This window comes from Cannabis sativa, chromosome 7, assembly GCF_029168945.1.
Source record: "Cannabis sativa cultivar Pink pepper isolate KNU-18-1 chromosome 7, ASM2916894v1, whole genome shotgun sequence".
In the NCBI taxonomy this organism is placed as follows: domain Eukaryota; kingdom Viridiplantae; phylum Streptophyta; class Magnoliopsida; order Rosales; family Cannabaceae; genus Cannabis; species Cannabis sativa.
The window spans coordinates 37,337,453-37,409,541 of NC_083607.1; the positions used below are offsets into that span (position 1 = coordinate 37,337,453).

The following is a 72,089-nucleotide window of genomic DNA, read 5'->3' on the forward strand; positions in this document are numbered from 1 at the left end:
TCTAAATTTGCTGGTGATCTGGTGCCTATAGATTTCACCAGGAAATAGAAGTATGTTCGAGGACTAAATGCTACAATTAGTCGGGACTTGAAGATTACCACATCACATGACACTCTGTATAAGAGAGTGGTAGACTTGGCCTTAATTGCTGAGGAGGCCCAGCAACAAGTAATGAAAGAGCAGGCTGCAGAGGATGCCGTCATGGTATCGAACCCTCCTGCTAGTGGTAATGTCAGTAAGGGGACCGACAGTAGCAACCCTGAGCACAAACGGAAGGCTGAGGCTTCTGGAGCATCAGGGGGAAATAGAAAGTTTTGGGGAAACCGAGGTGGCCGTCAAGGTCGCGGGTCCTCATTTCGATCATATCTAGAGTATTCAAAATGCAAGAATACCATCAGGGTGAATGACGAGCTAAGGCTGCATACTATATTTGATATGGACTATATGAATCAGATGTTCCAGGATTACTTGAACAGATGAGTAATCATGTTTATCAATGACATCTTGGTGTATTTTGAATTAGAAGAAAAGTATGAATTGCATCTCAGAGCGGTTTTGCAAAGGTTACGGGATCACAAGCTTTATGCTAAATTCAAAAAGTGTGAATTCTGGTTATCTTATGTCATTTTGGGGCACAAAGTGGATAAAGATGGGATCATGGTGGATCCAGCCAAAATTGAAGCTGTTCGGGATTGGCCAGCACCGAAATCGGCTATAGAGGTTAGAAGTTTTCTGGGTTTAGTTGGTTATTACCGTCGGTTTGTTGAGGGTTTTTTCAAAGATAGTTGTATCCTTAATGGAGTTGACTTGAAAGAACCAGAAGTTTGTTTGGACTGATCGGTGTGAGAAAAGTTTCCTGTAGTTAAAGCAACGCTTGATTACCGCTCCTGTACTAACTCTTCCTTCAGATAAGGAAAAGTTTGTGGTATATTGTGATGCCTCGAGACAGGGTCTCGGCTGTGTGCTTATGCAGGCTGGGAGGGTAATAGCTTATGCTTCTCGACAGTTAAAGGAGTACGAGCAGAGGTATTCTACTCACGATTTAGAACTCGCAACAGTGGTATTTGCGTTAAAGATTTGGCGGCATTACCTTTATGGCGATAAATGTGAGATATACACTGATCATAAAAGTCTAAAATACTTCTTTACCCAGAAGGACTTAAATATGAGGCAAAGGCATTGGTGGGAGTTGGTGAAGGATTATGATTGTGAGATCCTTTATCATCTTGGTAAGGCCATTGTGGTTGTTGACGCTTTAAGTAGAAAAGATCAGAGTCAGATGAATTCTATGAAGCAAATCTCCCAACAACTGGCAAACAAAATGACTCGAGCTCAGATTGAGTTGGTTGTGGGGCAATTGGCTAATATTACCCTGCAATCCACTCTTCTTGAGAGAATTAAACAAGCACAAAAGCAGGATTCGGAATTGATAAAAACCCAAGCTAGGGTTTCGGCTGGGAAGGCTAGTGATTTCTCAGTGGATAAAAAGGGAATGTTGAAATTTGGGAATCGAGTTTGTGTGCCTATGGATGAAAACATCAAGAAAGAGATCATGGGTGAGTCTCACACGACTCCTTATTCAGTACATCCAGGGTCGACAAAGGCGTACCAAGACCTGAAAGCCATGTTTTGGTGGCCAGGCATAAAGAATGACATCACTGAGTATGTTGCAAAGTGCCTTACGTGTCAGTAAGTGAAAGCTGAGCACCAGCGACCAGCAGGGTTGCTGCAACCACTGAATATACCAGAGTGGAAATGGGAAGACATAGCCATGGACTTCGTGGTAGGTATGCCTAGAACCACAGGACAATTTGACTCTGTGTGGGTCACAGTGGATAGGTTTACAAAGTCTGCTCACTTTTTACCTGTTCGGACAAATTTCTCCATTGATCAGTATGCTGAGTTATATGTTAGAGAAATTGTTCGTCTGCATGGTGTCCCAAAGTCCATTGTTTCGGATACGGATCCGAAGTTTACATCAAGATTCTGGAAGAGTCTGCATCGAGCTATGGGAACTCAGTTAAAGTTCAGCACAGCTTTTCATCCTCAGGCGGATGGGCAATTCGAGAGGACCATTCAGATTTTAGAGGACATGCTATGGGCATGTGTGCTTGACTTTGAAGGATCATGGGTAAAGTACCTTCCCCTAATCGAGTTCTCTTATAATAACAGCTATCAGGCAACAATCGGGATGGCTCCTTATGAACTTTTATATGGAAGAAAGTGTAGATTGCCCATTCACTGGGATGAAGTGGGTGAAAGGAAGTTCTTGGGTCCCGAAGCTGTTTAGAGAACAAGTGAGGCAGTTGGCAAGATTAGAGCGCGAATGCTCGCGGCTCAGGATAGGCAGAAGAGTTATGCTGATCCAAAGCGTCGAGATATTGATTTTCAGGTCGGGGACATGGTATTTCTCCGAATATCTCCGATGAAAGGCATAAAACGCTTTGGGAAGAAAGGAAAGCTTAGCCCGAGGTTCATTGGACCTTTTGAAATCCTTGTGAGGATAGGGCAAGTAGCGTACAGGTTGGCTATGCCCCCAGCGCTGGCAGCTGTACATATTGTGTTCCATGTTTCAATGCTTCGGAAGTATGTCTCGAACTCGTCCCATGTTCTGAGTTATGAGGCATTGAAACTTGAGCCAGACTTATCATATGAGGAACAACCAGTGCAGATACTTGATAGAAGAGAGAAACTCTTGAGAAGCAAGAATGTGGCACTGGTGAAAGTACTGTGGAGGAACAGTAAGGTAGAAGAGGCAACCTGGGAACTCGAGACGGATATGCAGCAGAAATATCCGGAGTTGTTCAGGTAAATTTCGGGACGAAATTTCTATAAGGAGGGGGTAATTGTAATATTCGGAATTAAGAAAAAGGATTAGCAAAGCCCTAACTAGATAATTATGAGTAATTGATGGAATTATATTATTATATAGTTCAATATATGTGAAATTATATGAATTTTAATATGTTAAGACCCCGTTGGTGAGCTAGGGGCATTTTAGTAATTTTGATCCGAGAAGGGTAAAACGATGAAATTAATTTAATTACGTGCTTAATAGAACTATATTATTATATAGTATGCCTGTATTTTCTTTTCAGGTGTGTTCTGACAGGTTGGTGCGGTATAGTCACAACCGGGTATTTCGGGCCGAACGGGGTTCGGGCCCGAAATGCAATTTGAATTGAATTATTGGCATTTTACTTATGTATGAGAAATCTGAATTTATTTGAATGTATTTGTGTTATGTGGAATGACCTAAATGCCCTTGTTTGGTTTGTTGTGTGTTGAATGGCCTTAGGGGCATTTTGGACCTTTGGCTTTATTATTGGATTTGTTAAGAAAAAAGAGGTTTATTTTGAGAATTAAAGGAAATTTCTGGAGTTTTTCTCCAGCCCTAGCTGAAACTCTCTCTTTCTCTCTAAATTCATTCTTATTCTTGAATTGTTGGTTGAGTTTGGCTTGAAATCAAGATTGGTGTTGAAGGCTTTTGTGCTAGGAATAATTGGGAGGAATTGAGGTAGCTCTTTTACAGAATTTTATTTGAGATTCTTGCTGAATATTATTGTTGTAAAAGCATGAAATATGATGTGGGTTGTGTTTATGAGTTTGTGATGCATGTTCTTGGTTGTTGGGGTTGTCTTGAGCATGCTTAGAGCTTTAAATTCATAAGTTTGTATGGATTAAGTTTGGGCAGAAATTAGAGAATTTGATTAGTGTAATTTTTTGTTGTTGAGCTTTGAAATTTATTGTTTGAAATTAGAGTTCAAGCTCTTGTTAATGAAAGTTTGTTTGAGATGTAGCTCAAGTTAAAGCTTTGATTTTCATGGATTGGCAATCTGAAATCATGGGGTTATAATGTTGGATTTTGATGCTTGAGCATGTGTTTTAAACTCCCTTTATGATGATTAAAAACCTATTTTATGGTTTGGGAGTTTTAGTTGTGAATTGGGGTGAAAAGATTGGATTTTTCTTGCTGAAATCGTGTTCTTGCTGGTGTTTTTCTGGGTTTTGAACCCAGATGCCGCGGCATGGCATTTAGCATGCCGCGGCGCGCTCATTTCTTTCTGGGCAGATCCTTTTTGCAACTTCAAATGGCTATAACTTTGTAATCCGGACTCCGATTTGGGAGTTCTATATACCGTTGGAAAGCTCTTTCCGAGCTCTATCTGAATATCTGAATGTTAAATGCCATGTGAATAATTTATGAAAATGAAATCAGGGGTTAACCCTATTTGTGAAATCCCGGATTGTGTGACTAGGATTACCGGCACCTGTTCAGGAGCACTCGGGGTTGGAATCTCTATCATTGCAGGACATCAGGTAAGACAGTGATTAGCACGTAGAGTATGCGCAGTGGCGCTTATATTGTGAATGATATGCATGAAAGTTTAGTAACCGCGATTAGGGTTATTACCCTAACATGAGCGGTTTAATAGCCTAGGGTTATTACCCTAGTGATATATGTTGTATAAATACTATGCCATGTTGGATAAATGTATATATTGAGATTATGAATTATGCGCTTAAGGCATAATTAAGCTAGACTCGGTAAGTTGGTACCTTGAGTTAATTTTAATGCGGTCTAGGGTTATTACCCTTAAATATTAAGAATCCAGTGAAAGCATGAGTTAGGGTTAACATTCTTAGTAAATTTTATCTGAGTATATAGAAGTGCATTGTATGAGTGATTACTTGTTTGTAAGTTAGGGTTATTACCCTAAGATTATATATGTTGTAGTAAATGTTGAATACACGCATGTATGTTAAAAGTTATGTGTATGAGACATAACTGGGTTAGACCTGGTATATATCACCAGGATAAACCATTGAAAGAACGTAATGCATGGATTACTTACATATATAAGAATAGGGTTATGCGAGCAAGGCATAACCAGGTTAGGCTCGGTAATCAAAACCGAGGTAAACCCTACTAAAGTCTTATTGTATATAGACGTGTGAGAGCAACACGTAGGTCTACGCCACGTAGACATAAATAGGCATGTGAGCGTAACATGCAGGTCTATAGTAGATAGACCAATGGTGGAGTGGGCACCATTAGTTATGTGTTATACATATTGAGATTAAGGGTTATGCGTTCAAGGCATAATCAAGTTGGACTCGGTAATCAGAACCGAGATGAACTATTCTAGGGCCTTATTGTAATTAGACGTGTGAGAGCAACACTTAGGTCTACGCCACGTAGATATAAATAGATGTGTGAGCGCAACACATAGGTCTACGCCACGTAGACATAAATAGGCATGTGAGTGTGACATGCAGGTCTGTGACACACAAACATATATGAATGGCATTATTGTTTAAATAGTATGATGAGCATATTATTATTGTTATGTCATATGCTGTCTTGCTGGGCTTGGCTCACGGGTGCTCTACTGTGCAGGAAAGGGTAAGGCATTAGCTGATCAGCCATGAGTTTCAGGAGCAGGGCGAGGAATGTACATGTTCATGCCACTTCAGACCAAGCGGGTTATGGGTCTAACAGTGTTGACTTTTGTATTCTGTTTTGCTGCTTAGGTCGGCTAGAAAGAAAGGACTTGTAATAAGTTTGTAAATATTTTTGGGATCCCAACGGTTTAAAAGTTTAAAAGTATTACAAATTTTATTTTCAATCCGATTAATTTAAAAGTTTAAATTCTGCGTTATTTTGATTAGTAATCCCGAATTAGGGGATTAGGATTCCATAAGCATTTTGGGTAGCGTTCCTAATTATTTAGAGCGTTACAGGAGTAGTTGTTTGGAGAAGTGTCAAGCAATCTGCAATATCTGACTCTACCATGGAGGCCAAATACATAGCTGTCGCTGAGGCTGCTAAGGAATTAGTACATCTAAGAAAGTTCTTTATAGAGCTTGGTGTTATTCTAGGCATGGAAAAACCACTAATGTTACTTTGTGACAACACCGGTGCTATCACCAACAATAAAGAGCTTCAAAGCTACAAGAGGAGTAAACATATTAAGAGGAAATACCACATCATCAAAGACAACCTAGTCGACCCATTCACCAAGACATTGACTGCATTTGAAAAGTACAGAGAGAATCTAGGATTAGTTGAAATGTACTGATTATTTTATGTTAGTGCAAGTGGGAGTTTGTTGAGTTTTGTGCCCTACGACCCTAAATCCTATTTTAATGTCATCTTTTATTTTCATTTATCAATAACGGAACAAAATTATTTTATTACTTGTTTAATATAATGCTTAGTTCACATGTTGATTTCATGGTCATTTGTTCGATATATAAGTTCTTTTAAATCCTTATCACATTGTTATTCATGATTATTGTGTTGTCAGTGGAAAGTAATCAAGATTATGTGATTAAACTATTAGTCCCATGATTTATCAGTACACGGAATTTACACTGATATGATAATCAACTATTTGGTTTACTTACACTTAGATAGTGGTATGCCTTTTCCAAAACATTGGTAAAGTAAGCTTGTATTAAATGTATTGTTACAATCGGTCTGGACCGATCTTCACATGTAAAAGATATCATAAACTTACCGTAGTGTCTTTTCTAAGTATATATCACTTAGTTGATGTTAGATCAATGATCTTAATCCTGAGATGGTTAGGTTCTGGTTCAAGTATATTATTTATGTTCTTTGACTTGTTCGTTAAAGTTGACCAAATAGATCTTCTTAATACTTACATCTTGGGAACATGGTAGTATAATTGAGTGAAGTGCTAATCATAGATATAGAATCCATAGATTCTATAAATACATAGAAGTAAAACTATGATTTCCTTCGAGCTTGGCTAAATGAGATCAAATAGTGGAGTACTCATTTCAGTAATTATATTAGTTTACTAGAATATCATTTATAAGAAGCTAAGTGTTTTAAGGATAAAATACATTGAAGGGTAGAACGGTAAAATTGTCCATACTCGATGTAGATCATCAATAGAGGATCATTGATTATTTAGATTGAAATAATAGATAAATAATAGCGTATATATATTTGGAACATATAGAGCGTTCTATATAATCAGGAGTACAATTCTGAATCTATAATGGAGTTAGGAGAAATTAATTAGATAGAGAATTCACTCGATAAATTCTAGAACTACTTATTGGAAGCTTGATTATATAGGCCTATGGTCCCTGCACTAGTTAAGATAATATTGGCTTGTAGACTCAGTTAATTAGTTTTAATTAATTAATTAGAATTTAAAATTAGGCTATGTCTTAGTTATAAATTTTCACTAAGCAAGGACTTAATTGAGAAAAAAAGAAATTTTAGGGTTTATTTATTAATTAAGATACTTTGATAAGTCTGATTAATAAATAAATGATAATTTTATTTAATATTTAATTATAATTGTTAAATAGATAAAAATGGCATTTATAGAGTTAGAGTTAAAATATGGTAATTTAGACAGAAAGATAAGTTATTTAATAAAGTGGCAAAATTGAAACCCATAGGGCCCACAAGGGATTCAGCCATAAGGTTCAATTTTAAAGCCATTTTATCTCTTTTTTTTTTTTTTTCATATCCTAACCTAACCCTAATAAGAATCATATAAATAGATAATTATATGCTCTTATTTTTATAAGTTGATAACCAAATTTCACGTTGTTAGAAAAAATAATAGAGACTCCTAATTATTTCAAAATCCTACTCTTCTCTTGTAAAGACCGCTTAGTTTAATTTGGAAATTAGCAGTTAATCACGCTTAATTATGAAAATTATTTATAGCTATTTAAATAATTATTTATACTGTTATTATTGAATTCTGAGATGCATTTTATGTCAGTTAGTAGTTTTCATAATTTTGCATTTTCGGTGCCCGGTAACATGAAACTCGGTGTTTGGCTCAGTAAAATCACAACTTAGTATGTTAGTAGATTGGGACGGTTTATTAGACATTGGGAATGTCGGGAATGGCCAGGAATTTAAAATTTCCCAAAAATACCCCTTTAGTGTTATTTATGTGATTTTAGTGTGAAGGGGCAAAATGGTCATTTTGCCCCATTATTAGTTTGTCCTTTAGTGGACTTAGAAAATAAGTTTTTATGTGTTTTATTATTTTTGTTGGCTGAAATGAATAAATGGGTTTCTTTACTTTCATTTTTCAAAGTTTCAAAAAAATTAAAAAGTTAGAAAAATTAAAAGGAAAGCAAGCTTTTTCCTCTCAACCTCTCTCTCTTTTTCGGCCTCTTTGAAGCTGCAAGAACTTGGAATTTTCCTTTGATTTTCAAGCCCTTTTCCTTTCAATCTAAGTGTTCTTCAAGCTTTGGTAAGGTTCCTAACCTTTCCCTCTTGTAATTTATAAAAAAAAATGTTTAAAAGATGATTGTTGCATGTGATGTGTTGTGATGCTTGCTGCTGTGTTTTGTTGTTGTTTTCAAAGGATTAATCTTGTTATTTTAAGTAGTTTAGAGCTAGTGAATGCATGATATTTGCTTTGATTCAAGCTTGGAAGTTTTTAGCTCAAAAATATGATTTTTCAAAGAAATGTCTTGAATCTGTTGTTTACTTGCTGTTGATGTTTGCTGCTATGTTCAGAGGTTATTTTATGCTTGATTAAGTAAATTTGGGCTGACTTGAATGCATGTTAGTGGGGTTTGATCAAGTTTGAGTTTAGAACTCAAAGCTTGATGCTTTAATGGTGGTTTTGGTTTGGTTGCATGAAGCTTAGTTTTTATGCTTTAGTATTGTTCCTTAGGGTCTAAATAGCAGGTCTGGAAGTTTTGGTATTGTTTGGATTGGATTTGTGCAATGTGTGAATTTTTGAAAATCTGCCTGCGATGAACCGGAATTCCGGTTGTGCATCCGGAATTCCGGATGGGGTTCTGAAAATTCCTAGAACCGGAATTCCGGTTGGACAACCGGTCTACCGGTTGGGGAAATTTCAGGAACCCTAGATTTCCTCGTTTTTTTTATGTTATTTGGGGTATTGCCATGCTTTTTATCGATAGGATAACTTTTAGTTCCTAGTTTAAGTCCCCGGGAAGTGATTTAGCGTATCACTTATAGTGTTCTGATTTTTATGGTTTAGGAGCCTGTAATCCGCCGCGCAGATAGTTCCAGTCAGGTTGACCGACACACTTGACTTCGGAATCCAGGTAAGATTAGTATAACAGTATGCATATGTAGATTACATGTTTAGTGTGCATGTATGAAGCCTGTTAGATTACATTAGATATGTATGTTGGCTTCGAACCATCCAACTGTGTCACGTCAGTACAGGCTGGAGTATGACCAGCAGCCGGAGTATGACCGGTTCGACCGATTAGGCTGACACTGTATCACGTCGGTACAGGCTGGAGTATGACCAGTAGCCGGAGTATGACCGGTTCGACCGATTAGGCTGATACTTAGGTTGGAGGTTCCGTACTATTTGACGTATCACGTCGGTACAGGCTGGAGTATGACCAGCAGCCGGAGTATGACCGGTTCGACCGATTAGGCTGATACTGTAACACGTCGGTACAGGCTGGAGTATGACCAGCAGCCAGAGTATGACCAGTTCGACCGATTAGGCTGTTACTTGTCAATAGTACCGTCCCTATGTGTTGGGTTTTATGCCCTAAATAAAACTCTTTACAATCTGATTAGTTATCAATATAAGAAATTTGAAGTGATTGATGTTTGCATGAATTTTACATGCTAATGGTTTAATATGTTTAATATGTTTATTACATTCATACACACAAAATCAGTTAAATCCAGATCATATGTTTATTCACAATTACAGTATCGTCAACACAGTGGAATGTGATTGTGATCATATGAATCAAAAGTTTTGGTCCCTGTTTCATCAGTGTTATTGGATTTACACTAATGTGATAATCAGCGATGATGTGTACTTACACTTGGAGTAAGTGTTATGTTCTTTCCAGGACATTAGTAAAGTATACTAGTTTCGAATGTATGGAGTATACATTGGACTGGACCGATATTGCAACTAAGTTAAGATATTACAAACTTACCGTTATACATATCTTTCCAAGTCAATATCAGTAGTTGATCTTAAGATTAAAAGAATCTAAATCCTGATATGCTTGGGCTCAACTCAGGAGTGTTATTCATGTTCTTTGATTTATTAGTTAAACCTACTTTTGGGTCAGGGTGATACGTATATTTTGGGAACATGATAGTATGATTGAGTGGGAGTGCTGAACATAAATATGGAATCTATAGCTTCTACTGGTGTATAGAAGTCAAGTGATGATTCCCTTCGAGCTTAGCAAATAGAAGTAAATGGATGAGCTCTTGTTTAACTGACTAATTATTAGATCACTAAACACCATTTACAGGTAGCTAAGTGTTTTAAGGGGCAAAATACATTGAGGGGTGAGAATGGTAAAGAAATCCCATCTCGATGTAGATCATCTATATAGAGGATCTTTAAATCACAATAAGATTATAACAATGGTTAAATGAGATAGCATGTTGATATCGTGGAACATACAATATGCTCTATATAAGTCTGAGAGTGCAATTCTAAGTTCTAAGAGTGGATTCAACGAAGAATTAATAAGTAGGAATTTACTTGGTAAATTTGGTTCACTTATTGGAAGCTCAGCATATAGATCCATGGTCCCCATTCCAGTTGAGAACATTCTGCTTGTAAGACTCATTAATTGATTCGTGATTGATCAATTATAATTCTAAAGTTAGACTATGTCTAATTTTATGAATTTTCACTAAGCAAGGGTGAAATTGTAAAGAAAAGAGTTTCTAGGTTTATTTATTTATTAATGGACTTTATATGTCTAATTAATAATTAAATTAAATGACAATATTATTTAATAATCTATTTTAGTTACTAAATAATTAGTTTTGGCATTTAAAAGGTTAGAATTGGAAAATTAGCATTTTTGAGAAAATAGAGATAAAATTTGATAAAACTGCAAAATCAAGTGAGGCCCATTATAACACCATTGCCGGCCACTTATTGTGGATTTTCAAATTAATATTTTCATTATTTTAATGCCAAATAATTCCTAACCTAAACCTAGTAGTTGCCTATAAATAGAAAGTGATGGCTCAGTCAAATCACAAGTTTTCAGATTAGCTTTCTGACAGAAATTTCTCTCTTCAGAAAAACTGAGCCTTCCCCACTTTCTATACCTGGCCGAAATCTTCCCTCTCTTTTCCCTTCATCAATTTCGTGACCCTAGTGAAAGAGTGAGTGCCCACACACAGCAAGCAGTAACTCAATCATAGATTGGAAGACTGTGAAGGATCAAACTTGAAGAAGAAGGACATTCGGGCTCAGATCTTGATTATACTCTGCTACAGAAAGGATTCGAGGGTTAGAGATCTGAGTGGAAGGAGACATTAATTCCGCTGCATCAATGTAAGGTTTTCTTAACTTTATATGTGTTTAATTTATCGTTTTAGAAAGTTCATATTTAGGGTGTTTAAACAACATACATGTGAGTAGATCTAAGATCCTGGTAAAATATTCTAACATCTGGTATCAGAGCCATGATAATTGATTTACTTACAAGAAATTTGGACTTTAAAACGATTGTTTGTTTTTGGATGGTATCATGTTGTATTGAGTGTTATTTGATGATTGATTGATGTTTGTAAATTTTCGTGAAAAATAATTGCGATTCTGTTTTTGGAATTATTTTTATTGGATAGCATGGAAAAAATTAAGCAAGTTACTTTTTTACAGAACTCAATTTCGATTTAATTTGAATTAGTTATGATTTTTTGAAGATTTGACAAAATCGGAGTTGTGCTGAAATTTTCCTGCGATCGCGAAAACTGTCCGTACAACTCACAATTTTTTTCGTTTTTCTTCGATTTTTCATGCTTTTTCATGGAATTAACTTCCGATTTTTTGTGTAGTTTTGTATTAATAGATTTACTATTCCTAATTCAATTCTAATTATCATTATGAATTAATTTAATATTTTTTAAATTTAATTCAAGATATTAGTGTAATTTGAATTTTAAAATAGTAAATATCTATCTTATTGCTTAATTATCTATCTTATTTTTAAATTTGATTATATCTTATCTTATTTTTAAATTTAAGGTCAGATTTTATATATATATTTTTTAAATTAAATATTTTTTAAATAATTTGACCTTATTTAAATTTAAAATAAGAAAACTATAATCATGTAATTTTAAATAGATGTAAGATATTTTGCTAACTTTTAAATTTTGTTATTTTATTTATTTAAATTAAATTTAAAATCTGAAAAAGATATTTAATTTATCTTTTCTAATTTTTGTTTAATTTTTATTTATAAAATAACATTTAAATTTTTAAAAGTAGTTAGCAAATTTTGAAATGATATTTAGGTTAGTTGAAACCTAATTTTTCAAAGTTGTAGGTTTAATTTTAAATATTTTTTCTTAAAATAATTTTGAAATTTAAATTAATTTTTTTTAAATTTCGAAAATAAATATTTTTTTTTTCGAAAAATTAATTTATTTTTTTAATTAAATATTTTTTTATTTAATTATTAATTTCGAAATTTATTTATTTAAAATTAAATAAATCCTACTTCCAACTATCCAGCTAACCTTGTTGCAGGAGTATGTGGTTTTAGCTTGTATGTAAGTTTTCAAAACCTATTATTACTTGATTGCAAATAGCCATGGTTACTTTTTGCCAGATCTAATGATCTGATGGCTCCCTTTGTCAAGTTAATAATTTGTAACAGGTAAATTTTACAATCTTCTTTCATCTGTGTATGACCTAGCAACATGATAGGATCCATCCAAAGTGTGCCTGTGTGAGCCTATATGTTTATTTTGTTTTAATATAGATGCATATAGGTTGTTGCTAAATAAAATGTCACACCATGATAGATTTTATTTAGGTCCATTTAGTTATTGGACCTATTCAATTAATAACAGTTATTTATTTTAAGGTTAAATTCCTCTCTTTTGGGCCTTGTGTGAGAGTTGGGAGCCATAGAAATGGGTACGACATACTGAACCCAGCACCCCCTCACATGAGCGACCCCAATTGTGAAGGCCCATTTGCCTGATTTAAATAACTGTATTAGGTTAATTATACTAGTTTGACCTAATAAAATTGAATTAGCAACATAATTAACTTTTAAAATATATGAAAATTTATTTTCATTTTAATATTTTAAAGTTAATTTTAAGAAAAACACTTTTAGTTTAGATATTATTTCTAGACAAACTATTTGTATTTTTCTTCTATTTAGTTAAATATAGAAATTTTAACTAACTAAGATTCTGTCTGGAGCTTATTTAATTAAATATTCCTATTTAAGTTATAAATTAGTTGTATCAACTGATTTTTCTTATCTAACTTAAATTTGAATATTTGATTTAAATTTTAAATCAAGTTGAGGAATCCTTGGCATTAGTTATTAAAGATTCTTAAGATATTTTTTAAGTTAATATCTTTTCGAATATTAACTTAAAATGGAATATTTTAGATACTTTTTAGGTTAATATCTTTTCGAATATTAACTTAAAAAGATATCTTCAAATTAAGTGGTTACAACTTAATTTTTGATATTTAATTAAATCTAAATTTGAAATTATTTAAGTTTTAGATTTTTTCTATATAACTTAAATTAGATATTTTTCAAATTTTTGAAAAGATACTTAGTCAAATAAGATATTTTCTAGATAGTAATTTTTAGACTACTTATTATTTCTAATATTTAAATAGGAAAATATTATACTTTGTGAAATTAATTATTTAAATAATTAATTTTGGTACAATTTTATTAAGTATATTTTTCCTAGTATTAAATAGAAATTAATAATTAAGCATTCCCTACACTTAATTATTATTTCTTGAATTAATACATTTAATTAACTTGAAAAATCTAAATATCTAAGTTGATTTTCATCATGATACTTAAATATTTATTGATTTTTCATGACACTTAATAAAATAGAAAATTATTTTTAGGTTGAAATTTAATTTTTCAGCTTAAATTTAAATAATTTTCAATATATATTTTTTCTCTATTTTCTTAATCAATTTCGAAAATTGCATTTTATTTATGCAATATTTTTTCGAATTTTTAATTTTGAAAAATAGATTGAGTTGTAAATTAATTATTTATTTTAATTAATTCTTGGACCAACTACAATCAATGATTTTTTCATTTAATTGATTAGTTTAAAATAAATGAATTTAAAATATATATCTATTATTAGAAATTGAAATTAACTAGTCAAAAGAAAATCTAGATTGGTGATATTTTTGCTTGAAGTATTTCTTTTCTATTTTTATTATTTTCGAAAATTGTATATTTTTTTTTTAATATATACTTTAAATTTTCGAACTCAATAAATATACTCTCAAAGGAAATTTTTAAGTTGCTAATTATTTAATTTAATTCAACTTAAATTAATTTCCTTAATATTTATATTTAAGATTATTACTAAGATGGAAATAATTAATTTTATTTCAATCACCATCTAAGTATAATTTTATAAATATTATATTAAATTCTTATTTTTGAATTTCAATTCTAAATTTCGAATTTAATGAGAATTTATTTATTAGAATAATAAAGAAAATACATTTCAAAGAATGAGCTTTATTATTATTAAGATATTCGATCTCCATTGTGGGTTTTACACCGCGTTTGTTTTAGTGAGTAATCCTCCCTAATGGAGGAACGATCATTAGTAATTGCGCACCGTTTAATCTCGCATGATAAGTGGTTTGTAAGTGTTTTATATGGTATAGATCACCCTAATGGTGGCGACCATATTTGACTTGCAAATTGCAAAACAATGGTAGAAGCTCATAAGATAGAATAGCCTTGACTCTCGCCTAAACGGGACAACGCTGGATTCCAATCTTGATCGAATAAAAGGTTGCTAGAATGTTTAATATTTTAGATGAGCTGACAACTCTATTCAATGGATGGTAGCTTTGACTCTCGCCTAAACGGGACACTGATATCAGTTTGTTGAAAAACCTTGGAAATTATTAAGGATTGAATTTTTTAAGTATTTTCTCATATCATTCCTACTTGCTATGTGCTTATAATTTCTGAATTGATTTTGTGTTAAACCATTATTTATTTCTATTTGTTGGTTTCTATTATTTTGTAGTATCCTGTATTATCAAAATGAATCCCATGTTATCACTGTTGACTGAAAATAAGCTGAATGGATCTAACTTTAATAAATGGAATGAGAACATTAATATTGCTCTCATAGGAGAAAGTGCCTTGTTTGTTTTAACTGAGCCGTCACCTGAAGTGCCTGGGGATAATGCATCCAAAGCTGTGAAAGAAAAGTATGAGCGTTGGCAGAAAGCAAATGACAAAGCTCTATACTTTATGCTTTCTAGCATAGTTGACACCCTCAAAACTCGGTTTTCTAAAACTGAGAAGGCTGTTGAAGTTACGACGAAGTTAAATGAGCTATTCGGTAAGGCATCACTTCAGTCATGCTTTGACGCAACTAAGAAGTACATTAATGCACGGATGGAACCTCATCAAAACGTGCGTGACCATGTTCTCCTCATGTCAAGTTATTTCCAAGAAGCCCAGGATCATGGTGCTGAAATGGACAGTGCTACTCAAGTAAGTCTTATCTTGAATAGCCTGACTCCAGCATTTCTACCATACACTTCAAATTATGTCATGAATAAGAAGGAAATTGACTTTCATGAATTAGTCAATGACCTTCAAACTTATGAAAATTTGATTGGAGGACCCAAGAAGAAAGGGAGTAAACCTCATAATCCTGGAAATGGTAATGGGACGATAAAACCTGAAGCAAATGTTGCCTCTGCTTCAAAGCCCAAATCGAAGAGGAAGTGGAACTACACCAAGAAGCGAACTAAAGCCATGAAGAATAAAAAGGCTGCTCCTTCTGGTGATGCTACACTTAAAGGAAAGTGTTTCTACTGCAATGAGAAAGGTCATTGGAAACCCCAGTGTCCTAAACTTCTTGCAAAGAAACAAGGTATTTCCATTTATAAACTTTAAGAGTTTTAGTGAATTATTATCCAATTGGATTTATGATTCTGGACTAACTTTGTTTATTTGTTTTCTTCTTCTTATAGGCCAAGCTACTTGAACTCAGATGAGTTGGATCAGCAAGCTGGACCAAGGGTGAAATCGTCCAGATGAAGATGAAGCTCTTCAATTTATTTTTGAATTAATTGTTTTAGTTTAAAGACAATTTGGATTTCAAATTTTAGTTAGGGATATTTATCCCTGTTTTTCTCATATTGATGCAATACTTTTTTATTATTATTAATAAAGTTTTCTTTATTTTCGAAATTACTATTGCAAATTATGAGATTGAGCTTCATTTAATTATCTTCATCAATTATTACCACATTATATTTGTATGTTTGTATGTGTAAGTGTTTTTATTATTGATGCAAATTCTATAATATTTACAACTCTTCATAGAGTTATATTAAATAAACAATAGAAATTATTTCTATGTTTATTAATAATTGTTAATTCTAAAACAATTATTAAGAATTTGTTTAATAAAAGGATCTTTTGATCTGATAGGGGTGGAGAAAAGTTAAGAAAACTATGCAGTTCAACGATCTTTTATATCTAATGAACTCTGGATAGTATTCAACTCCACATAAACTCTATCACACTAAGAGAATCATGATTTTTACAACCTTTAGGGGTGGATCATAATCTCTATATACTTAGGGGTGGAGGTTATCCATAGTACCCTATATGTATATTCTTAGGGGTGGAGTCCATTACACAATTCCCAATGAAACACATATCTTGTTTAAACATGGAAGTAATATAATGAGTCAGCTATTGTCAATATAAATTCTTGATCTTGATTGTATGTTCCATTTCGTTTTTACTGTTGTAAGTAAAAGTTTGATACCTTTGAAAGTTCTTTGGAAAAGTTTCACACTACCTTAATTGAGTGGGAGAATTTTAAAGTTCTATACCCATCCTCATTAGGTCGATACTTGTGATAGGTACTTAAGAACACTACTGAAAAGCAAATCTAACCAGTCACATGGATAGGTATAGCTTATCAGAATTATGAGAATAAGATAAAGAACTCTAGTCCAGTCCATTCGAATGACTTGAACCTAGAATTCTTAATCCTCATAAAATTTTATGGTATCTTAATTTTGATTACTTTATCTCTGGCATGTATTTTTCACTTCAAATACTAGTATGCTATGTTGATGACTTAGTCTTAACTTAAAGTTTCAGACTAATACAAAAGTCACAACTAGGTAACTCTCTAAACAATCAGAGGTTAAAAGTATTATTTAACCAGACATCTGCTATTGAGTGGGAGCTATCTGAGATGTAATCAAATAAGGAACATTAGAAGATATTCAAGAAAGATTTATGAAAGTGATCTATATGTCAGATATTAAGGAACTGTGTATCAGTTATCCTTGTATCTCACCATCTAATTTTGATTTCTATGAGATGGTACTTACTTTGGGGGTGGAGGAATTATTGAATAATAATTCAAGCTCTACCAGAGAAGAATTGTAACTTGGTCTATTCGAAAATACCAGAAAGTTATATCACTGAAGAAAAGTCTACACTGTATTATCTCAATTACATATTTTAAAATATGAGAGATATGTCTTCTGTTTATTCAGATGTACTTTTAAAACAGTAAAAGATTTCAGTATCCCTTGATGAGTAAAGCATATAGTAAAGGATGTTTCATAAGAGTATTTATGAACTAGTTCCAGAAGTTTGGGTGGATTCAAATATACTACACTTGATCTGAAGATCAAGACATCAGATTGACCTATTTGCACAGTTTGTTTTATATTAGTGCAAGTGGGAGTTTGTTGGGTTTTATGCCCTAAATAAAACTCTTTACAATCTGATTAGTTATCAATATAAGAAATTTGAAGTGATTGATGTTTGCATGAATTTTACATGCTAATGGTTTAATATGTTTAATATGTTTATTACATTCATACACACAAAATCAGTTAAATCTAGATCATATGTTTATTAACAATTACAGTATCGTCAACACAGTGGAATGTGATTGTGATCATATGAATCAAAAGACTTGGTCCCTGTTTCATCAGTGTTATTGGATTTACACTAATGTGATAATCAGCGATGATGTGTACTTACACTTGGAGTAAGTGTTATGTTCTTTCCAGGACATTAGTAAAGTATACTAGTTTCGAATGTATGGAGTATACATTGGACTGGACCGATATTGCAACTAAGTTAAGATATTACAAACTTACCGTTATACATATCTTTCCAAGTCAATATCAGTAGTTGATCTTAAGATTAAAAGAATCTAAATCCTGATATGCTTGGGCTCAACTCAGGAGTGCTATTCATGTTCTTTGATTTATTAGTTAAACCTACTTTTGGGTCAGGGTGATACGTATATTTTGGGAACATGATAGTATGATTGAGTGGGAGTGCTGAACATAAATATGGAATCTATAGCTTCTAATGGTGTATAGAAGTCAAGTGATGATTCCCTTCGAGCTTAGCAAATAGAAGTAAATGGATGAGCTCTTGTTTAACTGACTAATTATTAGATCACTAAACACCATTTACAGGTAGCTAAGTGTTTTAAGGGGCAAAATACATTGAGGGGTGAGAACGGTAAAGAAATCCCATCTCGATGTAGATCATCTATATAGAGGATCTTTAAATCACAATAAGATTATAACAATGGTTAAATGAGATAGCATGTTGATATCGTGGAACATACAATATGCTCTATATAAGTCTGAGAGTGCAATTCTAAGTTCTAAGAGTGGATTCAACGAAGAATTAATAAGTAGGAATTTACTTGGTAAATTTAGTTCACTTATTGGAAGGTCAGCATATAGATCCATGGTCCCCATTCTAGTTGAGAACATTCTGCTTGTAAGACTCATTAATTGATTCGTGATTGATCAATTATAATTCTAAAGTTAGACTATGTCTAATTTTATGAATTTTCACTAAGCAAGGGTGAAATTGTAAAGAAAAGAGTTTCTAGGTTTATTTATTTATTAATGGACTTTATATGTCTAATTAATAATTAATTAAATGACAATATTATTTAATAATCTATTTTAGTTATTAAATAATTAGTTTTGGCATTTAAAAGGTTAGAATTGGAAAATTGGCATTTTTGAGAAAATAGAGATAAAATTTGATAAAACTGCAAAATCAAGTGAGGCCCATTATAACACCATGTCCGGCCACTTATTGTGGATTTTCAAATTAATATTTTCATTATTTTAATGCCAAATAATTCCTAACCTAAACCTAGTAGTTGCCTATAAATAGAAAGTGATGGCTCAGTCAAATCACAAGTTTTCAGATTAGCTTTCTGACAGAAATTTCTCTCTTCAGAAAAACTGAGCCTTCCCCACTTTCTATACCTGGCCGAAATCTTCCCTCTCTTTTCCCTTCATCAATTTCGTGACCCTAGTGAAAGAGTGAGTGCCCACACACAGCAAGCAGTAACTCAATCATAGATTGGAAGACTGTGAAGGATCAAACTTGAAGAAGAAGGACATTCGGGCTCAGATCTTGATTATACTCTGCTACAGAAAGGATTCGAGGGTTAGAGATCTGAGTGGAAGGAGACATTAATTTCGCTGCATCAATGTAAGGTTTTCTTAACTTTATATGTGTTTAATTTATCGTTTTAGAAAGTTCATATTTAGGGTGTTTAAACAACATACATGTGAGTAGATCTAAGATCCTGGTAAAATATTCCAACACTATGAACGTTCAGAACTCAGTACCGTGTTGGACACGGCAGTTAGGGGGACTCAGTATCGTGTTGGACACGACCGTTAGGGTTATGGTCAGGGGTATGGGCGTCTGATCATGACTGGGATTTATGTATGAGTATTATTATGCTTTTCTTACCGAGTCTGTCGACTCACAGTGCTATGTTTATGTGTAGGTAAGGGCAAGGCTAGAGCTGATGAACCGTGAGCGAGCCGGTGAAGATTGTACATGTCGGGGCGGTTAGGCCTGGAGCGTACGATCATCGGGTTAGCAAGGCTATTTTTGTAATTAGTCGCTAGGCGACAAGTATTTTGTATAGACAGTAAACTTTTGTAAATGGTTTTGTAATCGGGATCCCGAGTCTTTTGTATAAATATTTTACAAGTTTAATTAAAAAGCAAAATTTTTAATTAATCACGTTTTCCATAAACCTCGTTGATTAGCAATGAGCTGCACATCATGTTTAAAAATCACGTAATACGCCTATGCTAGTTAGGGTGTTACATCTCTCCTCTATAATTCGTGCCCTATAGTGAAAAGAGTACTTGTCCACACATTTTAATTCAATACTCAATCATAGTGTGGAAGATTGTGAAGAATTCCATCATCTAAGGAAAAACCAAGTTTAGATCTTTGTAATACTCTGTCATAGAAAGGATCAAGGGTTAGAAATCTGAACAGAATGAGTCATTATTATATTCCGCTACTACCAAGGTAAGATTTTCAATAACTTTATATGTGTTTATTTTAATTTTTTAAGAAATTCATACTTAGGATGTTAGATTATATTCCTATAATCAACATACATATTAGTAAATCTAGATCCTGGTAAAATAACTTCTAACAGGAGGATCTCAATCTCTTCCTGATTTGTGTTATAGAAGAGTATCTATACATACATATATTTTTAATATAATTATCATTTTTTGTTGTTGTTATTATTTAGAATAGAAAAAAAAAACATCTATGCCACAGCGTGATCTAGAGTTTGGGCGATTAGCACCGATTCCAGATGCTTGACAGACCACTCATCATAAGTAGGGCAAATGATGGGTGACTGACATTGCAAGAGAGACATGGATATATTTTTTAAAAATATATCTTCTTTATATGTTTTGTCTAAATAAATTATATAATTAACTTAAATATTATTGTGTAATTGGAGAAAATGACTACCATACGTGAGACACAACAAACACAGTTTACCCAAAATATTGAAGAGCTAGGCAATTCATGAATCATGAAGACGAAGATCTATCACTTGTGAAAACTATTTTTGGAAAACATCGTGGGCACCTAAAAGATTATGGGCATCTAATTAGCACAAGAGAGATGACATCACCACCTACGTTATACCTAGCCTCCTCCACCTCCGGTTGGTGTATATGTTAGAGCTGAAGTCATAAATGATATGCATGAGTATATTAGACAGTTGGAGGAACTGGTTCGGACAAATTCTGTGACTTCGAGATCACAAAATTTGCTTTAACAATCTGATCATCCCAGTGATGAAGGACTAAGTCGGTAGTTATGTTTATATGTAGTGTTTATTTCTTTCACTCTTTTATTATTATGTTTAATATTTAGGTAACTAAAATTATAACCTTAATAATGTAAAAAAAGAAGAAGAAAATTTATGGTACATTTATTAATGAATTTTACTTTTATCATTATTTGAGTAATATTAATGTCAAAATGTATAAGATATATTTAACATGGAAATTAATATTTATTATCCATATTTTCGGATGGAGGACATGTGTAAATCTAAGATAGTTTTAGCTTAGATGCTCTAGACCCAATCACAGGCGCAATCAAGATACTTGATTGGATCCATAGCAAAGTTAAGTGTTCTGAATTCTAGACAGATGACTCGTCCAGATAAGATACACCTCCAACACAACGTATGTTCGGATGGCATTGGACAAATCTTTCAAATGAGTAATTAATAGAAATCCAGATATCCAGCTCCGTATCAAAGTAATTTATTCCCAAATCTCACAATATCAGGGCTTTATTTTCAGGATTGTATCCAAGATTCGCATCTTCTGAATAAGGAAATAAAATAATTGTCAATCAAGCATTAATATGTCTTTATTATCAATAAAAGTAGGACAAAGTGTGATAACTCAACGTGATGTGGCCTCCACATCATCAGAAGATCAAAGCCTCACGGGCTGGGCCTTACCAAATCAACCCAAATTTCATTATACTATTTGTATTCGCCCCATCAGTGGACAATAACCCTAGCATTATAAATATATGAAAACTCATTCATGAAAAGGGATGCAAAGGGTTGGAATCTCATTGCTTGAGTGCTCAGACAAAATCTAGGGTTCAAACACTTATGTAAATCTTAAGGCTTTTCCAGTCTAAACACAATAATATTGACTTGTGGGATCTTTAACGCTCCAACCACATAAAACTCTATTTTGATTCTTCATTTATCAGATTTCATTAGCTTATCATATTTTATTGGTTTTTAAAAGTTTTGCTGAACAATAATGAATAAAAAAATAAAATGGTTTTAAAAAACAAAAATAGCATCTGCTCGCGATAAAAAGTTCTATATCAAGAACAATGTCCGCAGTATAAACGAGTCAGTTGGGCCAAATGAAAAGAAACTATCGAGAAAATTTCTAACTTTTACCGACAACACTTGCTCTCGGTATAGATTGAGAATTTCATTAATGTCATCGATAGAAAGTTTTTTCTAATGAGGACATGTCGTTGTTATAAGGCTGTACCGAGGACATTTAAACTTGTAATGATAAAATATCCTCGTTATAGACTTAATTTTTTGTAGTGATTTTTCCCTAACAGATAGAAAAGCTATGTTATGAGAAATGAAAGATAATTTTGTGCTCATCATCGTTAGAAGGTTTCTGAGTTCTAAAGTCTTTTGAGAAAAAACTACAAATAGATTGAATAATTATAGTGGGAGATGTGATGATGAAGCAAAACTAACACAGAATAAATCAATAAATCTAGATTAATACCACAACTACTAACCAAAATTTATCGTAAGCAAAATTATTTTCAGCACTATATAATATATTAAAATCTTCAACTAAAATTGAATAATAAGGTGGGATTTATATAAAATGTAAAAGACTTGCTCCTAAGCCAGGTTGTCTTTATTAATTGGATATACAAATGTGTTGGTTCGAAAGTCAAAGAATAACCACACTTAAGAAGTATATATATATAATAAACTCTATAATTTATAACTAATATTTACGTTACTTTTTTATTGCCACAAAGGATATATAATACTATAATGTAATAGTAGGTGGTGATGTAATAAATATATAAAAGAGAGTAATAGTATTTAGGCTAATTAGTAATTTTGTCCCCCGAACTTTGACATATACTAAATCGTGCCCCCTGAATTTTTTTGGCCGTTAAAAATTCACTTCGAACTACTGAGATTGTTAAATTTAAGGACTTTTGTCTAATTTAAATAAAAAAAATTTAACAAGGATGAAAGTTCAAGGGGCATGATTTAGTACATATTAAAGTTTGAGGGGCATGATTTGGTAGATATCAAAGTCTGGGGAGCATTGTTTAGTACATAAACAATCACTGAAACAGTAAAATTGAATGAAATTAGACAAAAGTTCTTAAATTTAACAATCTCAATAGTTCGAGGGGAATTTTTAACGGCCAAAAAAGTTCAGGGGCACGATTTAGTATATGTAAAAGGTCGGGGGGAAAAATTACTAATTAGCCTAGTATTTATTCTCCCTATATGACCATACTTTTATAAACTTCCTCACGTGTTATTATTCTTCTTTATTCATATTTATTTTTACATATATATTTTTATATAAAATATCTACATTTTTTATTATTAAGTATACATTATAATATTATAAAATCAATAAAAAATATTGTGTTAAGTAACAGTTAAAGTTAATGTAGAAAACCGAAAAATACTGTTAAACCAATAATTTTGTTATATAGCCACATTTTATATTTACGTACTTGTCACTCAATAAGTATATAAAATATATCTCATATGTATATCAACTTTTATTATGCATTAAACTTTAAAATTAGATAATTTTTTCTTTTTGAATTTGGTCATAAAAGTCTTTAATATTTTTCTTAATAATAATAATAAAAAAAATCTCTACTAAAATTCTGGTATATGGTTTCAAAATCATAATTTTTTTATCAATAATTCTACACAATATTAAATATATTTTTTTTGATAACACTCAATATTAATAATTGATGTAGTCATATTCGCCATAAATACTTTGACTATATAAATATTTTTGTCAAGTGGTGGTATACTTTTATAGAATGAAAAATACATTTACCTAACATGTTATTATCTTATATAATCCATGTCAATCCTTACTCCATAAATAATATATAATAGTCATACAACCACGCATTGTACTACATCTTTTTCTTCTGTAATTTGTCAAATAAATTAAAATTTTAAATGTCTAGAGATCCACAATGATGACTCCAAAAGATCGAAACATGGTTGAAAAAAACTCTGATGTAGAGACGAATAACAATGAAGTGGTCTTCATCTCTACTCCGGCAATAGGAATGCTAACCCCAACTGTCGAATTTGCTCGCCGCCTAGTAGATCACCATCCTAGCCGCCTCTCCGCTACCATCCTCCTCATCCCTGTCCCACAGTGGCCAACAATCAACGCCTACACACAATCCCTCCTCTCCAACTCATCATCATCTTCCTCCCCCAATCTCCGCTTCTTCCTCCTTCCCACCATGGACCCTCCCTCACCTAATCACTTCCACTCTTACGTAGCCCACATATCATCCCTCATAGAAAATTATAAACTCAATGTTAAAAATGCCATTTCCAGCCTCCGCCTTAGTCAACCTTTCAACTCCAATCAACAACGACGAATCATCGGATTGGTTGTTGACATGTTTTGTACGCCTATGATCGACGTGGCAGTTGAGCTTGGAATTCCCTCTTACCTTTTCTTTGCTTCACCGGCAAGTTTTCTCAGCTTTATGTTGGAGGTGCCGATTCTTGACTCGCAACTCAATTCTGAATCGCTTACTGAGTTTAGAGTTCCGGGTTTTGCTAATCCAGTGCCTCGATCGATTCTTCCCACGACAGTATTAAAGCGAGGTGATGGGTATGCATGGTATATTTATCATGGTCAAAGGTACACCCAAACAAAAGGTATAATTGTAAATACATTCACAGAGTTAGAGACCTTTGTATTGGATTCATTGTCCGAAAGAAATGTGCCTAAGGTGTACTCTATTGGGCCCATAATAGATTACAATGGGCCAGAGCAGTGGCATCCAGATAAAGCCCAACAGAAGAACGTGATGAAATGGCTCGATGATAAGCCTGTGTCGTCCGTGGTGTTCCTATGCTTTGGAAGCATGGGAAGCCTTAATGGGCCTCAAGTGAGAGAGATAGCTATTGGGCTCGAGCGGATCGGGTGTCGGTTCTTATGGTCATTACGCAAGGCTCCTAATGCTAAGTTGGGTCTCCCGAATGAATATGTTAATTTTGATGACGTGTTACCAAGTGGTTTTTTGGATCGTACGGTTGGGTTAGGAAAAGTGTGTGGGTGGGTCCCGCAAGTGACGATTCTTGGTCATCCGGCGATTGGAGGGTTCGTGTCGCATTGTGGTTGGAATTCAATTCTAGAAAGCTTGTGGCATGGTGTACCGATTGCCACGTGGCCAGTGTATGCTGAGCAACAGATGAATGCATTTGAGATGGTGAAAGAATTGGGATTAGCAATAGATATTAGGTTGGATTATAGGGAGGGTAGTGATTTAGTAATGGCAGAGGAGGTACAAAGAGCAATTGAGAGGTTAATGGCAAGTGATTGTGAGGTTAGAGAGAGAGTAAAATGTATGAAACAAAAGTGTAGGATGGCTTTGTTTGAAAATGGATCGTCGTATAAGTCACTAGGTGTCCTCGTTGAGAAATTGATAAGTAATTATTAGAGGCTGGAGCTCTCTTAGCAACGTACACAGATAGTCCCCTCTCTTATTTTCAAGCTAGAATAACCAAAAATTCTATAATGCACTCTTTTAATATACACTACTATCTGTTTCTATATTTGAGAAATTTTTTTAGTTTAATTTTTTTTTATGACGGTGTACATTATAATTATTTAAGTCAATTTATAAAATTTAGGAGAATTCAGAAAATTTTAACATGCTAAAAATAAAACTCAAACTGTTTGTTGCACGTATGACTCTTTTATTATATACACTTGTAAAATGAACTGTTTGAACATTATTTTTTATATTGTAAATTATTTCAAATTTTTTAAAATTTTACAAAATGTTTTAAATAACTATAACATATAGAACTATCAAAACATTAAACTATTTTTTTTTTTAAATGTCGAAATAAAAAAAAAGTGCATCAATTACATATTTTTTTTTTAAGGAAGTGCACTATAAAAGTACCTAATATATATATCATTAGTTTTCAACTTTTTAATTTTAATTTTATTTTTCAAATGAAAAAGCTTACATAGATTGTTAATTAATGAATTCCTCCCCCCACCCCTCTCTTAAAAAAAAAAACAAAAAATAAAAAATTAACTTTAACCCTAACATAAATCGCAAATCAGTAATAGCAAAACTCATAAAACCTTCACTTAGACCTTCGGAAATAGTAAATCCTCCATATCACCCTCGATGAAATGCCCACATTCATCTTTGAGCATCAAGTATTTTTTTAAGAAAGGCATTATATTTTGGGCAATTTTCATTTATATACAAGTAAATGTATAATATTATAAAAAATGTGCAAAAAAAACATAATTACTAATACTATACAATTTTATGAATATTTACAAATAAATGTGTATGTTTATAATTTTAACTTATTGATTACTTTCAATTAATTTTCTAAAAAAAACGCATAAAGCTAAATATGTAAATATAAAAGTTAATATTTATATTTTGATGTATTACTAAAATAATATGTTTACTAAAATTTAATATGAAATTAAAAAAAAGAATATGCAAACACATTTATAAATTTTATTTATATTTTATTAACAATACATTTAGATATGTTTATTAAACATTTGATTAGTATTATGAATGTTTATAATGTTATTATTAATCTAGTATGTTTATTATGATAATAAATATAATTTGTTTATTAAAATATCATAATAATTTTAAAATATAACATTTAAGTTTATTTATTTATCTATTTATTTAAAGAAACACTTTAAATAACACTTATGTTTATTAGTTATTAAAAAATGTATTTAAAAAATAAACGAAATTATAATTAAATGTAGCCTTATGTATAAACACTATGTTTATATAATTATTGCTAATGTTCATTAATTATTAATCTAATATATTTGTTATGATAATATTTGTGATGATATGTTTTTTTTTGACCAAGTATATGATGATATGTTAATATAATGTGTTTGTTAAAATTTAAATACAAATTTTTAAATAAAACATGTATGTTTATTATTTATTTTTACCATATATAGTTTGTACATAAAAATTAAGAATATATCTTTTATAGTTAATAAAATGTATGATAAATTGTAATTTTTTTTTTTTTTTTGCACATGTAATTTAAATACTATAATGTCTATAAAATTGTAAATTCTCCCTACTTTTTGGATTTTAATTGTTTTGATTGTTATCTCTGTTGAATATGGTTTTTTTCTCGATCCTTTTGATATTATTTTTCTAATGATTATTGATAAAGCGCTTGATATATTTTTTGGGAATTTAGGCTTACTCCCATTAATAAACATGATCATAGATTTCATCAATTTTTAAACCCAAGATATATTCAATTCATATCTATCCTCATGGAATGAATGCAAATCTTGATGTTGGAAGAATAATATTCAAACTATAAGTTTGAATCTTAATAATCAAAGATGTAGATCATGAGAAGATGATTATTAATAAGTTTTGATCATGGACACAACTAATAGATATGTTACTGTTGGTGCCTTGAAAGTGAATGTAAAGACACAGAATTAAATAACTTTGCAACTTTGTTATATTTAATGTTATATTATTTTATATAATATAATATTTAGGTTAAAAAAATTTTTGTTATATCTATTCTATATAAAGTGTGCCTATATAACAAAATTCTTGGTTTATGAGAAATTCATGGGTGACTTTTTATTTATATTAAAAATAAAATAATTTATGAGAAATTCATGGGTGACATGTCAAATTAATAAACTACAGTTATTATTATTATTATTATTATATGTGGCCTTCGTATATAAAATAATAGTGCTCATCATATTCATTCATCAATCTATATCCTTCATTTTAAGCTATCTATATATAGATATACTAGGTGATTGTTACGTGTCAAGCTACGTAGTGTTAGTTTTATTTAATGTTTTAGTTATTTATTTTAATTAATAATTAAAATAGTATAATTATTTGAACGATTTGTTTTATAAAAATAAAATATGTGTCAGTATATTTAGTAAGTAAAACATAGTTGTGTTATAATAATGTATTTTATTAATAGTAAAATGTACATTAATCTTCTAATTAAAAAAAGTTCTATTATCTCATTTCATATTTAATAATATCTACACAACTATATATTTATAGACTTTCACATTCTTTGCAAATTACTAATAAGCACCAATAATATTTTCATATTCTAATATTTTTCAACCTTCTCCTCTTGGTGGCAAAATTAAAAATAAGCACAAACATATAAGGTAAATACTAATTACAGCCCATTTCATCTTCTTTTTATTTTATCTATATTTTTCTTTTTTAAAAAATAAATAAAAAAAATTATTAATATTGATATGTGCCTAAGATCTTTTTTTTTAATTTAAAAAGAGATTATTAATATTTAAAAGATTGTTTAATTTTTTTGGGTTTAATTATTGGTTTATTTGTTACCGGGAGATCAAACCTAATCGTTAAATTTAACAGAATATTCTTTTATTTTTAAGTATATTCTGTTAAACCAATAAATGCCGTTAAATAGGCAATTTTAATATATAAAGATATAGATAGTTTTATAGATAAATTAAATTTAAATATATATAGTATTAATTGTAGTATATGGGTCGCCTCATGTTAAATCTCATATCCCTTTTGCTCCTATCTTCATTACTGATTACGGTTTCTGCTAATTTTTATCCAATTGCTAATCAACAGGATCATGATTTTATATTTAATCCACCTCATCTGAATGACCCAAATTTAGATCATCATCTCTTTGATCATGATCTGTACCCACAAGGAACCCAAAACGTTGTTCCTCCAGTGGTAGCTAGGAGGAGGAGGAGTAATCCCCACCATCACTCATGGCAAATTTATTACTTGGTATATGGCTTCTTTCGCCATTTATCTTTTTGTATGGGAGTTTTAAATTATTAATGTATTTTTTTCTTAAATCTTTCTTTCAAATATATGGCATTTAAATTATTACTATATAAAGATACTTTCGTAAAACAAAATAAATAAATAAAGACAACATTACTATAATAACAGTGATGTTCTTGATAAAGCAATATAGTTTCTTTTCTTACATATGCTGCAACAAAAAAGAATGTCAATCTTATTAATTTTTCCATGTTTTAGCTATTAATGCAAACCAGAAAAAGAAAAATATTTACTAAAACCCACCAAAACTTATCATAATTAAACCTGAGGCATTAGATGCAAAAAAAAAAAAAAAATCAGAGAGTACATTACAGTACTATTTTTGATCACGTGCTCACAAATTAGAAGCACAATTAAATATATTAGCGAAATAGTGACTAACATCCAAATTTTAGAGTTTACGAAAAATCTGCAACTGAATGAGGTAAAGACTACTACAATATTTACTTTATAAAAATTTTGTTTCAATATCTTACTATTATTAACACCATTTGATTTGGATGTAGAAAAAATAATTTTGGATTGAGGCGGCAATAAAAACAACTGATACTGTCCAGAGTTTTTATTACATGTCATGTGACGCTTGTCATAAAAAAAATAGATTTATACAATCGCAATGAAAAAATTATATGTGACAAGCCAACATGCAGCCAGGAAGGATTTCCTACACCACGATATATTACAAAAAACATATGATGTTATTGAAATTAAGTTAAAATAAAAAAAGATACTAACAATCTTATTATGCATTTTACAGTGTTATAGCATATGTTGAACTTGATGACATACAAAGAGCCTATCTGCTGTCATGCATGTTCGCAGATATTGTGGAAAAAATATTTTCGTGTACTGCTGCACAACTAATGAAATATACTGCAGATGTGTAATTTTTTAAAAATAAAATAGTTTTACATGCCTTTCATAAGTTGATTTTTTTAATTAAATAAGCTATGCACACAATGTCTAATCATATTAAATAAAAATACATCACGGTTTGTAGGAACACCGCCGCTTTGTCGACACTACCATATTCAATTTATCAACGAAAAAATGGACAATCCACATATATGCGGACCTGGCTAGGATGAAAAGTGCAAAATACAAAAATTACACTATTGTCTCTATCGAAGCAAATGAAGATTGAAATCCACCAATTACTATCATTAGTTTTCTTATTTACAAATTTTAGACAAATGCTATCTTCAATTATCAATAATTTAGAGATTGATTTTTAATTTTCTTTTTACCGTACACCCATTTAAGTAATTTTTCTTTAAGTATTGGAACATCAATTTTTAATTTATTTTTGGATTAACTTAAGAACATATTTAAATCATCAAATTTTCTTAAACACTAATATATTGCATTCGGTATTCACTTTTAATTCACAACATTATAAACTATAATATTTAGATACACATAATAATAATCTCACCTAATAACTAATAATATTTTTTCTTTAATTTTTAATTGTATCACGTTCAACTAATATACAAAAAAACTAGGATAAAATTATTTTTAATTGACAACATTATAAACTATAATATTTAGATACACATAATAATAATCTCACCTAATAACTAATAATATGTTACTAATTGTTTATAAATGTGAATGAATGATAGCTATTGAATATATAGCTGTTGGAGACTTGATTTATTCATTTATAAGGTGTATAAATGATTCAAAATAAAGTGGAAGTGATTTGGAACAATTTGGAGAAGAATTTGCCAAAGCTGAAAAAATAGTAACTAGTAACTAGTTACTGTTTTTTTAAGCATATAATTGCACACGTTTTTGAAAGTTTGAGTCTTTGTAACAGCTCAAAACTCTTCCAAATCACCCAATTAATAACATAAATGCCTAATTTATGATTGGTAACATCCAAGGGCTTTATGGTGGTCATTCATGTTCTTATGAGAGTGAAAATTCTGTAAATAGAGGTCATATTGTTCACTTGGAAGAAAAGTAGTTGAAACCATTTGTTGTGGTTAGAACCTTGTGAGGATATACTCATCCTTAAACACTAGGCTAAGCATATGAGACTTGATAAATCCTTAAGAGCATTTCTAGAACTTCCCTAAGTGTCCATATGATGGAGGAAATGACTTTTAGGACAAAGGTCCTTGAGCCTTGGTCAAGCTTTTTGTGTTATTCTTCTTCTTCTCTAGCTTTGTTGTAATCTTGATGAAATACTTTTATGTGTATTTTGAGTATTTTGATTGTAATCCTCCTATTCTCTCTTGTAATAAAAACTTTTCCAACAATCTAAAAGTCATTTCGATGGCATATTCTTCTTTCTAAAAGACTTGCCATAGAGGTCATACAATCAAAGAAAATTATACATGGGGGAGAGCATCAATCAAGATCATAAGAAGGAAAACATGTGGTAAGAGATTCAAGCCATCCATGGGTAAGCATGGTGGATTTATTTTGTGATACACTATTTATTTAATAGTAATATATTAACATATTCATATGATGAGATATGATATTTTGGTATAAATTTTTTACATGTTAATATATATGATATGTGTATATATTATATTATTATATATAGTAATATATAATATTATAATTGAGATTATATATAACATATTATTATATGTATATATGTGAGAGAGATATATATCATATAACATGTGACATATGTGAGTTATATGTGTATTATATGACGAGCATAACATATAATTACATATATATATTTATGAGAATAAATATGTAGAAATAGTGATTTCTATATACATGCATATATAATATATATTATGTGTATATGATATATATATATATTATGTATATGCATATATTAATGTATTTGTATGTTATATATAGGATATGTAACATATATATTTAATTGTGAAATTAATATTGATATACTTTGTGTATTTTATTTATGATAGTATGGTAATATATATATATACAATATTAATTAACATAAAATTATTTGAGAGTTATAATTTAATGGGAGTTATATATTAATTTTGTGTATTAATATATGTACATAAATTATCATATGAATATATGTACTATATGGTATGATAATGGAGATGATGATAAGAAAAATGTGTTTATTCTATCATTATTACTATGAGACTATATTGTGATTAAAGATAATTAATTAGAAATGAAGTTCCATTTTGGTGATAATCATTTCATTTTATGAGATAAGAAAAAGTGAACTATGTGAGTTACACTTTTTTGTGTTTGTTCTTGTCATAGCAAGAGCAAAGTGATCAAAGTGGATCTAAATTGTGAAATGAGCTCATAAAATTGGAAGGACAATTTTAGACTCAAAGAAAGTAGATCATTGTGGATTCAAATAATGAGATATAAGATTATAAAATTGGAGAAACAATTTTGAATCTTAAAAAGTAAAGTGGTGAAACAAAATTGATGAGAAGTAATTTTGTTAACTTTGAACTAATCTCAGTGAAGAGATAACCATAAAATTGAAGAAGCAATTTTATTATTATGAGAATTTTGTGTTATCTATTAATAAATTTTAAGTATTATTTTGTTAATAAATGACAAATAATGGATAAAATAATTCTATTAATTTACAAGTGGTATTTTGAGAGATTATCATGTGATCTCTAAAGGTTCATGATAATTTTGAGCTTACATTATCTTGAAAGATAATGTGTAGAGAACAAAATAAAATAAAGAGGTTTATTTTAAAGTGATATGGTATTTTCACTTTATGGTAAAATGTGGGGGTGAGATTTGAGTTTAATCAAATTTGTTGAGAAATTATTAATTATATATGTGGTTTTGAATTTAATATTTCTAAATTAATATTTTACTATGGGCATATGAAAATTTAGATATATTTGGTGTCAAAATTTGGTGGTAATAATTTCAAGAAGGAAATTAAATATAAAATGGTAGGGGTGCATACTCCAATATGAGAAGTTTAGACATGTTTGGTGTCTAAAACTAAAAATATGTATATTTGAGACATGCTTGGTGTCTTAAATAAAGTAGTGTAACTTTGACATGTTTGATGTCTAAAGTTAAGTGTGTAATTTGGACATGTTTGGTGTCTAAATTAATGTTTAATTTTGATATGCTTGATATCAAAATTATTGAGAATTTGAGTTGTGTGAAAATTAATCTTTTATGATTGAATTTTCAAAGCTTAAGTACTTAAGGAGAAAAGTGGTCACAAAGTGAACACTATACATTTGGCTAGCATGATTCGTTTGGAATCAAAAGTGTGAGGTTAACAAATTGCTTAATCTTCATACAAGATTAAAGCATGAATTTCGAGGGATGGGACCTAAACTCCCTTAGCATTTTGCTCATTGATGGTAACCTATCTTAACACTAGTAAAAATCTAGTCTTAAGTTCAATAGGTAATAACAAGTCAATAGAGTGAATGTGGTACTCAATTGTGTTGGGTTTCATGCCCTAAATAAAACTCATTTCAATATAATCAGATTTACTTATTAATATAGATCAGAAATAACATTTAATGTTGCATGGTTCACATGATTTATTTCATGATTATATGTACATAATGTATAAATTCATCTGAAACCCTTTTCACATACTTGATCCTGTTTATTGTGCCGTCAACACATTGGAAAGTAAACATGACTATGTGAATAAAGTTTCCTAGATTTATCAGACATAGGGTTTTACTGATATGATAATCTACAACAGAGTTTACTTGCATTTGGAGAAGTGCTATGTTCTTTCCAGAGCATTGGTTAAAGTAAAGCTCAGGTTGGATGCATGGAGTATGCATCGGAAGGGACCGATATTGAACTTTGACTTAGATTTATTAAACTTACCGTAATATCTATTCAAGTCAATATCGCCTAGTTGATCCTAGATCAAATGATCTTAATCCTGATATTAGGGCTGAACATTTTGAGCGGGTTTGACCCGAACCCAAGCAACCCGCCCGAACCCGAACTAGTGAACCCGCAAAAAATTTTTTGAAAAAAAGTTTCGGGCGGGTTGGGTTCAACCCGGTACCCTTCGGGTGGGTTGGCGGGTTGAGATTTTAGGGGTACCGGGTTTCGGGTTAAACCCGCGAACCCGCCCGCCAACCCGATTTATAAATATATTATATATATATTTTTTACTATTTTTATATATATAATATGGACTTTAGATTTTTATGGACTATGAATATTGGATATGGATGTATTTTGAAATATTTTAGTTTTCACTTTTATCATGATTCATGAACATGAATATGAAGTTTGATTTGAATCTTTGATAAATAGGTTGTTTGTTTGTTGGTTGGATTGATTAATGCATTTTTTCTTCAATAATAGATACTATGAACAAATTGTTATATTATATGTACTTAATTTAATAAATAAAAAAAATAAAAAATAAAAAATTATTTGAATAAAAAATTAATTTTTTTAAAGAGTTGACCGAGTTGACTGAGTTGACCGGGTCAACCCGCCAACCCGCTAAACCCGACCAACCGAAACCCGCCAACCCGTGACCCGCCAACCCGCCAACCCGTCAACCCGTGCCCTATTCGGGTCCGGGTTCGGTTTCAATTTTTTGAACCCGAAACCCGTGGACCCGAAACCCGCCAACCCGAAACCCGGTAAACCCGCCCGATGTTCAGCCCTACCTGATATGATTAGGCTCAATCTCGAGAGGCTATTCGTGTTCTTTGATTTGTTAGTTAAGCCTACTTTTAGGTCAGGGTGATACGTACATTTTGGGAACACGGTAGTGCAATTGAGTGGGAGCGCTATCATAAACATGGAATCTATAGCTTCTATCTGGCGAATAGTAAGCAAAGGATGATCTCCTTCGAGCTTGACCAAACGAACATAAATGGTCGAGTACTCATTTCACATAAGCTGAAATATCATTTATACGGGGTCAAGTGTTTTAAGGAATAAATACATTGTAGGGTGTAACGGTAATTTAATCCCTTTACAGTTAGATCATTTATATAGAGGATCAGTGATCAAATTAGGATTATAACAATGGATAACTAATGATGTGTCTATATGGTGGAACATATAGAGCATTCTATATACTGAGAGTGCAATTCTAAGTTCTATGCGTGGATTCAACGAAGAATTAATAAGTTAGTGAATTTTAGTAATAAATTCTTGATCTACTTATTGGAAGCTCGGTTATATAGACCCATGGTCCCCGCACTAGTTGAGATAATATTGCTTGTAAGACTCATGTAATTGGTTTTGATTAATCAATTATAATTCTCAAATTAGACTATGTCTATTTGTGAATTTTTCACTAAGTAAGGGCGAAATTGTAAAGAAAGAGTTTTAGGGGCATATTTGTTAATTATGATACTTTGTATGGTTCAATTAATAAATATGATAAATGACAATATTATTTAATAATTATTTATACTTATTAAATAGTTAGAATTGGCATTTAAATGGTTGAATTAGAAATTTGGCGTTTTTGAGAAAATTAGATGCAGAAAAGATAAAACTGCGAAATTGCAAAAAGTGAGGCCCAAATCCACTAAGCATGGCCAGCCATTTTTGTAGGCAATTTAAACTGATATTTTCATTATTTTAATGCCAAATAATTCAAACATAACCCTAGTGGAATGCTATAAATAGATAGTGAAGGCTTCAGGAAAATTACACTTAAATTTTCTACTTTTTCATTCAGAAAAAACTGAGCCTTCTCTCTCCCTATCTTTAGCCGCCACTTCCCTCTTCTTTTCTTCTTCAATATTTCGAAATTCTTAGTGTGAGAATAGGGCCCACACACAGCAAGTGATACCTCAATCATAGTGAGGAAGATCGTGAAGAAAGACTTTCGGCAAGAAGGAGTTTCAACATCAAAGATTCAGAGAAAGAGATCCAAGTTCAGATATTGATAATGCTCTGCTACAGAAAGGAATCAAGGGCTAGATATCTGAACGGAAGGAGTCATATTATTCCGCTGCACCCAATGTAAGGTTTCCTAAACTTTATATGTGTTTATTTCATCGTTTTAGAAAGTTCATATTTAGGGTGTTAATCAACATACTTTTGAGTAGATCTAAGATCCTGTAAAATAAATTTCCAACAACTGGCCTCAGAGCCATGGTAATTGATTTACTTGCAAGAAATTTGGACTTTAAAACGATTGTTTGTTTGTTTTTGGATGGTATAATGTTGTATTGAGTGTTATTTGATGATTGATTGATGTTTGTGAATTTTCGTGAAAAATAATTGCGATTCTGTTTCTGGAATTATTTTTATTGGATAGTATGGAAAAAATTAAGCAAGTTACCTTTTTACAGAACTCAATTTCGATTTAATTTGAATTAGTTATGATTTTTTGAAGATTCGAAAAAATCGGAGTTGTGCTGAAATTTTCCTGCGATCGCGAAAACTGTCCGTACAGCTCACAATTTTTTCGTTTTTTTTTCGTTTTTTCATGCTTTTTCATGGAATTAACTTCCGATTTTTTGTGTAGTTCTATATTTATACTATTACTATTCCTAATTCAATTCTAATTATCATTATGAATTAATTTAATATTTTTTAAATTAATTCAAGATATTAGTGAAATTTGAATTTTAAAATAGTTAGTATCTATCTTTTTTGCTTAATTATCTATCTTATTTTTAAATTTGATTATATCTTATCTTATTTTTAAATTTAAGGTCAGATTTTAAATTTTTAAATTTATTTTTTTTTTTTAAATAATTTGACCTTATTTAAATTTAAAATAAGATAACTATAATCATGTAATTTTAAATAGATATAAGATATTTTGCTAACTTTTAAATTTTGTTATTTTATTTATTTAAATTACATTTAAAATCTGAAAAAGATATTCATTTATCTTTTTTAATTTTTTATTTAATTTTTATTTATAAAATAACATTTAAATTTTAAAAGTAGTTAGCAAATTTTGAAATGATATTTGGGTTGGTTGAAACCTAATTTTTCAAAATTGTAGGTCTAATTTTAAATTTAAATTTTAATTTAATTTCGATTTTTTTTATTTCAAATTTTTTTTAAATTTTCGAATTTTTTTTTTAAATTAATTATTTATTTTCAAAATTAATTATTTAATTTAAAATTAAATAAATCCTACGTCCAACTATCCAACTAACCTTGTTGCAGGAGTATGTGTTTTAGCTTGTTTGTAAGTTTTCAAAACCTATTATTACTTGATTGCAAATAGCCATGGTTACTTTTTGCCAGATCTAATGATCTGATGGCTCCCTTGGTCAAGTTAATAATTTGTAACAGGTATATTTACAATCTTCTTTCATCTGTGTATGACCTAGCAACATGATAGGACCCATCCAAAGTGTGCCTGTGTGAGCCTATGTGTTTAATTTTATTATAGATGCATATAGGTTGTTGTTGCTAAAATAAATTATCATAGTTCTTGATAGAATTTATTTAGGCCCATTTAGTTTTTGGGCCTATTCAATTAATAACAGTTGTTCTTATTAAGGTTAAATTCCTCTCTTTTGGGCCTTGTGTGAGAGTTGGGAGCCATAGTAGTGGGTACGACATACTGAACCCAGCACCCCCTCACATGAACCACCCCAATTGTGAAGGCCCATTTGTCTGATTTGAATAACTATACTAGGTTAATTAAACTAGTTTAACCTAATAAAATTGATTAGCAACATAATTAATTTCATTTATTTTGAAATTAATTTAAGAAAATTATAGTTTAAAGAATTTTTATTCTAAGCTAAACTATATGTATTTTCTTGTATTTAATTAAATATAGAATTATAATCATCTAGATTCTTTCTGGAGCTTAATTTAAATTTTTCATTAAATATTCCTATTTAAGTTGATATTTAGTTATCTTCAACTAACCAACTTAAATCTGAATATCTTTTGGATTTAAAATTTTAAAATTAAGTTGAGGAATTTTAGGCATTGGTTATTAAGATTCTTTAGATATTTTTTAAGTTAATATCTTTTCGAATATTAACTTAAAATGGAATATTTTAGATATTTTTTAAGTTAATATCTTTTCGAATATTAACTTAAAATGGAATATTTTCAAATTAAGTGGTTACAACTTAATTTTTGATATTTAATTAAATTTAAATTTGAAAAATATTTAGGTTCTAGATTTTTTCTAATACAACCTAAAATTAGATATTTTTTCAAATTTTTTGGAAAAGATACTTAGTCAAATAAGATATTTTCTAGATAGTTATTTCTAGACTACTTATTATTTCTAATATTAAATAGGAAAATATTATAAATTGTGAAATTAATTATTTAAATAATTAATTTTGGTACAATTTATTTTAAGTATATTTTTTCCTAGTATTAAACTAGAGATTAATAATTAAGCCTTCTCTACACTTAATTATTTATTTCTTGAATTTAATACATTTAATTAATTTGAAAATTAAATATCTAAGTTCATTTTCATCATGATACTTAAATATTTCTTTTTCATGACACTTAATTAAATAGAAAATTATTTTTAGTTGAAATTTAATTTTTCAACTAAATTTAAATAATTTTCAAAATATTTTTTCTTTATTTTATTAATCAAATTTCGAAATTGCATTTCTTAAATGCTGAAATTTCGAATTTTATTTGAAAAATAGATTAAAGTTGTAAATTATTTATTTTAATTTTGGACCAGCTTAAATCAATGATTTTTTCATTTATTGATTAATAAAATAAATTGAATTAAAGTATATTATTAGAAATTGAATTAATTAGTGAAAGAAAAATCTAGATAGATGATATTTTTGCTTGAAGTATTTTTCTAGTGTATTTAATTAAATAGAAAATTAATATTTAAGTTGATTTTCATCATCATACTTAAATATTTTAAATTTTTCTTATATATTTAATTAAGTAGGAAAATTATATTTTTTTTGTTGTAAATTAATTTTATTAATTAATTTTGGGCCAACATTAAATTAGAATAATTTTTCCAAGATTTATTTTTTTTTATTTTAACATGCATTTTTCAAAAAATTGTATTCTTAAATACTTTAATTTTTCGAAATGCAATATATATTTATAGAAAATAAAATTTGAGTTGTAAATTAATTTAAATTAATTTTGTAACAACTTAAATTGAATATTTTTCTAAATATTTATTGGAAATTATTACTAAGATGGAAATAATTCATGTTATTTTCATATCCATCTAAGTAAAATTTATAAATATTAAATTAAAATTTATATTTAGAATTTTTCATTCTAAATTGGAAATTTTAAATAAATATATATTTAAAATAAATAAATTAAATAAAGAGAATCAAAGAAAATACAACTCACTTTAAATAATGAGCTTGATTATTATTAAGATATTCGATCTCCATTGTTGGTCTTACAAAAGTTAAAATGTTTTCAATATAACCTCGAGACGCTAGATTTCGTCCCCCTATGGATGGTTATTCGTTGAACGCATTTAACACCGTAAGATTTCATTTGATAAGTGTTTTGTGAGTTTTCGTCTCTATTTAGACTCTCCCCTACGGTGACTACTTAGAGATAAACTCATAAAACATGAAACAATGGTGGAAGCTCATAAAATAAGAATAACCTTGACTCTCGCCTACCGGGACAACGTTGGATTCTTATTTTGATCGAATAAAAGGTTGCTAGAATGGTTTCTATTTTAGATGAGCTACAACTCTATTCAATAAATGATACTTTGACTCTCGCCTACCGGGACACTATATCAGTTTGTTGAAAACCTTGGAAATTATTTAGGATTGTATGTTTTAGTATTTTCACTAGTCATTCCTACTTGCTATATGTTTATAATTTCTGAATTGTGTATGAATTTATATTGAACCATGTTATTTTCTGTTATTAAGTTGTAGTTTAATTTCGAATCTTCATTGTTGGTCTAACATGTTTGATTTTCTAATGAGATAAATCCCTAATGGATTTTCACCATTAGACATACATAATAGTGTTAGATCTCGAAAGATAAATATTGTATATGCAACATCTAGCTGTTCATCAATTGATGACACCTTAGACTAGTATTTTTACAATATGAAACAAGAAGATTACATATATAGGATTACTTTGTGTAAAGACCGCTTAGTTTAATTTGGAAATTAGCAGTTAATCATGATTAATTATGAAATTATTTATAGCCATTTAAATAATTTATTATACTGTTATTTATTGAATTCAGAAATGCATTGCTATGTCATTCAGTAGTTTTCATATTTTGCATTTCCGGTGCCCGGTATTTTGGAACTCGGTGTTTGGCTCAGTAGAAATCACAACTTAGTATGTTAGTAGTTTGGGGCGGTTCATTAGACATTGGGAATGTCGGGAATGGCCGGGAATTTGGAATTTCCCAAAAATACCCCTTTAGTGTGTTTTATGTGGTTTTAGTGTGGAGGGGCAAAATGGTCTTTTTGCCCCATTAGTATTTTGTCTTTTAGTAATTTTTATTAATTGAAAAATAGATGTTAAATGTTTATTTTAATTATGTTTTGGCTGAAATGAAATGATATAGGTGTCTTTTATTTCATTTTTCATTAAATCACAAAGTTAGAAAATTCAAAACTCTCTCTCTCTCTTTTCTCTCTCTCTTTTCGGCTGGTTGCATGGGATTCAAGGGCTGGGATTTTCATCAATTTTCAAGCTAGATTCAACATAAATTTGTGAACTCTTGATTGTGGTATGTGTTTCCTAATTTTCTTCCTTTATTTTCTTGAAAAAAATGGTGAAAATATGAGTGAATTGCATGCTTACTTGAAGTGTTGTTGCTGCTGTGTTTGTGATATATTTTCAGAGGTTTAATCTTGTTTAATTGAGTAGAATATAGCTGGTTATGATGCATGCTAGTTGTGTTGTTCAAAGTTTGGAATTTTTAGCTCAAAAATTTGAAGGAAATTGTATAATCTGTTGCTGGGATGTTGCTTGATGTTTTTAGTTGTTTTCAGAGGTTATAATATGCTTGTTTAAGAGGATTTGAGTTGGTTTGAATGCATTTTAGGTGATTTTACTCAAGTTTGAGTTTAGAACTCAAAGCTTGAGCTTTAATGGCACTTTTTGCTATGGTGCAATCTGGGTGGTTTTAGTGCCTTAGAAATGTTCTTTGGGTCATATGGAATAGGTCTGGAAGGTTTGAATTGATTTGGAGTCGATTTATGCAAGTTATGAATTTTTGAGTTTGCTGCCTGCGAGGAACCGGAATTCCGGTTGTGCATCCGGAATTCCGGATGGGGGTCCTGAATTTTCCGGAAGGAATTCGGTTGGGCAGCCGTCTCTAGGTTGGGGAATTTTCAGAAACCCTAGATTTCCTCGATTTTATGTTTTAGGGGGTATTGCCATGCTTTTTATCGATAGGGAAACTTTTAGTTCCTAGTTTAAGTCCCCGGGAAGTGATTTAGCGTGTCACTTATAGTGTTGTGATTTTTATGGTTTAGGAGCCTGTAATCCGCCGCGCAGTTAAAGTTCCAGTCAGGTTGACCGGCACACCTGAATTCGGAATCCAGGTAAGATTGGTATAATAGTATGCATATGTAGATTACATGTTTAGCGTGCATGTAGGAAGCCTGTTAGATTACATTAGTTATGTATGTTGGCTTCGAACCATCCAACCCTGTCACGTCGGTACGAGTGGAGTATGACCAATGACGGAGTATGACCGGTTCGACCGTCAGTGACACTTGGTTGGTGGTTCCGTACTATTGACGTATCCCGTCGGTACAGCCGGAGTATGACCAATGCCGGAGTATGACCGGTTTGACCGATCAGGTGGATATAGTAACACGTCGGTACAGGCTGGAGTATGACCAGCAGCCGGAGTATGATCGGTTCGACCGATCAGGCTGTTACGTGTCAATAGTACCGTCCCTATGAACGTTCAAAACTCAGTACCGTGTTGGACACGGCAGTAGCGGGACTGAGTATCGTGTTGGACACGGCAGTTAGGGTTGTGATCAGGGGTATGGGCGTCTGATCATGACCGGGATTTATGTATGAGTATTATTATGCTTTTCTTACTGAGTCTGTCGACTCACAGTTCTACGTTTATGTGTAGGTAAAGGCAAGGCTAAAGCTGATGGACCGTGAACGAGCTTGTGAAGATTGTACATGTCGGGGCGGTTAGGCCTGGAGCGTACGATCATCGGGACAGCGAGGCTGATTTTGTAACTGGTCGCTAGGCGACATTTATTTTGTATAAACAGTTAAATCTTTTTATAAATGATTTTGTAATCGGGATCCCGAGTCTTTTGTAATATTATTTTACAAGTTTAATTAAAAAGCAAAAAATTTAATTAATCACGTTTTCCATAAACCTCGTTGATTAGCAACGAGCTGCACAACATGTTTAAAAATCACGTAATACGCCTATGTTAGTTAGGGTGTTACACTTTGTCTTTCGCTAATCGAAGCATCGTTGGATTCTTATTTATAAACGAAATTATCCTAATTCCTCTTAGCTTATTCATTTCGAATTAGCTCAATAATATATCATTGGATGAATGGTCTATAAATCATTTCATGTCATTCTATATTTTCTCTTAAGAAATTAAATGACGCATATGATTATAATCCCGAAATTCTATTCCCAATTGATGTAAATCCTCAATCTTAGAAATCTCCTACTTGTATGGGCAAATCTGACTTAGAGTTTGTATTAGTAGTGCTGGTCCAAGATAGAATTACTCATTATATTTGGTATAAATTTAAGTCTTTGACTTTAATTTTAGATTCCAAATAGAAATTTTCTTATATTTCTAATTCCAGAATACAATACAGTTACACTTTCTCAAGTGTTTAATATCCATCTTCTATTAATGGATTAAAACTGTATGGAATATGAGTTAGGTATTCTGTGACCAGGATCCACTTGCAGTATTCTATGAACTCATTGATGTAACTACACCTAAGTCATCAAAAGACTCAACCACATCTTTTTATTAATCTATGGCATTTGTATCTTGTTCATAGTGGATTTGACAAGATCAAGCTCTGCAAGGAGTTAATATGCCTATATCCACTGAAAGTAGTGTTGGGAATTATTTTACCAGGATCTTAGTGTTGGAAATTATTTTACCAGGATCTAGATTTACTAACAAGTATGTTGGATTAACAACCTAATATGAATTCTAAAACAATGAAAATAAACACATATAAAGTTAGAAAAACCTTACAGTGGGTGCAGCGGAATAATGTGACTCCTTCCGTTCAGATCTCTAGCCCTTGATTCCTTTCTGTAGCAGAGCATCACCAAGATCTGAACCTGGATCTTCTTTGATGCAGAAATTCCATAGTCTTCCATACTATGATTGAGATACCACTTGATGTGTGTGGGCACTACTCATCTCACAAGGATTTCGAAATTTTCTCTCTTTTTCTCTCTTTAATTTCGTGGTTTATGGTTCATATGATGATCAAGAGAAGAGAACAAGGGCTGCTATATATAGGGAGAAGGGAGAGCACAACTTTCCAAATAAACAGTTTCCTCTTTTACTGTGTAATTGATTAACTGCCTTATTTAGTGTGATTCACCACTTTCCTATTATAGCTAGGCTTTGATTAGCAATTACATGACAATTAAAAAATAAAATAATAATTGGGAAACACAAAGGGAGTGCTCGGCCCATAGAGGGAATATGGGCCTCACTTGGATTTTGCAGTTTCCTCAATTTTATTTCAATTTCTCCAAAAATGCCATTTTTCCAATTCTAATCATTTAAATGCCAAAACTAATTATTTAATAACTAAAATAGATTATTAAATAATATTGTCATTTAAGATAATTATTAATTAGACATACAAAGTCTCTTAATTAATAATTAAACCTAGAAACCCTTTTCTTTACTATTTCATCCTTAAACTGTGAGAATTCATAAAGTAGACATAGTCTAACTTTTAGAATTATAATTGATTAATTAAAATCAATTAACTGAGTCTTACAAGCAGTATGGCCTCAACTAGTATGGGGACCATGGGTCTATATAACCGAGCTTCCAATAAGTCGAACCGAATTTACCAAGTAAATTCCATAACTTATTAATTCCTCATTGAATCCACACTTAGAACTTGGAATTGCACTCTCAGTCATATAGAAACGCTCTATATGTTCCACGATATAGACACGTCATTAGTTATCCATTGTTATAACCCTAATGTGATCAATGATCCTCTATATAGATGATTTACATTGTACAGGATTAAATTACCGTAACACCCTACAATGTATTTTATCCTTAAAACACTTAACCCTGTATAAATGATATTTCACCTAAGTGAAATGAGATCTCCACCAGTTATCTTCGTTTGGTTAAGCTCGAAGGAAATCATCCTTTACTTTTATTTTCCAAATAGAAGTTATAGATTCCATATTTATGTTAGCGCTCCCCCACTCAATTGTATTACCGTGTTCCCAAAATGTACGTATTACCTTGATACAAAACTGGGCTTAACTAACAAATCAAAGAACACGAGTAACACTCTTGAAATTGAGCCTAACCATATCAGGATTTCGATCATGTGATCTAGGATCAACTTATGATATTGAATTGAATAGATGTTTACGGTAAGTTTCAAAATCTAATTTAAAGTTCAATATCGGTCCATTCCAATGCATACTCCATGCATCCGATACTGGTAAACTTTGCCAATGTCCTGGAAAGGACATAACACTTTTCCAAGGTGTAAGAATACCTATCGCTGATTATACCATGTCAGTCTAAATCCAGTGTTCTGACAAATCAGGGAATCAACTTTTGAACATATAATAAAGATTATATTCCACTGTGCTGACAACACTATAATCTTTAACCAACTCGTATGTTCTGGACTTAAAAAGAATTCATACATTATATACATATAATCATGAAATAAATCATGTGAACCATGCAACATAAAATGTTATTTCTGATCTTTATTAATAAGTAAATCTGATTATATGAAATGAGTTTTATTTAGGGCATAAAACCCAACAAACTCCCACTTGCACTAATATAAAACAAAAAGTGCATTTCAAATAATCATTAACACCTTGATGTACAAATCAAGTGTAATAGTAGTAAACTCCTCGTAATAGGATCTGACAGATTGAATTAAACACAATCTCTTCTCCACTATTACTCTTCCTTAATCACAAAATCCTTGATAATGTGAAATTCCTCTCTATATGTCTACTCTTTTGGGATACTGGATTCTATACTTTTGGGCAACTACTCTTTCGTTATTCAGGAAGTAACCCTAGTAGTTAAGGCAAGTTGGAACACTGCCACAAATGTATAGAACTTTCCTTAGACTGAATAAGTATCTTTCCTGCAACTTTTAACATTCAGTCTCTCTCTGGTAGACCAAGAGATTTCAGATAGGTTTTTACACTTCTCCAAAATCGCTACTCCACCCCCAAAGTAATCACCATCTCATCAGCAGACTTTCTAGCACAAAGGCAAGTCTTGAAATCTGATGTGGTGTAGTCTAAGAGTTTTAAACAAACACCCTTATTGACTAACATATAGTTCCTCTTCTTAATCTTAAGTTTTACTTGATTATCTTCCAATGTTCCTCTCCTGGATTAATCTGATACTTACTCATTACTCCCACTCAACAGCAGGTGTCTGGTCTAAGGCATACTAAAGCATATCTGAGACCTCTCACTGTTGATTTAAGAAATTCTTTCATGGCTTTATCTTCTCTGGAATAGTTGAAACTTTTCCTTAGATAAATAAAATCTATGTCTAAGAAGTTGTGAAGCTTCTATAGATTGCCATTGGAAAGAAAATGCTTCAGCATCTTACTAAAGTAAGTTGCTTGCATTAAAGTAAGTAATTACCAGGTATACCACAAGCCATAGGTTTAGATAAACTCAAACCTATAATACTAGGAACAGGAAGTTTTGTTAAGTCCATTGAATAGACTTATTAACGAAAATTTCCTTTCATGTCCTTGTAACAGAAAACTTTAGGTTACTCCATGTGAATGGATCGCAACATAGTTCTCTTGGCTTTCTTCTTAGTTTCTTATCTTGACAATCCATTACTTGTTTAAACTCACAATGGATTTTAATCACTAGTGTCTTCCAAGTCATAAGAAGAGTGAGTTCTTAGAAACTCTCCCACTACAACAAGGTACCGTGAACTATGTCAAAGAAAACTAAATGGTATAGACCTCTTCAGTTGTGTTAAGACAGCAGAGGCAGTGGGATCATCTTGTAAAATAAGATGATAGAACACTTTTGGAATCAAGAAAAAATATCTCCTTTATTTGCTACTTTATTTTCAGACTTAGTCATTTTCTTAGAAAAGTAGTATTTGTTTAAACAAACACTTTCTTATCTAATGACTATGGGATGCTCCACCCCTAATCACTTAGAATAGCTAACAAACATGCAAACCAGGATTAGCAGTTCTAGCTTTTCTTAAGATTTCGATTAGGTCATCCATGAATCTAGTAATGATTTACATTAAGTATACAACCATTACATCATTCTGAAATTTTATTTCCATAGAAGGATTTAGGCAACGACTAGTAACTAATCATCAATATGCAACTCGAATTTCTGGGGAGGTAAGTTTGGATATTATTCAAAATCAAATTAATGATCTTTGAACTGCATATCTACTAACTTTTTCTCCACCCATATCAGTTCGCAAGATCTTTAACCACTTACCTTCACCATTGCTAGAAATTCATGAAATTTTTCAAACATTTCAAATTTCTTTTGCATAAGGTAAAATCTAGAGTGATCGTTTTAAGAATACAACGAAGACTCATATCCACCCCTGAATGTACATCCATCTGCGAATGAGATGAAATTACTTTCAGTGGATATAGGCATATTAACTCTTTGCAGAGAATGATCTTGTCAAAACCACTATGAACAAGATACAAATGCCATAGATTTATAAAAGGTGGTTGTATCTTTTGATGACTTACTTTAGTTACATCAAAGAGTTCTTAGAATAGTGCAAGTGGATTCTGGTCACAGAATACTAAACTCATACAGTTTGAATCCATTGAAAGAAAATGGTTATGAAACACTTGTGAAAGTGTAACTGTATAATTAGTAATTCTTTCTTGGACCACCACTACTAATCTAACTCTATGATTTGCCTATACAAGTAGGAGATATCTAAGATTGAGGATTTATATCATTTTTGGATAGAATTCTGGGAATATAATCATATGCGTCATCCAATGATTTATAGAAAATAATTTAGAGAAAAAAAGACTTCATATGATTTATAGACCATTCATCCAATGATATTGTCATTAAGCTAATTCGAAATGAATAAGCTAAGAGGAATTAGGATAATTTTGTTTTAAATACGAATCCAACGATGCTCCGATTAGCGAGAGTCAAAGTAATCTTATTTATACAATCTTCTTGTTTCATATTGTAAAACACTAGTCTAAGGTGTCATCAATTGATGAACAGCTAGATGTTGCACATACAATATTTATCTTTCGAGATCTAACACTATTATGTTAGTCTAATGGTGAAAATCCATTAGGGATTTATCTCATTAGAAAAACAAATCAAGTTAGACCAACAATGAAGATTCGAAATTAAACTACAATTTAATAACAGAAAATAACATGGTTCAATACAAATTCATACACAATTCAGAAATTATGAAGCACATAGCAAGTAGGAATGACAAGTGAAAATACTAAAACATACAATCCTAAATAATTTCCAAGGTTTTCAACAAACTGATATCAGTGTCCCGTTTAGGTGAGAGTCAAAGCTACCATTCATTGAACAGAGTTGTCAGCTCATCTAAAATGATCAACATTCTAGCAACCTTTTATTCGATCAAGATGTGAATCCGCGTTGTCCCGTTTAGGCGAGAGTCAAGGCTATTCTATCTTATGAGCTTCCACCATTGTTTCATATTCTTGCAAGTCTTATACAGTCGCCACCATTAGGGTGATCATAAACTATATAAAAAACTTACAAGATTACTTATCTTTCGAGATTAAACGGTGCTAACTTGCTAATGAACGTTCCTCCATTAGGGAGGATTACTCACTAAAACAATAGCTATGTAAAACCAACAATGGAGATCGAATATCCTTATAGTAATAAAGCTCATTATTTAATGAAGGGTTGTATTTTCTTCTAATATTTATTTTAATCCATTTATTTTAAATATATATTTATTTAATTAAAATTTCCAATTTAGAATGAAAAATTCCAAATATAAATTTTAATTTAATATTTATAAATTATACTTAGATGGATATGAAAATAACGTGAATTATTTCCATCTTAGTAATAATTTCCATAAATATTTAGAAAATTATTCAATTTAAGTTGTTTCAAAATTAATTTAAATTAATTTACAACTCAAATTTAATTTTCTATAAATATATATTGCATTTTCGAAAATGCTTTAAAATAAAATAAAATAAATCCTGGAAAATTACTCTAATTTTAATTTCAACAAAAAATATAATTTCCCTATTTAATTAAATTTCTAAGAAAAATTTCAAATATTTAAGTATCATGATTAAAAAATCAACTTAAATATTAATTTTTCTATTTAATTAAATACACTAGAAAAATACTTCAAGCAAAACAGATAATATCTATCTAGACTTTCATAGACTAATTAATCTAATTTCTAATTATAATATATTTTAGTTCATTTATTTTAATTAACCATTAAATGAAAAAGTCACTGATTTAAGTTGGTCCAAAATTAAATAAATAATTTTCAACTTTAATCTATTTTTCAAATAATATTCAAAATTTCTGCATTAAAGAAATGCAATTTCAAAATTTTAGAAAATGATTAATAAAATAAAATAAAATATATTCTGAAAATTATTCAAACTTAAGTTATTCTGAAATAAGATTCCAAACTTAAAATAATTTTCAACTTTAATTAAATAACATGAAAATAACAATATCAAAGTATCGTGATGAAAATCAACTTAGATATTGAATTTTCAATTTAATTAAATGTATTAAATTCAAGAAATAAATAATTAAGTAAAGAGGAAACTTAATTATTAATTCTAGTTTAATACTAGGAAAATATTCTAAACTTAGATTGTACCAAAATTAATTAGGAAACAATTAATTTCACAATCTATGATATTTTCCTATTTAATATTAGAAATAATAACTAGTACTAGAAATAACTATCTAGAATATATCATTGACTAAGTGTTTTTCTAAAATTAACTTTAAAATATTACAATGAAAAATAAATTTCATATATTTTAAAAGTTAATTATGTTGCTAATTCAATTTTAATTAGGTTAGACTAATATAATTAACCTAATACAATTATTTAAATAATGCAAATGGGCCTTCACAATTGGGGTAGTTCATGTGAGGGGGAGCTGGGTTCAGTATGTCGTACCCACTTCTATGGCCCCCAACTCTCACACAAGGCCCAAAAGAGAGGAATTTAACCTTAAATTAAACAATTGTTATTCATTGAATAAGCCCAAATCTAATTGGACCTAAATAAATTTCCTTATGTCAAAATTTATTTTAGCAACCTAGTCCATTTACTTAGTAAAAACTTAAATGGGCTCCCTATATGTATCTAAGCCCAAAAGCAAACATATAGGCTCACACAGGTCAAATGATTTGGATGGACTCTATCATGTTACTAGGTTTACACAGATGAAAGAAGTACAAAATTTACCTGTTACAAATTATTTATAAGATCTATCGTCAATTGGACTATGATTAAAATCAGATCATTGGATCATGATCTGTCAACAAGTTAATCATAGCAATTTAGATCAGATAAATAATAGGTTTGTTAAAAAGTTTTGAATAAACAATATTAAATAAACAAACATTGTCCATGTAACAGATGTGAATCAAGATATTAATATAATTAAATTATTATTCTTAAACTAACCAAATAAAGGAAACTAATTTTAAAATATCTAGGTTTATTTGAATCAAATTAAATTAAATATCTAATAAGATCAATGATTTAAAAGGAAAGAATCTCCAATATCACTTTCAGATCTTATAATTTAATAAAATAAACCAATTTTAAAATAGATTTGGTTAAATAATAATTACCATAATTATATGTCAAAATATCTCAAATTAAGCAATATTCAAATCTCTACAAAAATATCTATGTTATTTAAATATTTAAGATATGATTTATAAATTTCTAATAAGGAAAAAATGATATATATAGAAAAAAATATCATTTTTATACTTATAATTTATAAATAATTAAATATTTAACAAAATAACAAATTTTTGAATTTGAAAACATTATGGTAAGTATATCTATAAAAATATCTATGTTAATTTCAAATTTATTAATTATTTAATTTGTCATATAAGATAATTTTAATATAATATTTTAAATAAAAAGACAGAGTTATCTTTTAATTTAAAATATCTTAAATATCAAAATATCTAATCCTATAATTAAATAATAAATAAATATTAAAGAAGTTAACAAATTTTTAAATCTGACCATAATAGAAAATATTTAAAATTGGAAACATTCCAAAATAGAAATATTTAAAATTGGAAAAATTCCAAATTGAAAATATTTAAAATTGGAAACATTTCAATTTAGAAATATTTAAGAAAGGAAAAATGAATTTTGGGAAACAATCCCATGAAAAAATTGGATTTTTGGGGAAAAAACCTCAAAAATTCGCAATTTGTAGGGAGCTGCCAGGATAGGCTGCATGCAGCAGACATGATTTCCAAACTTCCAAAATTCATATCTTTCTCAATTTTTATCGGAATCGAGTTCCGTAAAAAACAAAATTGCTTAATTTTTCACAAGGAATCCAAATAAAATATTTTCAAAAATTGAAAAAATATATTTCATGGAGAAATTTCGTACAACATTAACATTCATCACATAAGCACATAAACCAACATGAAACCATCCAAATCAACACAGAAACATGCAATCATCGTTTTAATTCATATTACATGAAAGTAAATCATTACCATGGCTCTGGTGCCAGTTGTTGGAAATTATTTTACCAGGATCTAGATTTACTAACAAGTATGTTGGATTAACAACCTAATATGAATTCTAAAACAATGAAAATAAACACATATAAAGTTAGAAAAACCTTACAGTGGGTGCAGCGGAATAATATGACTCCTTCCGTTCAGATCTCTAGCCCTTGATTCCTTTCTGTAGCAGAGCATCACCAAGATCTGAACCTGGATCTTCTTTGATGCAGAAATTCCATAGTCTTCCATACTATGATTGAGATACCACTTGATGTGTGTGGGCACTACTCATCTCACAAGGATTTCGAAATTTTCTCTCTTTTTCTCTCTTTAATTTCGTGGCTTATGGTTCATATGATGATCAAGAGAAGAGAACAAGGGCTGCTATATATAGGGAGAAGGGAGAGCACAACTTTCCAAATAAAACAGTTTCCTCTTTTACTGTGTAATTGATTAACTGCCTTATTTAGTGTGATTCACCACTTTCCTATTATAGCTAGGCTTTGATTAGCAATTACATGACAATTAAAAAATAAAATAATAATTGGGAAACACAAAGGGAGTGCTCGGCCCATAGAGGGAATATGGGCCTCACTTGGATTTTGCAGTTTCCTCAATTTTATTTCAATTTCTCCAAAAATGCCATTTTTCCAATTCTAATCATTTAAATGCCAAAACTAATTATTTAATAACTAAAATAGATTATTAAATAATATTGTCATTTAAGATAATTATTAATTAGACATACAAAGTCTCTTAATTAATAATTAAACCTAGAAACCCTTTTCTTTACGATTTCATCCTTAAACTGTGAGAATTCATAAAGTAGATATAGTCTAACTTTTAGAATTATAATTGATTAATTAAAATCAATTAACTGAGTCTTACAAGCAGTATGGCCTCAACTAGTATGGGGACCATGGGTCTATATAACCAAGCTTCCAATAAGTCGAACCGAATTTACCAAGTAAATTCCATAACTTATTAATTCCTCATTAAATCCACACTTAGAACTTGGAATTGCACTCTCAGTCATATAGAAACGCTCTATATGTTCCACGATATAGACACGTCATTAGTTATCCATTGTTATAACCCTAATGTGATCAATGATCCTCTATATAGATGATTTACACTGTACAGGATTAAATTACCGTAACACCCTACAATGTATTTTATCCTTAAAACACTTAACCCTGTATAAATGATATTTCACCTAAGTGAAATGTCGTTTGGTTAAGCTCGAAGGAAATCATCCTTTACTTCTATTTGCCAAATAGAAGCTATAGATTCCATATTTATGTTAGCGCTCCCCCACTCAATTGTATTACCGTGTTCCCAAAATGTACGTATTACCCTTATACAAAACTGGGCTTAACTAACAAATCAAAGAACACGAGTAACACTCTTGAAATTGAGCCTAACCATATCAGGATTTCGATCATGTGATCTAGGATCAACTTATGATATTGAATTGAATAGATGTTTACGGTAAGTTTCAAAATCTAATTCAAAGTTCAATATCGGTCCATTCCAATGCATACTCCATGCATCCGATACTGGTAAACTTTGCCAATGTCCTGGAAAGGACATAACACTTTTCCAAGGTGTAAGAATACCTATCGCTGATTATACCATGTCAGTCTAAATCCAGTGTTCTGACAAATCAGGGAATCAACTTTTGAACATATAGTAAAGATTATATTCCACTGTGCTGACAACACTATAATCTTTAACCAACCCATATGTTCTGGACTTAAAAAGAATTCATACATTATATACATATAATCATGAAATAAATCATGTGAACCATGCAACATAAAATGTTATTTCTGATCTTTATTAATAAGTAAATCTGATTATATGAAATGAGTTTTATTTAGGGCATAAAACCCAACACTTAGATCTACTCACAAGTATGTTTATTAACATCCTAAATATGAACTTTCTAAAACGATAAAATAAACACATATAAAGTTAAGTAAACCTTACATTGATGCAGCGGAATAAATGTCTCCTTCCACTCAGATCTCTAACCCTTGATTCCTTTCTGTAGCAGAGTATAATCAAGATCTGAGCCCGAATGTCCTTCTTCTTCAAGCTTTAATCCTTCACAGTCTTCCAATCTATGATTGAGTTACTGCTTGCTGTGTGTGGGCACTTACTCTTTCACTAGGGTCACGAAAAAGATGAAGGGAAAAGAGAGAGAGGTATTTCGGCCAAGGAAGAAAGTGGGGAAGGCTCAGTTTTCTGAAGAGAGAAATTTCTGTCAGAAAGCTAATGAAAGCATGTTATGAGACTGAGCCATCACTTTCTATTTATAGGCAACTACTAGGTTTAGGTTAGGATTTATTTGGCATTAAAATAATAAAAATATTAATTTGAAAAACTCATCTAAGTGGCCGGCCATATGGTGTTTAATGGGCCTCACTTGATTTTGCAGTTTTATCAAATTTTATCTCTATTTTCTCAAAAAACGCCAATTTTCCAATTCTAACCTTTTAAATGCCAAAACTAATTATTTAATAACTAAAATAGATTATTAAATAATATTGTCATTTAATTTAATTATTAATTAGACATATAAAGTCTATTAATAAATAAATAGACCTAGAAAACTCTTTTCCTTACAATTTCACCCCTGCTTAGTGAAAATTCATAAAATTAGACATAGTCTAACTTTAGAATTATAATTGACCAATCACGAATCAATTAATGAGTCTTACAAGCAGAATGTTCTCAACTAGAATGGGGACCATGGATCTATATGCTGAGCTTCCAATAAGTGAACCAAATTTACCAAGTAAATTCCTACTTATTAATTCTTCGTTGAATCCACTCTTAGAACTTAGAATTGCACTCTCAGACTTATATAGAGCATATTGTATGTTTCACGATACCAATATACTATCTCATTTAACCATTGTTATAATCTTATTGTGATTTAAAGATCCTCTATATAGATGATTTATATCGAGATGGGATTTCTTTACCGTTCTCACCCCTCAATGTATTTTGCCCCTTAAAACACTTAGCTACCTGTAAATGGTGTTTAGTGATCTAATAATTAGTCAGTTAAACAAGAGCTCATCCATTTACTTCTATTTGCTAAGCTCGAAGGGAATCATCACTTGACTTCTATACACCAGTAGAAGCTATAGATTCCATATTTATGTTCAGCACTCCCACTCAATCATACTATCATGTTCCCAAAATATACGTATCACCCTAACCCAAAAGTAGGCTTAACTAATAAATCTAAGAACATGAATAGCACTCCTGAGTTGAGCCTAAGCATATCAGGATTTAGATTCTTTTAATCTTAAGATCAACTACTGATATTGACTTGGAAAGATATGTATAACGGTAAGTTTGTAATATCTTAACTTAGTTGCAATATCGGTCCAGTCCAATGTATACTCCATACATTCGAAACTAGTATACTTTACTAATGTCCTGGAAAGAACATAACACTTACTCCAAGTGTAAGTACACATCATTGCTGATTATCACATTAGTGTAAATCCAATAACACTGATGAAACAGGGACCAATACTTTTGATTCATATGATCACAATCACATTCCACTGTGTTGACGATACTGTAATTGTGAATAAACATATGATCTGGATTTAACTGATTTTGTGTGTATGAATGTAATAAACATATTAAACATATTAAACCATTAGCATGTAAAATTCATGCAAACATCAATCACTTCAAATTTCTTATATTGATAACTAATCAAATTGTAAAGAGTTTTATTTAGGGCATAAAACCCAACAAACTCCCACTTGCACTAATATAAAACAAACTGTGCAAATAGGTCAATCTGATGTCTTGATCTTCAGATCAAGTGTAGTATATTTGAATCCACCCAAACTTCTGGAAACTAGTTCATAAATACACTTATGAAACATCCTTTACTATATGCTTTACTCATCAAGGGATACTGAAATCTTTACTGTTTTAAAAGTACATCTGAATTAACAGAGGACATATCTCTCATATTTTAAAATATGTAATTGAGATAATACAGTGTAGACTTTTCTTCCGTGATATAACTTTCTGGTATTTTCGAATAGACCAAGTTACAATTCTTCTATGGTAGAGCTTGAATTATTATTCAATAATTCCTCCACCCCCAAAGTAAGCACCATCTTATAGAAATCGAAATTAGATGGTGAGATACAAAGACAACTGATACACAGTTCCTTAATATCTGACATATAGATCACTTTCATAAATCTTTCTTGAATATCTTCTAATGTTCCGTATTTGATTACATCTCAGATAGCTCCCACTCAATAGCAGATGTCTGGTTAAATAATACTTTTAACCTCTGATTGTTTAGAGAGTTACCTAGTTGTGACTTTTGTATTAGTCTGAAACTTTAAGTTAAGACTAAGTCATCAACATAGCAGACTAGTATTTGAAGTGAAAAATACATGCCAGAGATAAAGTAATCAAAATTAAGATACCATCAAATTTTATGAGGATTAAGAATTCTTGGTTCAAGTCATTTGAATGGACTGAACTAGAGTTCTTTATCTTATTCTCATAATTCTGATAAGCTATACCTATCCATGTGAATGGTTAGATTTGCTTTTCAGTATTGTTCTTAAGTACCTATCACAATTATCAACCTAATGAAGATGGGTATAGAACTTTAAAATTCTCCCACTCAAATAAGGTAGTGTGAAACTTTAACAAAGAACTTTCAAAGGTATCAAACTTTTACTTACAACAGTAAAATCGAAATGGAACATACAATCAAGATCAAGAATTTATATTGACAATAGCTGACTCATTATATTACTTCTATGTTTAAACAAGATATGTGTTTCATAGGAAATTGTGGAATAGACTCCACCCCTAAGAATATACATATAGGGTACTTGTGGATAACCTCCACCCCTAAGTATATAGAGATTATGATCCACCCCTAAAGGTTGTAAAGATCATGATTCTCTTAGTGTGATAGAGTTTATGTGGAGTTGAATACTATCCAGAGTTCATTAGATATAAAAGATCGTTGAACTGCATAGTTTTCTTAACTTTTCTCCACCCCTATCAGATCATAAGATCCTTTTATTAAACAAATTCTTAATAATTGTATGAGAATTAACAATTATTGATAAACATAGAAATAATTTCTAGTGTTTATATTATATAACTCTATGAAGAGTTGAAAATATTATAGAATTTGTATCAATAATAAAAACACTTACACATACAAACATACAAATATAATGTGGTAATAATTGATGAAGATAAAATAAATGAAGCTCAATCTCATAATTTGCAATGGTGATTTCGAAAATTAGAAACTTTATTAATAAAAAAAATGTATTGCAACAATATGAGAGAAACAGGGATAAATATCCCTGACTAAAATTTGAAATCCAAATTGTCTTTAAACTAAAACAATTAATTCAAAAAATAGAAGAGCTTCATCTTCATCTGGACGATTTCACCCTTGGTCCAGCTTTCTGATCCAACTCATCTGAGTTCAAGTAGCTTGGCCTAGAAGAAGAAAAAAAAAACAAATAAACAAAGTTTAGTCCAGAATCATAAATCCAATTGGATAATAATTCACTAAACTTTTAAAGTTTATAAATGGAAATACCTTGTTTCTTTGCAAGAAGTTTAGGACACTGGGGCTTCCAATGACCTTTTTCATTGCAGTGGAAACACTTTCCTTTAAGTGTAGCATCACCAGAAGGAGCAGCCTTTTTCATGACTTTTGTTCACTTCTTGGTGTTCTTCCACTTCTTCTTCGATTTGGGCTTTGAAGCAGAGGCAACATTTGCTTCAGGTTTTATCGTCCCATTACCATTACCAGGATTATGAGGTTTACTCCCTTTCTTCTTGGGTCCTCCAATCAAATTTTCATAAGTTTGAAGGTCATTGACTAATTCATGAAAGTCAATTTCCTTCTTATTCATGACATAATTTGATGTGTATGGTAGAAATGCTGGAGTCAGGCTATTCAAGATAAGACTAACTTGAGTAGCACTGTCCATTTCAGCACCATGATCCTGGGCTTCTTGGAAATAACTGGACATGAGGAGAACATGATCACGCACGTTTTGATGAGGTTCCATCCGTGCGTTAATGTACTTCTTAGTCGCGTCAAAGCGTGACTGAAGTGATGCCTTACCGAATAGCTCATTTAACTTCGTCATAACTTCAGCAGCCTTCTCAGTTTTAGAAAACCGAGTTTTGAGGGTGTCAACCATGCTAGAAAGCATAAAGTATAGAGCTTTGTCATTTGCTTTCTGCCAACGCTCATACTTTTCTTTCACAGCTTTGGTTGCATTGTCCCCAGGCACTTCAGGTGACGGCTCAGTTAAAACAAACAAGGCACTTTCTCCTATGAGAGCAATATTAATGTTCTCATTCCATTTATTAAAGTTAGATCCATTCAGCTTATTTTCAGTCAACAGTGATAACATGGGATTCATTTTGACAAAACAGGATACTACAAAATAATAGAAATCAACAAATAGAAATTAATAATGGTTTAACACACAAAAACAATTCAGAAATTATAAGCACATAGCAAGTAGGAATGATATGAGAAAATACTTAAAATTCAATCCTAAATAATTTCCAAGGTTTTCAATAAACTGATATCAGTGTCCCGTTTAGGCGAGAGTCAAAGCTACCATCCATTGAATAGAGTTGTCAGCTCATCTAAAATGTTAAACATTCTAGCAACCTTTTATTCGATCAAGATCAGAATCCAGCATTGTCCCGTTTAGGCGAGAGTCAAGGCTATTCTATCTCATGAGCTTCTACCATTGTTTCGCAATTTGTAAGTCAAATATGGTCGCCACCATTAGGGTGATCTATACCATATAAAACACTTACAAACCACTTATCATGCGAGATTAAACGGTGCGAAATTGCTAATGAACGTTCCTCCATTAGGGAGGATTACTCACTAAAACAAACGCGGTGTAAAACCCACAATGGAGATCGAATATCTTAATAATAATAAAGCTCATTGTTTTAAAATGTATTTTCTTTATTATTCTAATAAATAAATCTCATTAAATTCTATTTAAGAATTAAAATTCAAAAATTAGAATTTAATATAATATTTATAAAATTATACTTAGATGGTGATTGAAATAAAATTAATTATTTCCATCTTAGTAATAATCTTAAATATAAATATTAAGGAAATTAATTTAAGTTGAATTAAATTAAATAATTAGCAACTTAAAAATTTCCTTTGAGAATATATTTATTGAGTTCGAAAATTTAAAGTATATAAAAGAAATATACAATTTTCGAAAATAATAAAAATAGAAAAGAAATACTTCAAGCAAAAATATCACCTATCTAGATATTCTTTTGACTAGTTAATTTAATTTCTAATAATATATATATATTTTAAATTCATTTATTTTAAATTAATCAATTAAATGAAAAAGTCATTGATTGAAGTTGGCCCAAGAATTAATTAAAATAAATTATTAATTTACAACTCAATCTATTTTTCAAAATTAAAATTTCGAAAATATTGCATAAATAAAATGCAAATTTCGAAATTGATTAATAAAATAAAGAAAAATATATATATTGAAAATTATTTAAATTTAAGTTGAAAAATTAAATTTCAACCTAAAAATAATTTTCTATTTAATTAAGTGTCATGAAAAATCAATAAATATTTAAGTATCATGATGAAAATCAACTTAGATATTTAGATTTTTCAAGTTAATTAAATGTATTAAATTCAAGAAATAATAATTAAGTGTAGGGAAGGCTTAATTATTAATTTCTATTTAATACTAGGAAAAATATACTTAATAAAATTGTACCAAAATTAATTATTTAAATAATTAATTTCACAAAGTATAATTTTCCTATTTAAATATTAGAAATAATAAGTAGTCTAGAAATTACTATCTAGAAAATATCTTATTTGACTAAGTATCTTTTCAAAATTTGAAAAATATCTAATTTAAGTTAGATAGAAAAAATCTAAAAATTAAATAATTTCAAATTTAGATTTAATTAAATATCAAAAATTAAGTTGTAACTACTTAATTTGAAGATATCTTTTTAAAGTTAATATTTGAAAAGATATTAACCAAAAAATATCTAAGATATTCCATTTCAAGTTAATATTTGAAAAGATATTAACTTAAAAAATATCTTAAGAATCTTTAATAACTAATGCCTAGGATTCCTCAACTTTATTTAAAATTTAAATCAAATATTCAAATTTAAGTTAGATAAGAAAAATCAGTTGATACAACTAATTTATAACTTAAATAGGAATATTTAATTAAATAAGCTCCAGAAAGAATCTCAGTTAGTTAAAATTCTATATTTAATTAAATACAAGAAAAATACAAATAGTTTGTCTAGAATTAATATCTAAACTAAAAGTGTTTTTCTTAAAATTAACTTTAAAATATTAAAATGAAAATAAATTTTCATATATTTTAAAAAGTTAATTATGTTGCTAATTCAATTTTATTAGGTCAAACTAATATAATTAACCTAGTACAGTTATTTAAATTAGGCAAATGGGCCTTCACAATTGGGGTAGTTCATGTGACGGGGTGCTGGGTTCAGTATGTCGTACCCACTTCTATGGCTCCCAACTCTCACACAAGGCCCAAAAGAGAGGAATTTAACCTTAAAATAAATAACTGTTATTAATTGAATAGGTCCAATAACTAAATGGACCTAAATAAAATCTATCATGGTGTGACATTTTATTTAGCAACAACCTATATGCATCTATATAATAAAACAAAATAAACATATAGGCTCACACAGGCACACTTTGGATGGATCCTATCATGTTGCTAGGTCATACACAGATGAAAGAAGATTGTAAAATTTACCTGTTACAAATTATTAACTTGACCAAGGGAGCCATCAGATCATTAGATCTGGCAAAAAGTAATCATGGCTATTTGCAATCAAGTAATAATAGGTTTTCAAAAACTTACATACAAGCTTAAACCATATACTCCTGCAATAAGGTTAGCTGGATAGTTGGAAGTAGGATTTATTTAATTTTAAATAAATAAATTTCGAAATTAATAATTTAAAAAAAAATATTTAATTAAAAAAAAATTAATTTATTTTCGAAAATAAATAAAAACAATTATTTTAAATTTCGAAACTATTTTAAAAAAAAATTCAAAATTAAACCTACAATTTTGAAAAATTAGGTTTCAACCAACCTAAATATCATTTCAAAAAGTTTACTAACTACTTTTAAATATTAAATGTTATTTTAAAAATAAAAATTAAATAAAAATTAGAAAAGATAAAAGAAATATCTTTTCAGATTTTAAATTTATATTAAATAAATAAAATAACAAAATTTAAAAGTTAGCAAAATATCTTACATCTATTTAAAATTACATGATTATAAATATCTTATTTTAAATAAGGTCAAAATATCTAAAAAGATTTAAAAAAAAATCTTAAAAGATAAGATATAATTAAAAATATCTTAAAAGATAAGATATTTTTAAAATATCTTAAAAGATATTATAAATATCTTAAAAGATATTATAAATATCTTATAAAATCTGACCTTAAATTTTAAAAAAATGTAATCAAATTTAAAAATAAGATAGATTTTTAAGCAAAAAGATAAATACTAATTCTATTCAAATTCAAATTACACTTATATCTTGAATAAATTAAAAAAAATTAAATTAATTCAAAATGATAATTAGAATTGAATTAGGAATAGTAATAGTATATATACAAAACCATACAAAAAATTGGAAGTTAATTCCATGAAAAAGTATGAAAAATTGAAGAAAAGAGAAAAAATTCGAAACTGTACGGACAGTTCTGCGATCGCAGGAAAATATCAGCATAGCCCCGATTTTGTCAAATCTTCAAAAAATCATAACTAATTCAAATAAAATCCAAATTGAGTTCTGTAAAAGGCTAACTTACTTAATGTTTTCCATACTATCCAATAAAAATAATTCCAGAAACGAAATCACAATTATTTTTCACGAAAATTTCACAAACATCAATCAATCATCAAGTAACACTCAATACAACATGATACCATCCAAAGAACATACAAACAATCGTTTTAAAGTCCAAATTACATGTAAGTAAATCAATTACCATGGCTCTGAGGCCAGTTTAATTATTTTACCAGGATCTTAGATCTACTCACAAGTATGTTTATTAACATCCTAAATATGAACTTTCTAAAACGATAAAATAAACACATATAAAGTTAAGAAAACCTTACATTGATGCAGCGGAATAAATGTCTCCTTCCACTCAGATCTCTAACCCTTGATTCCTTTCTGTAGCAGAGTATAATCAAGATCTGAGCCCGAATGTCCTTCTTCTTCAAGCTTTGATCCTTCACAGTCTTCCAATCTACGATTGAGTTACTGCTTGCTGTGTGTGGGCACTTACTCTTTCACTAGGGTCACGAAAAAGATGAAGGGAAAAGAGAGAGAGGTATTTCGGCCAAGGAAGAAAGTGGGGAAGGCTCAGTTTTCTGAAGAGAGAAATTTCTGTCAGAAAGCTAATGAAAGCATGTTATGAGACTGAGCCATCACTTTCTATTTATAGGCAACTACTAGGTTTAGGTTAGGATTTATTTGGCATTAAAATAATAAAAATATTAATTTGAAAAACTCATCTAAGTGGCCGGCCATATGGTGTTTAATGGGCCTCACTTGATTTTGCAGTTTTATCAAATTTTATCTCTATTTTCTCAAAAACGCCAATTTTCCAATTCTAACCTTTTAAATGCCAAAACTAATTATTTAATAACTAAAATAGATTATTAAAATAATATTGTCATTTAATTTAATTATTAATTAGACATATAAAGTCTATTAATAAATAAATAGACCTAGAAAACTCTTTTCCTTACAATTTCACCCCTGCTTAGTGAAAATTCATAAAATTAGACATAGTCTAACTTTAGAATTATAATTGACCAATCACGAATAAATTAATGAGTCTTACAAGCAGAATGTTCTCAACTAGAATGGGGACCATGGATCTATATGCTGAGCTTCCAATAAGTGAACCAAATTTACCAAGTAAATTCCTACTTATTAATTCTTCGTTGAATCCACTCTTAGAACTTAGAATTGCACTCTCAGACTTATATAGAGCATATTGTATGTTTCACGATACCAATATACTATCTCATTTAACCATTGTTATAATCTTATTGTGATTTAAAGATCCTCTATATAGATGATTTACATCGAGATGGGATTTCTTTACCGTTCTCACCCCTCAATGTATTTTGCCCCTTAAAACACTTAGCTACCTGTAAATAGTGTTTAGTGATCTAATAATTAGTCAGTTAAACAAGAGCTCATCCATTTACTTCTATTTGCTAAGCTCGAAGGGAATCATCACTTGACTTCTATACACCAGTAGAAGCTATAGATTCCATATTTATGTTCAGCACTCCCACTCAATCATACTATCATGTTCCCAAAATATACGTATCACCCTGACCCAAAAGTAGGCTTAACTAATAAATCTAAGAACATGAATAGCACTCCTGAGTTGAGCCTAAGCATATCAGGATTTAGATTCTTTTAATCTTAAGATTAACTACTGATATTGACTTGGAAAGATATGTATAACGGTAAGTTTGTAATATCTTAACTTAGTTGCAATATCGGTCCAGTCCAATGTATACTCCATACATTCGAAACTAGTATACTTTACTAATGTCCTGGAAAGAACATAACACTTACTCCAAGTGTAAGTACACATCATCGCTGATTATCACATTAGTGTAAATCCAATAACACTGATGAAACAGGGACCAAAACTTTTGATTCATATGATCACAATCACATTCCACTGTGTTGACGATACTGTAATTGTGAATAAACATATGATCTGGATTTAATTGATTTTGTGTGTATGAATGTAATAAACATATTAAACATATTATACCATTAGCATGTAAAATTCATGCAAACATCAATCACTTCAAATTTCTTATATTGATAACTAATCAGATTGTAAAGAGTTTTATTTAGGGCATAAAACCCAACATGTAGTTCATCTCATTCGCAGATGGATGTACATTCAGGGGTGGATATGAGTTTTTCGTTGTATTCTTAAAACGATCACTCTAGATTATACCTTATGCAAAGAAATTTGACATGTTTGAAAAATTTCATTAATTTCTAGCAATGGTTAAAACCATTAAGGTAAGTGGTTAAAGATCTTGCGAACTGATAGGGGTGGAGAAATAGTTAGTAGATATGCAGTTCAAAGATCATTAAATTGATTTTTGTATTATATCCAAACTTACCTCCCCAGAAATTTCGAGTTGCATATTGATGATTAGTTACTAGTCGTTGCCTAAATCCTTCTATGGTAATACAATTTCAGAATGATGTAATGGTTGGGTACTTAATGTAAATCATTACTAGATTCATGGATGACCTAATCAAAATCTTAAGAAAAGCTAGAACTGTTAACCATGGTCTGTTAGCTATTCTAAGTGATTAGGGGTGGACCATCCCATTGTCAATAGATAAGAAAGTGTTTGTTAAAACAAATACTACTTTTCTAAGATAATGACTAAGTCTGAAAACAAGTAGCAAATAAAGGAGATATTTAATTCTTGATTCCAAAAGTGTTCTATCATCTTATTTGATATATGATGATCCCACTGCCTCTGTTGTCTTGTCACAACCGAAGAGGTTAATACTATTTAGTTTTCTTCGACATAATTCACCGTACCTTGTCGTAGTGGTAGAGTTTCTAGGAACTCACCTTCTTATGACTTGGGAGACACTAGTGATAAAAATCCATTGTGAGTTTAAACAAGTAATGGATTGTCAAGATAAGAAACTAAGAAAAAAAGCCAATAGAACTATGGTTTAATCCATTCACATGGAATAACCTAAAGTTTTCTATTACAAGGACATAAAAGGAAATTTTCGTTTATAAGTCCATTCAATAGACTTAACAAAACTTCCTGTTCCTAGTATTATAGGTTTGAGTTTATCTAAACCTATGGCTTATGGTATACCTGGTAATTACTTACTCTAATGCAAGCAACTTACTTTAGTGAGATGCTGAAGCATTTTCTTTCTAATGGCAATCTATAGAAGCTTCACAACTTCTTAGACATAGATTTTATTTATCTAAGGAAAAGTCTCAACTATTCCAGAAAAGATAAAGCCATGAAAGAATTTCTTAAATCAACAGTGAGAGGTCTTAGATATGCTTTTGTATGCCTTAGACCAGACACCTGCTGTTGAGTGGGAGTAATGAGTAGGTATCAGATTAATTAAGGAGAATAACATTTGAAGACAATCAAGTAAATCCTAAGATTAAGAAGAGGAACTATATGTTAGTCTATAAGAGTGTGTTTAAAACTCTTAGACTACACCACATCAGATTTCAAAATTTGCCTTTGTGCTAGAAAATCTTTCTGATAAGATGGTGATTACTCTGGGGGTGGAATAGTGATTTTGGAGAAGTGTAAAAACCTATCTGAAGTCTCTAGGTCTACCAGAGAGAGATTGAATGTTAAAGTTGCAGGAAAGGTACTTATTCAGTCTAAGGAAAGTTCTATACATCTTTGGCACCATTCTAAATTGCCTTAAACTACTAGTGTTAATTTCCTGAGTAACCAAAAGTAGTTGCCAAAGGTATAGAATCCAGTATCCCAAGAGAGTAGACATATAGAGAGGAATTTCACATTATCAATAATTTTGTGATTAAGGAAGAGTAATGGTGGAGAAAAGGTTGTGGTTAATTCAACCTATCAGATCCTATTATGAGGAGTTTACTACTACTACAGTTGATTTGTATATCAAGGTGTTGAGATTATTTGAAATGCACTTTTTGTTTTATATTAGTGCAAGTGGGAGTTTGTTGGGTTTCATGCCCTAAATAAAACTCATTTCAATATAATCAGATTTACTTATTAATATAGATCAGAAATAACATTTAATGTTGCATGGTTCACATGATTTATTTCATGATTATATGTACATAATGTATAAATTCATCTGAAACCCTTTTCACATACTTGATCCTGTTTATTGTGCCGTCAACACATTGGAAAGTAAACATGACTATGTGAATAAAGTTTCCTAGATTTATCAGACATAGGGTTTTACTGATATGATAATCTACAACAGAGTTTACTTGCATTTGGAGAAGTGCTATGTTCTTTCCAGAGCATTGGTTAAAGTAAAGCTCAGGTTGGATGCATGGAGTATGCATCGAAAGGGACCGATATTGAACTTTGACTTAGATTTATTAAACTTACCGTAATATCTATTCAAGTCAATATCGCCTAGTTGATCCTAGATCAAATGATCTTAATCCTGATATGATTAGGCTCAATCTCGAGAGGCTATTCGTGTTCTTTGATTTGTTAGTTAAGCCTACTTTTAGGTCAGGGTGATACGTACATTTTGGGAACACGGTAGTGCAATTGAGTGGGAGCGCTATCATAAACATGGAATCTATAGCTTCTATCTGGCGAATAGTAAGCAAAGGATGATCTCCTTCGAGCTTACCAAACGAACATAAATGGTCGAGTACTCATTTCACATAAGCTGAAATATCATTTATACGGGGTCAAGTGTTTTAAGGAATAAATACATTGTAGGGTGTAACGGTAATTTAATCCCTTTACAGTGTAGATCATTTATATAGAGGATCAGTGATCAAATTAGGATTATAACAATGGATAACTAATGATGTGTCTATATGGTGGAACATATAGAGCATTCTATATACTGAGAGTGCAATTCTAAGTTCTATGCGTGGATTCAACGAAGAATTAATAAGTTAGTGAATTTTAGTAATAAATTCTTGATCTACTTATTGGAAGCTCGGTTATATAGACCCATGGTCCCCGCACTAGTTGAGATAATATTGCTTGTAAGACTCATGTAATTGGTTTTGATTAATCAATTATAATTCTCAAATTAGACTATGTCTATTTGTGAATTTTTCACTAAGTAAGGGTGAAATTGTAAAGAAAGAGTTTTAGGGGCATATTTGTTAATTATGATACTTTGTATGGTTCAATTAATAAATATGATAAATGACAATATTATTTAATAATTATTTATAGTTATTAAATAGTTAGAATTGGCATTTAAATTGTTGAATTAGAAAATTGGCGTTTTTGAGAAAATTAGATGCAGAAAAGATAAAACTGCAAAATTGCAAAAAGTGAGGCCCAAATCCACTAAGCATGGCCAGCCATTTTTGTAGGCAATTTAAACTGATATTTTCATTATTTTAATGCCAAATAATTCAAACCTAACCCTAGTGGAATGCTATAAATAGATAGTGAAGGCTTCAGGAAAATTACACTTAAATTTTCTACTTTTTCATTCAGAAAAAACTGAGCCTTCTCTCTCCCTATCTTTAGCCGCCACTTCCCTCTTCTTTTCTTCTTCAATATTTTGAAATTCTTAGTGTGAGAATAGTGCCCACACACAGAAAGTGATACCTCAATCATAGTGAGGAAGATCGTGAAGAAAGACTTTCAGCAAGAAGGAGTTTCAGCATCAAAGATTCAGAGAAAGAGATCCAAGTTCAGATATTGATAATGCTCTGCTACAGAAAGGAATCAAGGGCTAGATATCTGAACGGAAGGAGTCATATTATTCCGCTGCACCCAATGTAAGGTTTCCTAAACTTTATATGTGTTTATTTCATCGTTTTAGAAAGTTCATATTTAGGGTGTTAATCAACATACTTGTGAGTAGATCTAAAATCCTGGTAAAATAAATTTCCAACAAATTGTCCCATCTATTGATGAGTACATGCGGTGAAATAATTGAGAGTTAAAACTAAAAGGATTTTTAATGGAGTGTAAGCTTAAAAAAACTCACTTAAGCTTAAGAAAGTGTCTAAAGTGTTGAGAGACACTAAAACTCCACCTAAATGGACTAGGGGTTGTGTTGCCTCTTATGAGAATTGGGAGTTATTCTCTAGAAAGTCCATAAATTGGATCTGTGCACATGGTCATTAACGGTGCAAAAGCAATTCATAAGATTCTTGAGTGAACGTAGAAAATGTGTGTGTATTATCACCAGTTTGTTATCAAGAAATAGTGGTTCAATGCTACGGCAACCAAAATTTCAATAAACTTTGTGGTAATTACACTAAAGTAAAATTCAAATCGAAAGACATTTTACACTATGCACAAATGCGATGGTTTCTATTAGAGTGGAGTTATTTAATCAAGTGGGGGTATATTATATTACTCCATAATATAATGTTTGATTGATTAAATAAAATGTTGTGTTACAAAATTATTTGCTACAAATGAGATATTATTTAATCTACTGGGGGAATGTTATATTATTTTACATAATATAATATTTAGATTAAATAATTAAGTTATATATCATTAAGTGTGACAAAGTATTAATTTTGTCAAATTGTAACATACATTATGGAGTTACAAAATGTGTAGAATGATCACAAAATAGGAGTTGCAAATCCTTTAAATTGATGACCACTTGAATTGTAACTCTCATCTCTTTTTCACTCTTAAATTAGTAAAAGATGTTACTAATTGTTTATGAAAGTGAATGAATGATAGCTATTGAATATATAGCTGTTGGAGACTTGGTTTATTCATTTATAAGGTGTATAAATGATTCAAAATCAAGTGGAAGTGATTTGGAACACTTTGAAGAAGAATTGGCCAAAGCTGAAAAAATGGTAACTAGTTACTGTTTTTTCCATCATATAATTGCATACGTTTTTGAAAGTTTGAGAGTCTTTGTAACAGCCCAAAACTCCTCCAAATCACCCACTTAATAACATAAATGTCCAATTTATGATTGGTAACATCCAAGGGCTTTATGGTTGTCATTCATGTTCATATGAGAGTGAAAACTCTATAAATAGAGGTCATATTGTTCACTTGGAAGAGAAGTAGTTGAATCCATTTATTGTGGTTAGAATCTTGTGAGGATATGCTTATCCTTAGACACTAGGCTGAGCATATGAGGCTTGATAAATCCTTAAGAGCATTTCTAGAATTTCTCTAAGTGTCCTTATGAGGGAGGAAATGACTTTTAGGACAAAGGTCCTTGACCCTTGGTCAAACTTTTTGTGTTATTCTTCTTCTTCTCTAGCTTTGTTGTAATCTTGATGAAATATTTTTATTTGTATTTTGAGTATTTTGATTATAATCCTCCTATTCTATCTTGTAATAAAAACTTTTCCAACATTTAAATATCCTAATTATTTTTTGAATAATTTATATAAATATTAAAAAATTTCATATTTATTTATAAGAAAATGATCTCATATGAGTATGATATTATTAAAATCATATATATTACATAAAATGGTCAACAAAGTATGAAATATTTATTTAATATTATGTAAGTAACAGATGGTGGATCTTTTCTCGGTTATGGTGACGACGTTTGTAAAAGTTGGTCTGCACAATGGAAGTTCTTAGGTCAGGATGAGTATCTCAGATTCAGGGCTGAGAATCCTTCTGGTATCGTTTTTTTTTTGCATCAAAATAAGATTTGGAGCCCTGAGAAACAATACAAGGCGTATTATCTTTCCGTCATTTTCGGATGCTACTCTTTTGGGTTCACCGGTAAGCCCTCTTCTTTTGTTTGTTTCTAGATCTAGTTTTGTTTTTCTCATGTCTAGATTTGTTTTTTCGCCGACTAGATCTATTGTAGTAGTTTTGTTTTGTTTTTTTTTTATATATTTTCTTTTAGTCTCTTATTACTTTCTTTTTTAGTTTATAAATGAATTGCTTTATTTTGTTTTGTTCTGAAAAATATTGTGGTGTTGTTTGCTTTATTTTTTGGTTTGCACCTTTAGGATTTTCATATGTAAGCCAGTATATCAAGATGTGAAGAGAAGAAGTTGTTAGTTGGCTGAGCTGTCATCAGTTAGTAAAGTCTGTTATTTTCAGTTAGTGATAACTGAATTCTGTTTGTATTCAGTTTGTTAGTTCTCATCAGCTGTGCTGATATAAAGTGTTGTAATCCTTTCTTTTCTATTCAATATACAGAAACACTTTTCCTCTCTCAATTTCTTTTCTCTCTGTTCTTGTTCTGTTTGTAATATGGTATCAGAGCCACCATTGTTGTGTGCTGCTCTTTCTTGATTTGTTTGTGATCATGGCGAGGAAAGTGACCAGTACTCGGAGTCAAGCTGCTCGTGACAGCTCCAGTAATGATGCGAATCAATTCTCGGTGCTCGATAATGATCCTGTGCCTCGGCGTTTTGATCAGAGTAGAGATCCATATTATATTGGAAATGGAGATCATCCATCGGCAAGCTTAGTTCCTAAGATCCTGACTGGGAGTGACAATTACAATGCTTGGAGAAGATCAATGATTGTTGCTCTATCAGCCAGAAACAAGATCCAGTTTGTTAATGGGAAGCTGCAACAACCAGATGAAGATCATGATATTTGGAACCGATGCAATGATCTGGTAATTTCTTGGCTTTTGCATTCAGTTTCTGTTGATATTGCTGATAGTTTTATGTACAAAGAAAATGCAGCAGAAATTTGGGATGATTTGCAAGAGAGATTTCATCAGTTGAATGCTCCAAGAGTTTTTGAAGCTAAAAGATCGATGCAAATGCTAAGTCAGGGATCTCTTGATGTCACAGCTTATTTCACACGAAGAAAGGCTCTATGGGATTTAATACAGTAGTATTGTCCTCTACCTGTTTGTAATTGTGGAGCAATGAAAATTGTTCAAGAATATCAAGAAGAGGACAAGGTGATGGAATTTTTAATCGGATTGAATGAATCCTATGGAGCTGTACGTTCTCAGATCCTTATGCAAGATCCTCTACCAGCTGTGAATAAAGCCTACGCATCTGTCATTCAAGAGGAAAGACAAAGGAGTATTACTGCGATTCCCAACACTGTAGCTGATAGTGATAAAAATGCATCAGATTCTTCTGGAGTTACTGCTGATCAGTTTTCTGGAAATGCAACCTTTAATCGATCTAAAGTGACTTGTCATCACTGTGGTATGCTTGGACATATTATGGCAAAATGTTACAAGCTTCATGGCTATCCTCCAGGGCACAAATTTTATGGAAAGAATCCAAGTAAAGGTAACAACAGCCAATCTGGAAAACCATCTGCGAATTTTTCTGGTGTGCAGGAGGGACAAGCTTCAGGACTGTTGGGTTTTATGCCCTAAATAAAACTCTTTACAATCTGATTAGTTATCAATATAAGAAATTTGAAGTGATTGATGTTTGCATGAATTTTACATGCTAATGGTTTAATATGTTTAATATGTTTATTACTATTATACACAAAATCAGTTAAATTCAGATCATATGTTTATTCACAATTATAGTATCGTCAACACAGTGGAATGTGATTGTGATCATATGTATCAAAAGAATAAGTCCCTGTTTCATTAGTGTTATTGGATTTACACTAATGTGATAATCAGCGATGATGTGTACTTACACTTGGAGTAAGTGTTATGTTCTTTCCAAGACATTAGTAAAGTATACTAGTTTCGAATGTATGGAGTATACATTGGACTGGACCGATATTACAACTAAGTTAAGATATTACAAACTTACCGTTATACATATCTTTCCAAGTCAATATCAGTAGTTGATCTTAAGATTAAAAGAATCTAAATCCTGATATGCTTAGGCTCAACTCAGGAGTGCTATTCATGTTCTTAGATTTATTAGTTAAGCCTACTTTTGGGTCACGGTGATACGTATATTTTGGGAACATGATAGTATGATTGAGTGGGAGTGCTGAACATAAATATGGAATCTATAGCTTCTACTGGTGTATAGAAGTCAAGTGATGATTCCCTTAGAGCTTAGCAAATAGAAGTAAATGGATGAGCTCTTGTTTAACTGACTAATTATTAGATCACTAAACACCATTTACAGGTAGCTAAGTGTTTTAAGGGGCAAAATACATTGAGGGGTGAGAACGGTAAAGAAATCCCATCTCGATGTAGATCATCTATATAGAGGATCTTTAAATCACAATAAGATTATAACAATGGTTAAATGAGATAGCATATTGATATCGTGGAACATACAATATGCTCTATATAAGTCTGAGAGTGCATTTCTAAGTTCTAAGAGTGGATTCAACGAAGAATTAATAAGTAGAAATTTACTTGGTAAATTTGGTTCACTTATTGGAAGCTCAGCATATAGATCCATGGTCCCCATTCTAGTTGAGAACATTCTGCTTGTAAGACTCATTAATTGATTCGTGATTGATCAATTATAATTCTAAAGTTAGACTATGTCTAATTTTATGAATTTTCACTAAGCAGGGGTGAAATTGTAAATAAAAGAGTTTCTAGGTTTATTTATTTATTAATGGACTTTATATGTTTAATTAATAATTAAATTTAATGACAATATTATTTAATAATGTATTTTAGTTATTAAAAAATTAGTTTTGGCATTTAAAAGGTTAGAATTGGAAAATTGGCGTTTTTGAGAAAATAGAGATAAAATTTGATAAAACTGCAAAATCAAGTGGGGCCCGCTACTACACCTTGGCCGACCACTTAATGAGGTTTTTCAAATTAATATTTTTATTATTTTAATGCCAAATAATTCTTAACCTAAACCTAGTAGTTGCCTATAAATAGAAAGTGATGGCTCAGTCAAATACACATCTTTGAATATTAGCCTTTCTGACAGAAATTTCTCTCTTCAGAAAAACTGAGCCTTCCCCACTTTCTATACCTGGCCGAAATCCCTATTCTCTTTTCCCTTCATCAATTTCGAACCCTAGTGAGAGAGTAAGTTCCCACACACAGCAAGCAGTAACTCAATCATAGATTGGAAGACTGTGAAGGATCAAACTTGAAGAAGAAGGACATTCGGGCTCAGATCTTGATTATACTCTGCTACAGAAAGGATACAAGGGTTAGAGATCTGAGTGGAAGGAGACATTAATTCCGCTGCATCAATGTAAGTTTTTCTTAACTTTATATGTGTTTAATTTATCGTTATAGAAAGTTCATATTTAGGGTGTTTAAACAACATACTTGTGAGTAGATCTAAGATCCTGGTAAAATAATTTCCAACAAGGACATGATGGACAAAGTGGACAATGCAATGTGCCAAATCAAGATCTTATTCA

At 30.7% G+C, this 72,089-nt stretch overlaps 2 protein-coding genes across 2 annotated transcripts; both read left to right on the forward strand.

Annotated features, from left to right (window-relative positions):
• Nucleotides 1-24,031: 24,031 nt before the first annotated feature.
• Nucleotides 24,032-25,879, forward strand: LOC115696927 (UDP-glycosyltransferase 43). The gene has a single exon (XM_030623823.2). It carries the CDS (start codon nt 24,160-24,162, stop codon nt 25,648-25,650), a length of 1,491 nt encoding a protein of 496 aa, XP_030479683.1. The 5' UTR covers nt 24,032-24,159; the 3' UTR covers nt 25,651-25,879.
• A 43,223-nt stretch (nt 25,880-69,102) lies between these two features.
• On the forward strand, nt 69,103-69,645 carry LOC115696421 (uncharacterized). The gene has a single exon (XM_030623323.2). It carries the CDS (start codon nt 69,103-69,105, stop codon nt 69,643-69,645), a length of 543 nt encoding a protein of 180 aa, XP_030479183.2.
• The last annotated feature ends 2,444 nt before the right edge of the window (nt 69,646-72,089 follow it).

Excerpts from the sequence above, each read along its gene's own strand:
- LOC115696927 (XM_030623823.2), top strand. The coding sequence starts at position 24,160 with ATGATGACTCCAAAAGATCGAAACATGGTTGAAAAAAACTCTGATGTA.
- LOC115696421 (XM_030623323.2), top strand. The coding sequence starts at position 69,103 with ATGGCGAGGAAAGTGACCAGTACTCGGAGTCAAGCTGCTCGTGACAGC.